At 42.8% G+C, this 72,089-nt stretch overlaps 1 long non-coding RNA gene across 1 annotated transcript; it reads right to left on the bottom strand.

The window, feature by feature from the left end:
* Nucleotides 1–51,971: 51,971 nt before the first annotated feature.
* Nucleotides 51,972–52,972, bottom strand: LOC144819486 (uncharacterized). Its single transcript, XR_013607397.1, has 5 exons — nt 52,929–52,972; nt 52,754–52,836; nt 52,582–52,665; nt 52,427–52,486; nt 51,972–52,337 (listed from the first exon to the last, which is right to left on the bottom strand). It is a non-coding gene; the product is annotated as an uncharacterized LOC144819486 (long non-coding RNA).
* Between the last annotated feature and the right edge of the window lie 19,117 nt (nt 52,973–72,089).

The raw sequence follows: 72,089 nt of genomic DNA, 5'->3' as shown, positions 1-72,089 counted from the left end.
TTTTCCATGTCTTTCCACTGACCTGGCCTGTGGTTCAGGTCCTGCAGAATGTGGTTGAGGATGTCCTTATCTTGGGCCGAAAGAAATGTTTTGCAAGCCTTGCAAAGGTCTTGTCTAGGTCCAGTGTCCAGCCAGGGGTATTTCATGAACCAGCTCCAGTGGGAAGGCTCTGTAGAATTGGGGCACCCCCAGAGCTCTTGCTGTCCTATTCACAGGAACCTTAGGCTCACTGCAAAGAAAGTTGTCCTCCAGTAAATATGATAGCTTCCAGAGGCATAACCTGTTGCTTTGGCATCAGCCTGGTGCCTCATGTCCTCAAGGGTTGGGCACTCCATCTGTGCTCTACAGAGCCCCACCCTGATAATCACTCTTTCTACATGCCAATCAGCAGATGTAGGCAGGTCACCAAGTGGAGCAGTTTCATCCTCAGTGGGCTCTGGGGCGGTCTCCATGGTTTCCTCATCCACCTCACTTGGAGTCTACTCAGGGGCAGGTTTCCCACACCATCAATCTTTCCCCTTTTTAGCAAAGGACTGGGCCACTGTTCCAGGCTCCAGCCTTTTTTTGACTGCCTTTCTGGGCAACCATAGACCGTGTCTTTTAAATGGCATTGGTCAGCCATGTGGCCCATAAAGTGGCAAAAATAGCATTTGCTGAGGTTTGCCTGCTGCCAACCTCCCTGAAGTCGGCTGCTATAACCAGGTTGAAACACCTTTGGAGTTTTCTGTAGGAGCCCCCTTCAAGACAGGTGCCATTTGTGCTACATAATTGTCAGTACAATTTGCCCAGCTCCATGATGGCTTTACTGCACCGACAGATGTTTGACTCCAAACATTTTGTTTTAATAAATCCTCCCTGATGCCAGTGTTAGATTTAATAATTAAGTATGACTTTGCCAAACAATACCTTTGTCTGCTCCTTATCGTATGCTACCCGATGACGAGGGGAGGCTTTGTGTGGTACAAGTGAACCTAATAGTCTGTCAATATCGGCGCTGAGACAAAGATAACAATAATGTGTGCAGAAACGAGAAACAACTTGACAAACATAGGCCCTTTTTGGCCAAGAACAAGCTACACCTCATCTCCAAGTTCCAAAGTTTTCATAATGTCGGAATTACACCCTGTATTCCATCCAGGGGTCAGGTGTACCATTTGTATCAAGCCCAATGGTCCAATGCGAATTACACTTCTCACTTCCTTCAGATACCAACAGTGTTAAGAAACGGTTAGCAAAGAGAAAACACTTTTAGACTAAAGAAATAATGTTAAGGTCCTATATCACACCCAGGGCCTATGCATACCATCTGTATCATGCTCAGCGGTCCAAGCCGTGAGGCCTTACCCCTGTATCACCCCCAGGGGACAAGCGTTCCACTGTGTCACGCTCAGTGGCCTAAACAACAAACAACCTTCACCCATCCTAGCATGTTGGCTATCGAAGAAAGGTAACCTCCGTGGGATCACCTCTGAGGCCACCTTGCGGCGAATTTTCACGCATGCCTTCCGTCAGCATGCAATTACGACGCGGTTGTTGTAACAACGCATACTATTACCCTGGAAGTCGGAACAGCGACTTGCGGAGGGGGGATGCTGGATGTTGGCATATTATAATTTACTATTTCAACTCCATTCTGTGTGGACAGTAGGTAAGGTGTTGGATTTTAAATCCAACACCTTTTCACCCTCCACAAGTCATTGTTTTGACTTGCGGGGTAATGGTATGCGTTGTTACAATGAGGTTGTTGTAACAACAGCGTCGTAATTGCATGCGGAGGGAAGGTATGCGTCAAAATGCGGGTTGACCCAAAACAGGCTAACAGTACTAGCACCTTGACACCTTTTGGCATTTGTTTGTGTTCTACAAATTATCAAATCATGTCAGATGCAGGTTATTTACATCAGCTGTAGTTGGGTTTAAAGCACCAATCTGTCCTGGCTGGCTTGCCAAAATGTTGCTAGAATATGAATTTACTTTGAAAAAACAAATACGAAAGGCATTTGGCAAAACAGGATCAATTGGTATAATCGCACACTATGGCCGGGAGCAGCATACAGAAATGTATTATAATCATTTTGAATGTTCTTTCATACATTTCTTGAAGCATCATAAAAACATTCAGTCAGTCAGTCATTACTTTATTTCGCCAATGAGGAAGACAATGGCATAAAATGTATACTACATAAGTGCAAGATTAAAAATACCTGACATAAAATTACATAGAGTATGATTTAAATATGAAATATATTGTCTACAAAATGTAATGAAATACACAGATGATTAAAAATAAATAACATTCTTAAACACCTGCACTAGTTGACTCATCATAACAAAGTCTGTTTCCTCCTATTTAGCGCACACTGAATAAAAGAAGCCAGACAGAAGCAAGTAAAAGGATCTGATAAACATAAAAAAATATAGGGCTGAGTGGTATTGTCTAAAATTAATACTTCACAAGAGTGGGAATATGTATCTTTTCCTTTCCTCACTATATAATATACAAAAGAATAAAAAATGTTAACAACATTGGGAACAGAGAGAGCCACAAGGACAAACTGTAAGTGCCTCCAAGGAGAATACATTAGATAGACATTAGACAAGAGATATCAATTAGCCCTAGACTTTGTAAGGTTAAGCTAACTTCTTGAACTCCTCTCCTGTGCCAGCAAGAGGCCTTTCAGCTTGGTTCTTGAAATAGCTCTACATGCAGGGGGATCGTAAAATATGTTAGCATGACCAATGGAGTAAAATCTATTCTTTATGTATTGCAGCCATTTAACCTTAGCTACACCATAAAGGTTTAAGGAGTCTCTTAATATGTTATGTGTAAGCTTTAGATCTTCCCATCTCCATACCGAGTGCCACTAAAGGGATGGTGCAATACGGATCAAATCCGATATAAAGAGAACATCCAGTTCCAGGTGACAGATATAAGAAGAACAGGCTTTAGGGAGCCCTAACAGCTGCTTCCAAAAGCGGTCCTCAATTTGTTGCAAAACTTGAATACTGGAGGTTCCCCAAATAGCAGCCCTCTATGATGCAATGGATGTAATTTTTGCTTTGTTCTCAACCTTTTTGGAAATCTGGATAGAGCCCCATGCTTATTTCCATAATTAACCTCCTGTTATCCACCATGGCTTGCCAAGTATTTTAAAAGTCAAAAAGAACCCTAGGTAACAAAAGAAATCCCCCACTTCCAATTTTCTTCCTTCAATGTTCCATCTTGGGATTTTCCTTGGTCTCTTTCCTGCAACTAGAACAAATGATTTTGCTTACTTTACTCTATGTTCTAAGTTGTTCATAAACCTAGTGTACGTCTCTATCAGATGTTGAAGTGCATTGCCGGTCCGAGCCTACAAGACCGCATCATATGCATAGAGAAGTACTGGCACTGGGGTAGAGTTAATTAGTGGAATGTCATTTACAGACTTTACCATGGCAACTTCGACACCGTTGGTGTAGAGGGAGAATAGGAAAGGGGCGATTACGCACCCTTGCCTGACCCCACAAGCTATCCCAAAGGGACTAGAAGGTCACCTGTTCTGCCATACCAAACACAGGCCATAGCACTGGTGTCTATTCCATGAATAAAATCAATTTTCAGTTTTTCAATGCCCAAGTTTTCCATAATGGACCATAATATTGCGTGGACTACTGTATCAAAAGCTTTGGCCATAAAGACCATATATAATTGACCTCCCTTCACCGCAGAATATTTATATATTTATATATAATTAGTAGATTCATGTTGAGGCACTGATCCATCGTTCCTTTTCTAAATCTATACTGGGGATGTGATAAGACCCAAGATTCTAGCCTGTTTAGTAGCAGGCCGCTCATTAATTTTGCAGTGCTGTCCAATAATGATATTGGTCTGTAATTTGTTGCCAGTGATTTATTCTCCTTTTTGAAAATTGGGATGATAATTGTTTTTTTTCCAAGAGGAGGGAGGGCGTTTTTGAGGTATAGCATTAAAAGCGTTAATAATAATTGGGGCCTATAGTTCTTGGTTAGTTAAAAAGAAATCAATGTGTACCCTATCAGGTGTAATCCGCTGAATACAGAAATAATTTCAGATGCTGGTTGCATGAAAAAGTGAAGGAGTGCTTTATGCATTAGAATGTTCTGAATTTAGGTGTCTTGAGCTGCAATGAGTCTTTACTTCACAGCCTAGTTATTAGTTTCTGTAGAGATCTTAAATATCTCCATTTTATAAAACTATCAAAGTAGCAACAACATATAAGTTATATATAAATTATGTATTCAATAGAAGTTTTAAGTATTTTTAAAAAGTTAAAAACTTGATAGATTTTACCTTTATTCGCAGGATCCATGATGGTTGTCTGCCAGAATATCGTTGACAATATTGTTGTGATACAAAATACTACCAGAAACATATTGAGGGCTCAACTATCAACTTTATTTACTTTGTATGTAAAGTAAAAACTATTGATAACAAAAATATAGAAGACTACAATATATATGAAAATAAGTACATACCATTGTAAATGTTAAACATTAAATTAAGTTTACATACATTACATTAAAAAAATATACATATATACAAATTTTTTTAAAACATTGTTTTTATAGATTTTTTTCCTCCAAGCAGCATTAAAACCAGTCAAGCAGTTAACAATACAGTGGACCATCATGGCCATGTCATTATTTGTGATCATGTTAGATATACAAGTTATCTTGCAAACATCTCAAAGAACAAAAAAAAAGAAAGATCAAAAACTATTACAGAGGAGCATATTTTCCGTACTGATTAAGCAAAGAGAAAACAATTAAATTGCAGCATTCACACCAATTACAATCAGAGCGTTATTCCTGGTACAGAGTTTTGAACATTGTTCTCATTGAAAGTATTTAGAGTTGAACGTCTCTCATGGCCTACACAGTAATTTCCCATCAGCCGTGTGCATGTGTATTCATTCCCCTAGGGGTCCATGGAATGGGACTGTAGATACGTTTTGAGTGGCTGCCAACTTGCGTGGGAAGCGCTGTGGGAGGTAAAAGTGTGGCATAAGGGTTGCACATTGTATCTCAATATGTGAGATTACTAATCCATGTCTTTACTAATGGTGATTCGGATCTGCCCCAATATAATGATACCTGCTGTTTAGCAATCAACAAAGCCAGTGCTGCAAACCTTCTAAAGGTCCTCTTTAACGGTTTGACTTATCCCAAAGGGACATCAAAGGAGTGGGTGGTATGGGTTGTTTTACCATAATGAACGGTTGTCGGAAAACATCTTCCCAAAAAGAGGCCGATTCCGATGGTCCGTCTGACATTGGTCAGGAGCCGTAACCGACCAGCCTGCTGTCGTCGGTTACGGCCCTGCTAGTACGATGCAGCCGAACAGGATTCGGTCGAAATCATATACTTCACATTGCAAGCATGCATTCCGAGCGGAATGCATGCTTGCATTGTGAAAAGCAGGGGTGCAGTTCATCCGTGCACCCTGTGGCCGGCACACCAAGGTGCCTGCCACAGGTACAGTGATCCACAGAGGGGCACCATAGGTGCCCCCAGGCCGGCATTCGGCAGCCTCGCACCCATAGGGGCCCTAATGGGGGCCCCCAAAGACAGTTTCGGACTGCCTTTTTGTGCCGGAAAAAAACATCACGGAAAGGCAGTGAAAACTGCCATTGTACAGTACTCCCTCGGTCGCAAAGAGGTGGCCGGGGGACTACTGAGGGATTTCCGGACGGCGACGGGCTCTCCTAGCCTATCGTCCGCAATCCAGAAATCCGAGTCAGATTTCTTTCCGACTGAGCCCATCAGAATGGCTCGGTCGGAAAGGAATCTGGACAACACATTCCAATTCAGTCGGTAGGGCTCTGACCAACGTTCGGAGCCCTTCCGACCGAAATCGGAATCGCCCTCAAAATGTTCACGGCCGCGCACTACCAGGCTAGGTGCAAAACGTCAGTTCCAGATGCCCCACAGTGTAAACACGTGCTGGATCCTGTAGGGTTCATCTTTGCCAGTAACTGAGGAGTCACGTAGTATCTAACGAGGTACTTAAAATGTAACAATTTATGTCTATAGTTACCGGAGACATAGCGCATCTGGGAGCAGCAGTATTTCCAAATGACATCAGCGATAGTAACATTTAAATCTTGTTCCCAGGACGCATGGCCATTAGAGCCTACCAATGGGGGGAGAGAAAGTGACAGATGGTACAAGCGTGGCACTAAATGCATAAGGGGAAGTAATGAGGAGTGAGAGGGGAGAAAAGTCGGCTGGTTCAGATGAAGAGTCAGGGAGGGCCTTCAGTAGAGAACTCTGGGTTCTGTGAAGCAAAACGCTATCCATGTGAGTCCCAGGGCCCCGCGCAGTCAAAGCAGTAGTCAAACTGGGTTTAGAGTCATGACACAAGTCACCCAATTTGAAGAGTCGATGTATAGCTAATGTTGGCTTAGTGAGAGCTTCTGTTGCAGGAGGCACCCAGGGTCTTCAGCTAGTGGTAGATGTGGAGAATACAAAGACCTGTATTTTAGATATTTAAGCAATTTTGACCACGCCAAGCATGTCTTGGAGACAGTTTGAATTTCTGCAGGGCATCGTGGAAGGCCCAGGGGCAGTAATGTAGAGAGCGATTGGGGATGCACTTGTGAGACGTCCGGTTTGGGATATTGAAGCCGGGCATCAGGGTGAAACAAGTTTTATGTAAAATGGACTTGGGCCACAAGATAATATAAAAAGAGGTCAGGGACTCCAAATCCCCCTGTTCAAATGGCATAGTCAAGGTGGCCCAGTTCACTCGCGGTTGCCTATCTGCCCATACTAATCGTATCAAAAGTGACCAGAGTGTGGTAAAGAAGTTCAAAGTTAATGGTATTGGAATACTTAAAAAAAGGTATAGAAAACGAGGGAGCACCATCATTTTAATGATGATGATCCTATCCGGCATAGAGAGCGGAAGCTTCGTCCATTTGTTGACTTGTGTCTCGAGCCGGTCGACCGCGGGCCATAATTTAAGCGGATGACCTCCGGAGCTCTGTTATGTAAGTACATTCCTGGATACTTAGGCTGGTCAGTACACCACTTCAAGGGGAACTCCATGTCATTTGGGGTTGTGGCAGGAGTCAGCGGGAATATTTCAGATTTGGTCCAGTTATTAACCCGACCCGAGTGCACGCTAAAGCGGACAACTTCACGTAAAAGGGGGGGTAAGTTATCTGCAGGCTTGCGTACAAATAGCATCACATCATCGGCATAAAATGATGCGATGAGTGGTTCCGTGTGTAACTGCAATCCGCGATGTAAATGTCGTTCCTGAATGTGACAGCCCAGTAGGTCCGTTGCTATTATAAAATGCGGGAAACCCTGTCTAGTGCCACTTGTCAGAGCAAATATAGGCCTAATAATGCCATTTACTTTCAGACATGCTGTGGGGTCGAAATATAACAACCAGACAAGATTTAAATAACCAATAGGGATTCCTAATTTTAGCATGACAGCATACAAGAAGGACCACTCCAGGGAATCAAAAGCCTTCTCGGCGTCCAGCATAACTGCTACCGCCAGTGGAGTGGGCTCCATTTGGTTTATTACCAAGAAGCCTGTGCGAAGATTAAAGGTGGTCAAACATCCCGGAATGAATCCCACCTGAAAGGGGCAGAGGGTGGAATTGACTAGTAACACCAACCTGATGACAAAAATGTTGGCCAGGACCTTGTAGTCATGATTAAGCAATGACAGTGGCCTATAGGATTGGCATTTTTGGGGAGACTTACCTGGTTTGAGTAGAAGTGTGACAATAGCTTCCCTCATTGTTGGTGAAAGTGACCCACTCTGCAGGGCCTCATCGTATACCTCCAAGAGATGTGGAGCAGGTTTGTGCTGATAGGCTTAATAGAAGTCACCAGAGAGCCCGTCAGAACCCGGGGCCCGACTGCTAGCTAAATCTTTAATGGCTTGTTTGATTTCATCCGTGTCGATTGGGGAAGCAAGAAACTCTTACTGGCCCTTGTCCAGCCAGACCATGGCCACCTCCTGCAGATAGGCAGACAGAGCTTGGCCTGTAGGTGGGTTGCGCGTTTGATATAGCTTGGTATAGTACTCAGGAAAAGTTTAAATAATGTCCTGTCTGTGCGTTAGCGAGTGACCCATGTCTGTAATTACGTGTATGTTGACTGATACTGAGGTCGAATGAGATGTGCGAGCGTTCTGCCGGGGCATTCCCCCTCGCCATATACTCTGGCTCTTGCATATTTGCCCATAAACTTGATCTCTTGATGACAGAATTTGGTATGCAATCCGCCCGTGCAGCAGGATCAGAGCACATATTGAGGGGTCAATGCAATGGAATGGAGTGCTGTGCATATAATCCCATCCACATGTTAATGGCTGCAATCGGTGCCCTCAGCGTGGAGAAAAGTCATGCCAGAGTGGGCAATTTCAATGTCAAAGGGATATAGAGCCGATCGGTCAGTTGTCAGAGGCGGGCAGGCATGTGCTTACACAGCAAGCTGGTGTAAAAAAACAACACAAGAGTTTGGGGGATTTACTGCAACAGAGCTGATCTGTGCCCACCGGTGCTCTGAGCAAATTAGCAGATTCCAAAGTAAGTCTGTTACGCGGGAGCAGCAGTAAATGATCACATCGCAGCAGAAGGCCTTACCACATATGTGTGTCAGTGAGTCCCGTCGTCTTCATGCTGCCACAGTAGACATGCGGCCGCGAAGTAGCCTGAAGAGAAGCCCCAGAGTCGACTATACAGCAGCCGGCGTTCCGCTGAAGGCCTCAGGGCAGAGCGAAGGTGTTGTCAGGGCAAGTGTTGCAGGGCGTGTAGGCGCTCCGAGTCCCGCACTCAGGCTCACCCATTCCCCTGTTGACTCGGGGCCTCTGAGGGATGCGTCAGGCCTGAATATGGAATGTGTGGATCTCGGCTCCCCGGGCACCCCCATCCCTCGTTGTTTGAGTGATCGTCATCCCCCGCATGCTTTAGGGTATTTCTCCTCCCACATTCATGCAGTCGGGTGCCTTTGGCGTTACGATGGCTCCAGAGCTCTCTCCAGAGGCCATCTTAGTCGCCTGCTCGGCCACGTCCCTACATATAATATAAAATATAGAAATAATTGCTATGACTTCAAAACAAAAAATAAGAATATTCATGGTAAAATAAATACAAGAAAAATAAATATACTCTTAAAAGTATTTTAAAAATAAAAGTACATAGTAAAATAAAGGAATGCTAACATTTTATAATAAATACACACACTAGATATTTAAACATCAAACATTACAATAGAATTACTATATTTGAAAAAAAAAAATCCTCTCATAAAAATATAACAAATATAATGTAAACAAAAAATTATATAGTAAAACATATGTTAAAAATATTTTAAAATATCACATAAAAAAATGAAACTTGGAGTCAATTTCCCTTCTCCCACTCCAACCCAAACAACATTAGGGAAAGTCTTGTGCTTTGGAAGGGTTGGATTTCCTATTCCCACTTCAACACAAGCCATGATGTTGCACGTGTTGAACTTTTAGAGTGTTTAATCCTCCCATTCTAATGTAAGCAAAAGTAGGAAAAGTGATGGACTTTAGCGGGGATTCATTTACTATTCCCGCTATAACACAACAGTAAGTACAGTGTTGGTCTTTGTAAGAGGCTAATTTCCTTTCACCACATTAAAGTAAGCCACAGTAAGGAAAGTACTAGACTTTGGAGGGGTCTGATTTATTTTTTCCACGCCAACAAAACCAATAGCAAGGAATGTTTTTGGATATTGAAGGGGTCATAATTATTATTCCTACTGTAACCTGAGCAGCAGAAAGCAAAGTGTTAGACTTTGGAGGGATCAAATTCACTATTCCCTCTCCATCCTGAGCAGCTGTAGGGAAAGTGTTAGACTTTGAAGGGTTGAGATTTACTTTTCCAACTCTAAGTAGAGAAAGCACTTGGTGAGGTCTGATATGCTATACACACTCCAACCTGAAAATCCCGAGGAAAGCAATGGAAGATTGAGTTGCCAGATTTAACAGTAGGGAAATAGCTGGTCTTTTGGCAGCTGAGATTTACAATTCGCAATTCTAAATAAAATAAATATTTGATATAGATAAGGTAAATAAACATACATATATTTCAAGAGACGTACATGAACATATAATTCCATATATTTTAACATTACAATATTTATAAAAATTATTAAACATTATTAATATATTAAGCATTAAAATTATATAATATTATTATAAATGTATTTTTAATCAAAACATTATAAATAGATGTAAAACATGTTTCGTTGCATTAGCATAAAATTCACAAACGACAAAAAGAAAATACATTAATATTAGAAACAACAATAAACAAATATTGAAAACAACTTTACAATTAATTATCGAACATTTTAAAACAAAATACAATACACAATTTATTATAAACTATGGCATCATTTGCAAAATCAATTATGTATTTACCAATGGAGCTAAATAATAGTTTTTTTTTCTGATAAATATTTATTGTTAAATGGCAAAAATAAATAATTTACATAACTAATCATCAAACAAATTAAAAATTATAAGTAAACTATCTAAAAGCAATAAAAAAATATATTTTTGGGAAAATTCTCCCCTTATTCCCCTACATCCCAACAAGTTAGTTAGTTAGCAGTTTGTAAAGTGCATAACAACCCACCAATATATAAATACATTCAAATAAAATCAAAACATATTTAAATATTACCAAATCAATAATAGTATTATTCTAGAGAATATAAACACATACCTAAAAGTAAAATAATGACTAATAAAACAGAACAAAATAATTAAAAATTATAGTATATAACATTAGGTAAAAAATGTAAAGAGCTATTTAAAAAACAAAATATGTACCTGCAATATTCTGTCTCACAATATTCTTGACTTCACAATATATTTGGGTCAATCGATACTTTGGAAACATTATTATAGTGCAGCACCATCCATAATATATCATCTAGGTTTTAGTAATTTTATTGTTAATGAGCATGAGATGTATGAATTTTCAACAAGCAATTTCACACATTGGCAGCAGAAAAAAAAGTGATTTATATTATGCATCCCCCTCTTGTTAAAACGGGCAATCACATTGGTTCGGGCTTAAACCTACCCTTCTTCCTGTCTGCTCACCGCATCGCCAACTCGGCAATTCAGCGCGCGCAAGGTAAATAGGTTTATTTATTTATTTACTTTGTTTACTCCATTCGGCCATATGTCGGAGTCCACTACCCCCCCACCCCCCCACTTTCCCCTGCCCCGCCCCACTGCCCCGCAGCACTCTCTCGATGAGCCACCACTGGCTACATCAAAACTAGCCTGAGCGGTCCTGCTGTTCAAATGAAACTTCAATTGACAAAGAATAGAGTTTTCCAAGATTCCATATCTTTCGGGAAAATATTTAATTGTAGCAATGCCTAAACCAAATGCTTGAATATATTTAGTAATGAATTCGGTTTTAGTTAGCTCACTTCTCACTAAGGCTCAGGTCTATTATCAGATGTGTGATGTTTGCAGTATCGCATGAGGTGTTCTAAAATATCTACTCATTATTCTAGATTTTCAGCAGGGAACTAAGGGGCATATTATCAAGGAGAGGCGATACATCATCGCCGCTTTTATCGGCAGGAAACTGCCGATAAAGCGGCGATAATGGCCTTGATAATATGCTCTATGAATTCCTATCGAAGCCCATGTTAGATGTGAACACAAAGTGAAGGGCATTAAAAGCCAGGACGCCAACCTGAAATAAATCCTAGCATTTAGGATAGCCAATTAAGCTCTTGGAGTATAAGTGATATATTGTCGGATTTATGCTTTTTACGTTGATTTGGGAAGATAAGGTTTTTTTTTTACTTTTCTTTAGCGAATGTAAGGAGAAAAGGGTACCATTTTGTTTATACGTAGAATTAGTGTGCTAAAATGTATATTTGTTCATAATTGAAATAATAGCATAATAACCTTTATTTCCATTTTCGGTCGAAAACCTTGACAATACAAATCTATGGGACAGTTAATCATGTTTGCGCATGTTTCATTTAGAATTTAAGGCAAGGAATACAAGTAACGCCATTGTTCTTTTCACGATTTAGCAAAGTAACATTTAGCAGTGTATGTTTATGCATTTGTTGATATACAATATTATTTCAGTGTCTTATTAAGCTTTCCTCCTTGCGTCAAATATATACTGTACGATGTCACTGTTTGTTTATTTTGTTAAGCTTTGGTAATTATCCCAGAATATCATGTAAATTTGATTTAATATTTAAAATGCATGTTGAACTAGGCCAATGAAATTATATATTATTCAGTACTAAATACCAATTCGCATTTATATCAGAGTTGACCTTGACCAAAGGGAAAATTATAATATCGAAGAAGAAGTCAGAAAAATAGTGATGGTTGTAGTTACTATGGCAGCGTTTAAAACAACATAATAATTTCCAGTTGATAATATCCTTCTGATAGTAACAAAGGAACCCTTTAAAATAAGCAATACAAATACAACATAGCAGTGCTCTAATGTTTATTGATGCTATAAACCAGCACACATTTTTCATTTTATTTTTATCCACAGGGGCTATTTATGAATGTTTTAGGTCGCTCTTGCACCTCACAACCTGGTACAAGAGTGAAGCAAACCTTGCATGTGATTTATGAAGCCACAAGGCCACTTTACATGGTACTGAGTGGCTCCATGTGGAAGAAGGCAACACATCGCAATTCATCGGAGGTGCCTCACTCCCCGGGAAGGCATTCCATGGGTGAGCTTGAGTGTTCCCACACAACCCCCATGGTTTTTGACGCCTTCCCAGATTTACAAGAGCTGGTGTTGCACCAAAAAGGATTTGCCTTCCCAAGGGAGGGGTATTGAGGAGAAACATCTTTATTTCTCCTCATTAATCCCTCTTTCTATGTGTCATGCCTTCTGCAGCACATAGATAGAGGAATATGCCTCTCAGGATTGTTTTTGTGCAGAAAGGTGTCCCTTCCTGCTCAAAACAATCCTGCAGCAATGCAGGCAGCCTTGCACTGTGGTGTAAGGGCGCCTGCATTGGCGTTAGGCTGCCAGAACGGCATCAGCACAGGAGAAATGGCAAGAGTGCTGGGGGTTGCCTTAAACAGGGCGCATTCCTGACCTTTCGCTGTCATGCAGCGCAGCAAGGTGACTTGGTGCACTGCGTGACATTCTCATAAATAGGCCCTGTAATCTCTAACTGAATAGTGACCAAGTATAACCACCCAATAAGCCCAAGCGCTTCCAAGTGGGTGACACTTTTGTTAATGCAGTGAAATTTGTCAGGTACTAGAATTAAGGAAACTGAAAGGTCTATTGTTTCTTCCTACCAAGAGAATAATGGAATACCCCATTTTTATAAAGGAACATATACATGGGTCACATACAATGACAAATGGGACTTACAAAATCAAAGGGGACAGAAATGGGGGACAGCATGGGATCATTTCTTAGAGGACTAGAAACAATACGAAAAAGTGGACCCTTTGCAATTACATTGCTTAGCTTACTTGTGATACATTCATTTCAAGAAACAGGTGCATTGATTGCCAGTTGCTCTTTCAACCCAGGCACCATGAAATCCCTTCAAGTCTTGTCCATGATAATAATAACATAGACTCTACAGCATTATTTTTTTATCTAAGTGTGAAAGACCTTATGTAGTGCAGCTTGGGAATCAAGTCCAAGTGCTGATATTCTGAGATATGGTCACATCAATTGAAACCAAGTACCCAAATAAACCTTACAGGGGCTGCAAACTAGTTAATCCTGATAACATCCTGTAAAGTGTAATAGAAATCAAAGAAGAGATATTTTTAAATTAAGCTGGTTCGATCTTATTATAGAACGGTCACCGAATACATTCAGGCCAATTTTTATGAAAAAGTGGCTCATTGCAGCAAGTCACCTGGGAAACGGAAGGAATGCACAGTTTTTAAGGCAATACAGTGCATTCTTGTATTTTTCCGTCAATGGCGCACAATTGGCTACGTAGCTCCAATGCAATCGCCCTTGCACCATTGTGCAAAGGAGCCTGCATTGCATTCAGGATTGTTTTGTGCAGGAAGGGGCACCTTCCTGCCCAAAAACAATCCTTAGAGGCATTTTCCTTTTTCTATGTGTGCTGTAGAATGCAGTACATATAAAAAGGGGAACAAATCAGGAAAAATAAAGATATTTCTCCATATTACGCTCCTCCTGGGGAAGGAAGTCTTTTTGGCATATTCCCGGGTTTACCTGTTCTTGTAAATTTGAGAATGCATCAGAATCCATGGATGTTGCATTGGAACATCCACGACATAACATGTGTATTTGTAAAGTGCACATTCACTGCAAAGAGTATCTTGGCGCTGATTAACAGATGTTTATTATTACCCAACTCAATGGTACTCATTTAATCGACCTCAGAAGGATAGCATTTTAACCTGTGGCCATGATGTCAAATACAGGCCCTTACAGTGGACGCATTAGCCCACTAAGCCACCAAACCCATGGAAATGCTCCGCTGGAGGAGAGTAATGCAAGATAGCGATTTGCATTATAGAACGGTCACCGAATTTATTCAGGCTAATTTTTATGAATTTTTTTATGAAAAAGTGGCTCATTGCAGCTAGTCACCTGGGAAACAGAAGGAATGCACTGTATTTAAGGCAATACGGTGCATTCCTGTCTTTTCCCTTCAATGGCGCACAATTGGCTGCCTAGCTCCAATGCAATCACCCTTGCACCATTGTGCAAAGGAACCTGCATTGCATTCAGGATTGTTTTGTGCAGGAAGGGGCACCTTCCTGCACAAAAACTATCCTTAGAGGCTTTTTTCTCTTTCTATGTGTGCTGCAGAATGCAGCACATATCAAAAGGGAACAAATCAGGAAAAATAAAGATATTGCAACATAGCAATTTGCGCTGCATTTCATTATTTGAGATTTATGGAGTCAAACAGGGCCACACATGGTGGCCTTGCATGGCTTCATTAATTTCTCTTTTTCCTTTGCGTTGCGCTTGCACCATGTTGAATGATGCAAAAGCGACGCAAACGGGATCTTAAACATACCCCTCAGTTCCTAATTTACTTCTTTCAGATATGCCACACATCTACAAATTCATTAGTAGATATTAGTTTAAAATGTATCACTTGCCAGAATACGTTTGCAGTTCATCAACTTGGAAATTGATGCAGCAGATGCAACTAAGCTAATTTTACATTTTCAAAATTCAAGAAGGCTGGCGAATTATCTATGTTAAAAATTCACTTTTGGCTGGCAATAATCAGCTCGTAAGGCGTGGATATTATCCAGTGTCATTATGTTGCCAATCAAAAAACACGGCAACATTGTTACTTGAGCAAAAAGTTCCATATCAAGTGTTTCCCCGAAAACAATATAGTTAAAAATATCAGACATCTGAATTTGAGCAAGCATGATTGTAACAATCAGGATTCAATAATAAAGAGGAACAGCAAGCTACTAAGCCACTCATATAGTACCATTCAAAGAGCCATGGAAAAAACTGTAGTGACATAATCGTTCAGGCATCTATCTGATACTGAGGCACTGAGCTTCTGCTACATAGAGTGTCTTGGGTGTACAAATGAAACTAGTCAATCCACCCTGCTAGCCACCCTTTACCTCATTGTTTTTATTATGAATAATTTCATGATCGGTGTAACCTCTAAAGTATTTCTTTTTTATTAAAAACTCTTTGAAAAATGGCAATACTTCTAAAGCTTATCACTTATTGAGGTCAGGTTCTATCAAATGCACAGTTACTGATTACATCACTATCTGACCTTTGGTTGACCGAGATGGTATGCTTTTATATGTTAATGCGACAGTTTTTTTTAGGTTCAGGTGTCACCCCCCCCAATCCATATCATTAAGGACTTGTAATTTGAGTGATAGCTCCACAATAATTGTATCCATCATTATGCAATAACCACCTTGTTCCTTTGCTCTTATGGAAGTGTGTGACCCGGTTCAGAGGGATATATAGAATAGTAAAATGTCAACACTTTTAGGACAATGAGGGCATGTTAATAAGGCCTTTATATTTGGAATGGTGTGGGGATGGAGGGAAGAAATGCAAAGAATTAGCCCCCATACCAAAACATTAGCTTTAGGATTATGATTAAGGTGACACCAAGCTAGTGTAGTCTAGGGAGACTAAATACACTATTATAGTGACTGATATAGGTAAGTCTTAACCAGAGAAACTATTTCAGGAAAGCACTTGAAACTGATCTCAGAATAAATGTGGTGACAAGTAGGCCTGGGCGGTAAATTCCGTTCTGCTCGTGGAATTCGCGGAATTTGGGTAATTTCGCGTTCCACGGAGAACGCGGAATTGCTGAAAATTCCGCGATCTGCGGCTTTGCAGAATTTTTCGCTTGTTAGCGCTTTCAAAATGTGTGTTCACTAGATATTTCTCCCCGAACACACAAACAGCATTTGAAAACAGGAAATAAGCGCTGTGAACGGGCAGAACAAGCAATTCCATGTGTTCGCAGAACTTTTGCCTGCTCGCAGAGATTTTTTACTGTTTCGCTGAACTTTGCGTAGCCCGCCTACGCAAATTCCGCCCACCCCTAGTGACAAGTCAACATACACCACTGCAATTTGCTCTTGAATGTACATTCCCTCATAGGATTACGCTGAAATATGAAGCATGCTACATAATGTGGGAGGGGGTGCAACCACAGGTTAGTAGCAGACACATAGGGACCCTACAGTAAAATACGTAACATTTTAATTATGCTGGTGAAATTTATGAAGTTCCTAAACTTCATGTTGTGCAACATTTGCAGCATTTCTCAAAACTTTATATTGCGCGATTTGACTCTACTGTGTTCAAGTGAACGCAGATCTCATACAAAAAAGTCTGGTAGGAAACAAGCTGGAGACTGGTTCAAACCATTCTCCAGCTAGTTTCCAGAAGGCTTTTTGAGGTGAGGTGTACATTAACTTATAAAAAGTCGTGTAAGATGCTAGCACAGAGGATTTTGCTATAAAAAGGTAAATTTGTGAAAATGCAATGGCATTTGGAGAGATTTTAGCAGAACAGACTATGTAGGTTTATGCACCACTATTCACATTTCAAGTTCTACTTATTTGATTTTTGTCTTGATTCTTTTATTAGGTTTCTTTTTTCTAACCTGTGCGTTGTTTTCACTGTTTTGCTGTTTGAAGTGTTGCACTTTGCACATTGCCTCTAAGTTAAACCTGACTGCTTTGTGCTAAGATACCAGAGGGTGAGCAGAGGTTAATGTAGGGTTTACCTGCTTCATACCCTGACTAGGATTGTGGTTGATGCTTGACTAGGGCTCATACATTAGTCAACATACAACCCAATTTCTAACAGGCCTTGTACCAGGTTAGTGATTTGTATTTTTTGGGCGCAGGGATGGATGTGCACAGTTTTAATAATATGTATTTAGGGCCAAGCTATAAGTATTGCATAGTGGTAGTTAATAGGGATGTTCAAAATTTACATACCTTATTTTTAAGTAGTTATGCGAAATAACATGAAATTACACATAATTACTCACGATGAAAATCTGTAATTTTGTGCCACATTTTAGTATATTTTTGGAGCAAGAATGCCTTTGAACAAGAGCACTGCAACCAACAGCCAGGGCATAACTGTGAAAAATTGTGTAATAGTTTAATTTGGTGAATTTTGAGTAATAAGCTATTGGAGGATGAGTTACTGGTAGGGTATGTGTGCACCAACCACTAGCAATAAGGCCACCCATGCAGTATTAAGTTCCAAACAAGGTCTCAGTACATTGGCCCCTGGCTTTACCCTTGGTAGTTGGCTGCGATCAAGCAGGCTTAGCATAGGTGACAGGTATGTAAAGCATTTAAATACACCAATACATTAAATAGGTAAGATACAAGACACTATACAAATCCCACAACAATTTATACAAACAGGAATTCTTTTTATCTTTTAAATGACATCAAAATGTCAAAAAATCCAAATTAGGGAACAGGAGGTATGTATTTTTAAACATTAATCACTTTATAGTGGCTAAAGACATACAGTGACATATTGGGACATCTGTTCACTCACAGTTGACCAGGACAAAGTCAAAGTTTGAGGCCAACCACAATAAAACCCTGGTCAGATACACTAAGCAGGAGGCCCAGTTCCAAATTTTACCTTCCGAGTTAGAAACCTTTCTGGATGATTTTCTCTCTACGTTGTGTGCCCCCCTCCAGTAGGCCGATTGCAATGTAACATAATTTTACTTGCTTTTCTACAAGGCCTCAGTCACAGTCAAATCCTGGATGTCTGGACATACGGTACATTCCACAGGACGTACCTGAAATCCAGGCGGGTCTTGGTTGAAGGTAGTGCCTAGACTTTTGACATCTTGCTAGTACACTTATGGAGATTTTTCCAAAATTTCCTCCAAACTGCTCCAAACTTCAGGAACTTCTTCTTGAAGTTCCTCTTGAGGGTTAAAACAGTCCAAAACATATATCCAAGGTCTTGAAGCTCTAGTAAGGTACGTGAAAGCTCAGACTATAGTTCTTGCAGTGCACCTGGTCAAATCACTAAAAGTCCACTGAATGTACTCCCGACTGGGGACTTCTTGAGGGAGATGGTGCAGGGAAGCTTTGTTAACATGTTGCTTTCAGGGAGTTCACTCCTTAAACCTTTTTGAAGCAAGGCAAAGTCCTCAGGGCTATAGTTCCAAGTATGCAACACGTGCAGTCCTTCAGGGGGCAGACATGGGTTCCAGCACGTCAGCCCTTCTTCTTGTAGTTTCAGGTAGCAAAGTCCAGTTGCTATGCAGCACTCACATATTTATTCAGTGATCTGGTGAAACAAGCAGGGGGCATGCCTGTCCAGTGAAGCGTCGGGTATCACCCAGAAGCATGACTGCTTCCTACAAAGTGTTACATATTTTTTCCCCACAAAGCACTCCACTTTAAAATTCAAGATGAAAATGTTCTCTTCCTTGGAGTAAGAGCTGGCTAAACCACCCTCATAGTCTGTCTTTTTTCCATTAATACTCTACCTCCACCTCCTGCACATTCTATTACCGGGCCTGCCATCTGGCTTGGGCTACATAAAAAGGTGGTAGACCTGGCTGGCAACCTTCACTGTCATGTTCTCTTTGAAATCAAGTTTGATTTATCCAGCCCCCGACCAGGCCTACTCTGTGCAGCTGCAGAGCTCTCTTCATCATATAACCTCTGCTCTATGCAGCCCTTTATCACCACATCAAAGCAGCCTGGCTAAGGGCCAAATGTATGAAGCTATTTTGTATTCGCAAACAGGACGATCGGCAGAATCAGCCTGTTTGTGAACAGAAAAAAGGCTTTCCCTATGCGGGTGTATAGTTCCTAAAAATATGTAGGATCTGCATGTTTGTTGGACGACTTAGACTAAGGGCTTGGTGCCAAGACTGCTTCCGGGCACCGCAGGATATGTTGGCCTATAGACCAGCTAGGTTACAGTGCCACTATAACCCCCTTACCTTATAAAGGAGCAAATAGGTTCTGGCAACCATCGAACATGACAACCCTTGACCCTTCAGGTATCGTGGAAACAGTACAGTACTTTTCACTCAATCAATCTAGCTCACAGAATAAACGTTGTGGACATTTTCAATAAGCATTTATTGAACTAGCACCATTCTAGTATAAAACATGTTTGCTGTGACAATAAAATAGACAGAAGCAAATGTAAGAAATGACAGGCACCAAAAGAGTGAACATTAGATACCTTTCTACCATTGTGCTAAGTCAATGAATATATGTAGGCATATATAAAAACAGTCATCTTTGCGTACTCCTACAATGCATACCCCACTTAAGTTTACCTAAGTGTACCAAGTATGTATGTGGGTGTGAAGCCAAGAATCCCCTAGCAAAGAGCCAACCTAATTACCTGATGGGAGAGAATGAAGGACCTCGTCGGTCACTAGTTAGACACCCTCAAGGGATTTCTGACCTCTGCGTGTTGCAGCCTCAGCATGCCAGGACCTGTGTGTCAGTGTCTGCGTAAAAGCATCTCCTCTCACTAACTAGTGAAGGTGCAGTTCTTTTATACTAAGCATGAGCGTAAAATCCGTTCCGCTCGCGGATTTTGCGGATTTTCGGCAAATTCGCAATCCGCGAACTCTCGCGAACTTGCCGAAAATTCGTAAAATCCGTGCGAAGCGGATTTTTTGCTTGGTGGCACTTGCCAACTTGAATACTATACAATTTCGCGGGAGTAAACACTTGCGAACACGTAGATGCGGCGGGCAGCGACAATCTCGCAATTGCGAGATCGCAAAATTTGCAATTTCGCACAAGAAATCCACCAGCAGGCAGCATAAACCTTGAAAATTATGATTTTTATCAGAATGACTCCTCAGGTTGACATTTGCCTGCACTTTTTCTTTACAAGGAGTCCATTTGGGGGGGGGGTGGGAGGAAGGAAGTTCCCCACAGTCTCCAACTTCCTGTTTCTGTCCAGCAGGCTCCTCCAAGTGCTTTCTTCATGTGCTGGTCACTTTGATTTGGATCTTGACCTGGAAGGATTACTATTTGTGGATGCTGCTGGATATTTGGATTTTTGCAAAACTGAAAGCACTCAGCAGGTGCAAAAGTTCAATCTTATTATTAGGTACCATTCCCTGTAGTGCTTCCTGAGGGGCCCCTTCAGAGTTCATTTGCCTACTTGCAACTATTCTATGACCCTGCTCTGGCCCTCACAGCAGGCTCAGAAAATAGCTACAAGTATACAACAAAGGTCCTGTTAAAAAAATTACACTGCAACAGAAAGCAATTACAGACAAAACTGAAAGCACTCAGCAGGTGCAAAAGTTTAATCTTATCATCAGTAACCATTCCCTGTAGTGCTTCCTGAGGGGCCCCTTCAGAGTTCAGTGGCCTACTTGCAACTATTCTATGACCCTGCTCTGACCCTCACAGCAGGCTCAGAGAATAGCTACAAGTAGGCCACAAAGGTCCTGTGAAAAAAAATTGCACTGCAACAGAAAGCAAATTACAGATAAGGAAGCAGGTGCCAGCCAGACTGGAAGTTTAAATTCAGTGACACATTAATCAACCCCAAATTAATTCATGTCAGTTGAAGCAGGGCAGGTGTGCTTGCTTTTTTTCACCCCGATAATCTACAGTGATAAACCAACCAGAGGGTGGCAGTGATGTACCAGAGGGTGGCATGGGTGTACCAGAGGGTGGCAGTGGTGAAACAGAGGGTGCTGTGAACCTGTGATGATGAGCCAGATGTAGAAACAACATAGTCGTGGCCGTTGCGAGCCGACAAGTAAGTTCGCAATTGCGCACTGGTACACAACCCTCGCGAACTGGCAGAAACCCTTGCGAACACAAAAAAAAAAAGAAATTCGCGAGAGTTCGCGGATTTTGCGGATTGCGAATCCGTATATACGCAAGTTCGCGGATTGCCAATTCGCAAAATCCGCCCATGCTTATTTTATACCAAAAAGGTGGCCTCGGGGGTTCTACCACAATTGATATGTTGTGAGTATAATTATGTAGATGAGCCTAAATCAATAGATGTAACTATGCAAAGTAGCCCTATCGCCCGAGGATGAAGATAGCGATGACTTTTGTACAGAGTATGTCAATCCTGTTATGTAAGTCATGTGCAGGGGATTTAATATATGATGCTAAGAATCCTCATGCATAATAAATTAGGCTATTTTCGAGGAAACTAATCAATATTTAATCAGCACTTTAATGGGTAAAAGGTCATTGCTAGAACAGTTATTCAGAGCAAGGTAGGACAAATGAAGGTAAAATGTTGCTCTGCTACTTAGGCTCAGGTTAAGAAACATAACAATGTATCAGACCCTAGTTTGAGAATTGGTAATCTGTTACCATATCGCAAAATGGTTTTTGCGATTTGGTATTTGGAAGGAGTGTCTTTAGGGCGTCCGTACCAAATACCGAATTGCAGCGTTATGTATGAATGATTCAAGTGGTGGTAACCCATTCACAAATGGGAATGGTACAATATCGTTTTTTAACCACTAGCCACTAGCAATAAGGCCACCCATGCAGTATTAAGTTCCAAACAAGGTCTCAGTACATTGGCCCCTGGCTTTACCCTTGGTAGTTGGCTGCGAGCAAGCAGGCTTAGCATAGGTGACAGGTATGTAAAGCATTTAAATACACCAATACATTAAATAGGTAAGATACAAGACACTATACAAATCCTACAACAATTTATACAAACAGGAATTCTTTTTATCTTTTAAATGACATCAAAATGTAAAAAAATCCAAATTAGGGAACAGGAGGTATGTATTTTTAAACATTAACCACTTCATAGTGGCTAAAGACATACAGTGCCATATTGGGACATCTGTTCACTCACAGTTGACCAGGACAAAGTCAAAGTTTGAGGCCAACCACAATAAAACCCTGGTCAGATACACTAAGCGGGAGGTCCAGTCCCAAATTTTACCTTCAGAGTTAGAAACCTTTCTGGATGATTTTCTCTCTACGTTGTGTGCCCCCCTCCAGTAGGCCGATTGCAATGTAACATAATTTTACGTGCTTTTCTACAAGGCCTCAGTCACAGTCAAATCCTGGATGTCTGGACATCCGGTACATTCCACAGGACGAACCTGAAATCCAGGCGGGTCTTGGTTGAAGGTAGTGCCTAGACTTTTGACATCTTGCTAGTCCACTTATGGAGCTTTTTCCAAAATTTCCTCCAAACTGCTCCAAACTTCAGGAACTTCTTCTTGAAGTTCCTCTTGAGGGTTAAAACAGTCCAAAACATATATCCAAGGTCTTGAAGATCTAGTAAGGTACGTGAAAGCTCAGACTATAGTTCTTGCAGTGCACCTGGTCAAATCACTAAAAGTCCACTGAATGTACTCCCGACTGGGGACTTCTTGAGGGGGATGGTGCAGGGAAGCTTTGTTAACCTGTTGCTTTCAGGGAGTTCACTCCTTAAACCTTTTTGAAGCTAGGCAAAGTCCTCAGGGCTATAGTTCCAAGTATGCAACAAGAGCAGTCCTTCAGGGGGAAACCCTGTGTGGTGCAGACATGGGTTCCAGCACGTCAGCCCTTCTTCTTGTAGTTTCAGGTAGCAAAGTCCAGTTGCTATGCAGCACTCACATATTTATTTAGTGATCTGGTGAAACAAGCAGGGGGCATGCCTGTCCAGTGAAGCGTCGGGTATCACCCAGAAGCATGACAGCTTGCTACAAAGTGTTACATATTGTTTCCCCACAAAGCACTCCACTTTAAAATTCAAGATGAAAATGTTCTCTTCCTTGGAGTAAGAGCTGGCTAAACCACCCTCATAGTCTGTCTTTTTTCCATTAATACTCTACCTCCACCTCCTGCACATTCTATTACCGGGCCTGCCATCTGGCTGGAGCTACATAAAGAGGTGGTAGACCTGGCTGGCAACCTTTACTGTCATGTTCTCTTTGAAATCAAGTTTGATTTATCCAGCCCCCGACCAGGCCTACTCTGTGCAGCTGCAGAGCTCTCTTCATCATATAACCTCTGCTCAATGCTGCCACTTATCACCACATCAAAGCAGCCTGGCTAAGGGCCAAATGTATGAAGCTATTTTGCATTCGCAAACAGGACGATCGGCAGAATCAGCCTGTTTGTGAACAGAAAAAAGGCTTTCCCTATGCTGTTGTATAGTTCCTAAATATATGTAGGATCTGCATGTTTGTTGGACGACTTAGACTAAGGGCTTGGTGCCAAGACTGCTTCCGGGCACCGCAGGATATGTTGGCCTATAGACCAGCTAGGTTACAGTGCCACTATAACCCCCTTACCTTATAAAGGAGCAAATAGGTTCTGGCAACCATCGAACATGACAACCCTTGACCCTTCAGGTATCGTGGAAACAGTACAGTACTTTTCACTCAATCAATCTAGCTCACAGAATAAACGTTGTGGACATTTTCAATAAGCATTTATTGAACTAGCACCATTCTAGTATAAAACATGTTTGCTGTGACAATAAAATAGACAGAAGCAAATGTAAGAAATGACAGGCACCAAAAGAGTGAACATTAGATACCTTTCTTCCATTGTGCTAAGTCAATGAATATATGTAGGCATATATAAAAACAGTCATCTTTGCGTACTCCTACAATGCATACCCCACTTAAGTTTACCTAAGTGTACCAAGTATGTATGTGGGTGTGAAGCCAAGAATCCCCTAGCAAAGAGCCAACCGAATTACCTGATGGGAGAGAATGAAGGACCTCATCGGTCACTAGTTAGACACCCTCAAGGGATTTCTGACCTCTGCGTGTTGAAGCCTCAGCATGCCGGGACCTGTGTGTCAGTGTCTGCGTAGAAGCATCTCCTCTCTCTAACTAGTGAAGGTGCAGTTCTTTTATACCAAAAAGGTGGCCTCGGGTGTTCTACCACAATTGATATGTTGTGAGTCTAATTATGTAGATGAGCCTAAATCAATAGATGTAACTATGCAAAGTAGCCCTATCGCCCGAGGATGAAGATAGCGATGACTTTTGTACAGAGTATGTCAATCCGGTTATGTAAGTCATGTGCAGGGGATTTAAGATATGATGCTAAGAATCCTCATGCATAATAAATTAGGCTATTTTCGAGGAAACTAATCGATATTTAATCAGCACTTTAATGGGTAAAAGGTCATTGCTAGAACAGTTATTCAGAGCAAGGTAGGACAAATGAAGGTAAAATGTTGCTTTGCTACTTAGGCTCAGGTTAAGAAACATAACAATGTATCAGACCCTAGTTTGAGAATTGGTAATCTGTACCATATCGCAAAATGGTTTTTGCGATTTGGTATTTGGAAGGAGTGTCTTTAGGGCGTCCCTACCAAATACCGAATTGCAGCGTTATGTATGAATGATTCAAGTGGTGGTAACCCATTCACAAATGGGAATGGTACAATATCGTTTTTTAAGAGCAGGCAGTGGTCCCACACATAGCTGCCTGCTCTTTTAAAAATATTTAGAGAGGAATTTTCATTTTTGTTCTTTTAAATTCAACCTGTTTTACCTTTAAGGAATACAAGCAGCATTAAAAAAAAAAAATTGCTGTATTTAAAAGGAATCACGCCCATGGTGGTCTGCTGACCCCAGCAGGCCTCCATCACCATGATTTTAGCGATTCCTAAGGGGTAATATTAGTTAGGGGTGGGCGGAATTTGCGTAATCGCGTTAGGCAAATCTCTGCGAAACGGTAAAAAATCTCCACAAACACGCAGAAATTCCAGATCGCGATGCTTTTTTTCCTGTTCGCATTTGCTGTTTGCATGCTCGGGGGAAAATATCTCGCGAACTCGCATTCCGAGAACGCGAACAAGCAAAAAAATTCACGAAGTCACAGAACGCAGAAATTTGGACATTTTTGCGTTCTCTGCGGAACGCGAAATTACCCAAATTACCCAAATTCTCCGAGCTGAGCGGAATTTACCGCCCAGACCTAATATTAATGAGGTAGGTCAATTTGCTACCCTTTAGGAATTGCTAATGAAACTCTATGAGCTTCATATACTAGGAATAGCAGTTACCTATTTGCAATTCACAGAAAATCGCACTTAGGTAATTGCTGTTCTAAATGTTGATACATGTGGCCCTAAGCATGTTAAGGCTGACCAATCAGGAAAGGCTTCTCGAAGGTTGGATTTTGGTTCACAGAAATTAACCTTCTATAACTTTTTTTCCGTACTAATTATGATAAAATCAACAGTGGCAGGTTGGTGGATTATTCATTGCCAATCTTTTAAATTGTTGAATTACAGTTTTTAGCCCCTTCCAGCATATTTCAACGTTAGCCTATTGAGCAGTTATCTACAATTATGGAAAACGAAATTGGCAGTTTTTCCCTCATCAAAGCTTAAAAAACATATTTTATAATGTCCCTGTCTAGAGTTAGGTGGCACCCCACCCTTGGGGCACCTAGGGGAGACCTTAGGGTTGACTTATATGTACAAATAAGGTAGATTACCACTTTGGTAGTACCTGTACCACCAAAGTCAAAGTTGCATGTAATTTGCTTTTAAAGGCAGCCTGCAAAGCAGGACTGCCTTCAAAAATGACAGTAGGCACACAGCAGTGTACACTCCAGTGCAGGAAATATACTGGACATCTATACCCCCTGCCCAAATTATATACTAGGGACTCATAGGTAGTTTGAATACCCTAGGCCATATTATGAGCTAGGGATTTCAGGGTCTGCCATTGCTATTCGTAATAATACCTAACTACCATATACCTTGTTCATCAGAGATCTGGCATTGGGACTGGTTAGCAGAGCCCAGGGCACAGTCAGGGTGAGTTATAACCAGTATTAGTCAAAAAATTAGGTTGCACAGGGCCAAAAAGAATGACATTCTTACACAAGCATAACACACAATTTCCAAATTTACATGAATTACAAGTGTGAGTAGATTTTATTGGATGTTTAGAGATTAGGGGTAACATTGAACTTTTAGGGCTCAAGGATGAGGAGAGTAGTTTAAAGGAGGTTGTAGGACTCAGATGGGTATTGTTTTAGGATTCAGAGGGTTCTCTTGGGGGATAATCACTGAAATTGGAAACGCTATCTCTTTCTCATATACCTATATATCCCATATATAGTCATGTATCTTTCCTTTTGTTAAACCTGATAGTAGTGTATTTCTGAAAAACTATTTAGAATAATTCACTTTAAATATAATCCCACTGAGCCATTTTCCTGTACTTGCTTTTATAAGGATTCGGTCTAAACATGGCAATTAATCATGAAGATGCTTTTAAAGCCACAAGCATCAGACATTCAGAATAAGCTCATTAATATTTCTTAATGCATTTTGTGAGAATACAGATCTTTTATGAAAAGTAACTAAAACCTTTTATATCTGGGATGATATATCCGCATTGTTCCACGCGGGATGAAGCTAAGTACCGAATGCTGTTTCATAAATCAGTATTGATTTGTTTGTTCTGTCCTATGAATCATGTAAGCCAGGGGCGTAACACAGGCCCCTGCAGCCCCCGCGGTGCAGGGGGGCCCTCACTCTCTAGGGGGCCCCGTCAGCACCGCACTTCTGCTGGGGAGATCTAGAATGAGTCTGGAGGGGGCCCCTTCACTTACCCTGCAGGAAGGCCCACTCAAGGTTTGTTACGCCACTGATGTAAGCACACCTCTTCTGGTCATGGTCACCGAATTATACAAGGGTATCAGATTCAACAAGCTTTGCGTAAAATACATCGTTCTACAAAGCGGAGGAAGATCATGAAAATATTGGTCAACGTATTAGGAACTTTTCCTTATTTTCTGGTGATAAGAACACTTGGTGTGTTAAACTTCAGCGTATAGTGGGGTGAACTATGTCTGTTTTGTTGTTATAAAGTTTAACAATCTGACCTGGAGAATAATATCAAGTTATTCCTAAAATCAGACAGAAGGGTTAAACAAATTTCAAGTTCAATAGGAATGAAATTTGGAAAGTGTTGGATTTTAGCCATTTTCATTTTTGGCGCTTGGGCCAAGAACATGTTAAAGCTATACAACGGGCAGCATGCTGTCAGTACGACTACTTCACTCACATCTATTTAAATTTCAAAATATTAGTATAGAAAAATCTTAATGAACTATATTACCAGATGCCCGGCAATGCCACTATTGGATAGTATTTAAGTAGGTACTGCTCTATTACTACCGCTTTCAAAACAACATATTACTTTTGTTGCCTTGAATTCATGTCACACTCACCTCATAGCTTGAGTACTCTCAGGCTATTGTCCACCTCATCATGTTTTAGAATGTTGTTTGATATCATATGACATCACCAATGACCTTATTTAGTAGTTTCCTTACTTTGCATATTGGTTTATATATTGGTTTGAATATGATATACCACACGGCAGCCCTCCAAGCCTTATCCTTAAGCTTTATCTCTCCGATAATGCAGCTGCTCATCATATCTTCATTCCAACTCTTCATGATCTGCCTAATGCCAACATTCTGAAAAGAGGCTAATAAAAAGTCCTGCGTGTTACATGTTTGTTGTTTATTCATGATTTCAAACTAATCTGATTTTGAAATTAAGAAGAATTCTTCCAAATTATCAGTTCCACTTAGTTCGGGCAAGTTCAGAGTGCCATGGAGACCTATTATTACCTGTATATTCAAAGTTCTAATCACTACTTATGAGGTACTTCCACCTTCTTGAGACAAAAACAACAGGAAACTATTAAAATGAAAGCCCACCCGTAAAACTAGGTGCAATAAATACGCTTATATTCCCAGCAATCTCCTGTTTCTTCATGTCTCAGATTCAGATGAGGACTTCAGGAGTAGCTGGAGGGCCCTGGCTAGGATCAAAATGCCAGGAGGAGTTAGGAGGCCTACATAGTATTTAAAACTTTATACATTGCTTCATTTATAATGCTCCTGTATCTCCTTCCCTGCCTGATTTTGGAAGACGTTAGTGCACTCTTCTACATTTATTCTAATTTATTGTAAAGTAAGGTCCCTGCTGCTGTTGTTCCTTTCTTTAATCATGTTGCTAGATTTTCAGTGTTTCTGCTATGCAAGGCTTTGCAGGAGAGTGAAAACCAATGCGGTTTTGTGTGTTTAAAGAAGTTCTTACCTCACTTTGGTGCATTCACTGGCTAGCATTCTGTTTGGCCTTGTGCTCCTTTGAGTATTAGAGGAAGGAAAGTTTGTATCCCTTAGTATCACGCATTGATGATGGTTGTGGGAGTATCTACACATGTGCAAAGTTTGGATTCGAGCGAAGGTGCAATAAGGTAAGCATTGTCCTTGACAACGTTTGGGAATGGTAATCAGATTGTGTGCAGTTTGCTGTTACAGAAAGTTCTTTAAGGAAGCACGATTAAAAGAAGGGACATTCACCCCTATTCTGCTGAGGCACAGCCTTAAGGTTCAGGCCCCCATATCTTCTGTCAGATGAACATTTTGGCACTCAAGGATACAAAAGATGTCAGATATCATCATGGAGATTTTGGCAGAGACATATAAAATGCAAAGCCTTGAGAATTATCATGCTTACTAGGCCTTCCATGATTTACCATTAAGGAGTTTCTGAAGTTGAGAGTGTTGAAGTGGAGAATATCTCAGATGAGGAAAGGGGTAGATATACAGAGTATGCTTTGATGTTCATGATGCTGACACATAGTGGACCTGTGGAGCCTTCTACTTCTATACTAACAGTGTTAGGATAATTTTAATATCCTCCTCAGTTTAGACTTGCTTCACAGCCACTTGTCATGGGCATGGAGTTTAAGGAATGGAGAGACCCAGATACGATTATTCTTCCCAAATGTATGCAACATTTATATCCTTTCATTGAGCTGGAACCTAAATTCCCAGATTCTATTTCTGAGGATTTAAAGATGGAAAGTCTGGTTGGGAGAACTTCATTGAGGCCTCTATTTTGAAGTACTTTACGGTCAGAAAATAGACTTTTTTTTGCGAACTCTTTTTATTGAGGTTTTCTTTACAGCTGAACAGTTGCTACAGCCATATAAAAAAAAGAATTACATTAGATAGGTATATTTCTCTGGAACGTAGACTACATTCTGCATATTGCTACTTGGCAGGCATTTGAGGGTACATATCAAAGCATTTAGGTAGATCTGGCGTAGAGACACAGCATGTGTTAGTGTTGATAGGATGTGTCAAGTCTGTGTGCGGTATGACTCTGGACCACAGTTCCAGGTAATGAGGTCTGTGAAACTCTAACAGATAAGACAGGAAAAGAGGGAACAATCAGCGAGGGAGGGAAACAACTAAATAGCAACACGAGCAAGAGCTGGGAGGGTTACCTCAGGAGAATCATGTATAGGTGGAATGCCTCCTGGAGCGGTGCCACCTACAGCTTCATTAGGAACAACTGGGCCAGCCTCTGGTGAGAGAATATACTAACTGTGCCATGTGGTGAGCCTGGAATCTAGGCTAGCGGGTTAGGGGTTTAGCACGATGATATTCAGTCTTTGGATTTCATGGAGGGGATATCCCCACACACAAGTTCTCTAAACTGAGTGACCATGGTGTCCAAGGCTGCTGCCATGGGTTTTTCACAGTGATGTCGGGCTTCCTCAAAATGCAGGACAATACTCTTGGCTTCCCCCAACAGATGAGTGCCTTGTGCCATTGTGAGGCTACTGGCGGTTGGTGTCTCACTAGTGTAACATAAAGTTTGTTTGGATAGCAATATGGCTTTTGAGAATCGTGCTCGCACTTTGTGTGCCTTCCCTCATGTGTAAGTTCCCATTGCAGTCGCTTCCCATGTGATTACAGTAGTGAGATCAGTAAAGGTGGCTGGAGCATTATGCCTCTGGAAATATGCGGTTTAGCATAGACAGTGTGAGACAGGCCCTATGAAGTATCATGTATTGTATGTTTTGAAATTGTGCATTAACCAAGACACTTTATGGGGACTCCAAAGCTGTGTTCCATTCAGAATTATGTTTTCAATGTTATCTTCCATGTTTGCCAGAGGGGTCTTAAAGAGACACACTCATGTTCCCTGGTGGCTTAATACAGTCACCTGATCAAATGGCACATGGCGCCTATGGTGTACAGGGGGTGTATGATGGCATGGGTCGGGGATTTCATCGTCTACTCTGTGCCAGACGAATCAGCATGCAGCCAGATGCTGTCTGAAAAAAAGGAACTTCCCCAGAGACATATCATAGTCTTGATGAAGCTGGTCAAAAGTAAGCAGATGGTGGTCCAGGAATAGATTGTCCACTGTCTCTATGGATTTATCATGCCAGGTTGAAAGGCCATAAAGGACATAGGAAAACTTGTTTACCCCCAAAGCGGAATCACTGGAGCATATAGATGTACTTGGCATGTCAGTTGAAAGATATAGGTGAGGCATTTACAGGCTAACCATACATGCAGAGATCAGAAGTGTAGCAGTTTAATAGTGGGCAATACGAGCTGACAGAGGATGTTGGGGGCCAGGGGTCCATTACCGGTACTGAAATCCTCAGCACAAGTCAAGGGTGTCTCGAATATTCTTAAGATACGCAGTGTAAGTACAAATCAAATACAAGTGGATTAATCCTTTCCTTTAAACTCAGGGTCTTTAAACAGCTGACTCGTATTTCATCGCTTACATGGGAAACCGTCCAGCGACTTTATCATGGCTGCACAAAACAAACAAGACAAGAGAATGTTTCACCTTACAGAATATCAGGTGTACATATACTTAATGATTCAAAAATCAAAAACAAGGGTGACAAGTGAAATCCCTTTTGGTAGAACTGCACAAGCATGCACAAGGACTGATGAGTGGGCATTTGTGTCATACGTGAACCAAGCTAAAAGTATGTGTGATAATTCTCAAAATACCATGTGTTTCCAAGCAGACTGTGATCGTGATTGTCTTTATTAATATCCTTGAGCATCCGAAATTCACTTCCAAATCATGATAAAATTGACTATTGGTGATCCCTATATAACCCAAGTCGTGAGTCACATAGGGCGCAATAAATACCTACGTTTTCTGAGATGTAATCTCTATAAAAATAGGTGGGGACAGACATTAAGTTAACATGTTTGTTCAGCTATCGATGTAGTCTCTATTATCCAGACATATGTGTAATATTTTTCAACCTACTGTATTTGTGGTGATAATTTCGACCCAGAAAGGGGTTCTCCCCCAGATTCATCATTGTCCTGTTTTGCGAGTCCTTAATAGCGAATATTAAGGAATCGCTATTAAAGACTCGCAAAACGGGATTCATGTAGAAATCGCAATATTATTTGCGATTTCTACAGCTTCCTTATTTGCGATTAGCAAATTGCTAATCGCAAATAAGGAATGACTCCCCATTCATTCCTATGGGCCTACCATCCTCCATGCGAATCCCTTCCCTTCGCTGAGGAACTTTCCGACCTCCTCTCCCAATTTTCACTCTCCAACTCAAACAACCTCCTCCTTGGTGACTTCAACCTCCACTGGAATGACAGAAAAGACCCTGCAGTCTTCCTGCTCTCGAATCTCCTAGAGATCAATGACCTCAAACAAATCTGTCATTCTTCAACCCACTCCAAAGGGCCCACTCTCGATGCCATCATCACTAATGACGATTTGGCCTCCCTTACCAACATCATCCTTAACGACTGGTCCGACCATCACCTCATCCTCTTCTTGATCAACACCATGACCCCCACCCACGCCAAAAGCTCCAAACTCAAGAAACTGACGAGAAACTTTCACCTTACCCCCCCCCCGGTGAACATCAAAACTTAACTCTTGCTAGCCCCGCCTCCCAAAATGCTAACGCCCTCACCCAACATTGTAATAATTCAGTTACCGAGGTTCTAGACCAATTGCCCCCCCCACAAACTTAAAACCCAAAGAACCATTACCTCCAAATCCTGGTTCAACTCTGATCTCAACAACGTAAGGCGCTTTCTTAGACAATCTGAAAGAACATGGAGGCAACACCCGTCCCCCTCTTATCTAGCCCTCCTCCGTTCTGCAAGGTACAATTACAAGAAATACATCCTCAATGAAAAATCTGCCTTCTTCTGAACACAGCTTGATAGGGCCAAAAATAGACCTAGAGAACTTTTCAGCATCGTCAAAAACCAAACATTCTCTGCCCCCCACAATCTAACTGCCACTAAGGAGAAATGTGAAACTATTGCTAAGTTCTTCTCTGAGAAAATCACCAAATTGACCAATCCTTCATCTTAAACCCTCTCCCTCCTCACCCTCCTCCTTCTCCCAACGTTACCCGAGTTTCCCTCCCCATGCAAATCATCCCCCTGTTCCTGCCCATCTCCCGTCCACTCCCCTCCCACCGTAACCCAACCCTTCTCTCCCCCAGCAACTTAAAAACGACACCTCCTGGCAGAACTTTATCCCTGTGACTGAACATGAAGTCTATAACCATCCTCCCACACCAAAGACCCTATGCCCCCTAGCCTCATCCAAGAACTCAAATATATCATTGCCCCTTCTTGGACCACCACTCTTAACTCCTCCCTGGCCTCGGGGTTTGTTCCTGCCTCCCTCCAACTGGGGAAAATCACACCCATCCCCAAAAATCCCAAGCCAGAACCACCTCCGCCCATCTCCAACCTCTCTCTTCACTCCAAAGCCCTTGAAAAATGCGCCCTGTTACAATTAGATAATCACATCAACACTTTTGACCTCTTTGACTCAATGCAATCTGGATTCAGAAAAGGTTGCAGTATAGAAACTGCCATGCTCAACATAGTTGACGACATACATCACTCTCTTGACAAATTTGAGTCATGCCTTCTCATTCTCCTGGGCCTGTCCGCTGCCTTTGATACTGTCAGCTATACTGCCTTACTAAACAACCTCGAAATCTGCTTTGGGCTCAATGGCCTTGTCCTCAACTGGTTCTCCTCTTTTCTCCAACACAGAATCCAACAAATTAAAATTGAGAACTGCCTATCCAACCCTACTCTGCTCTTTCTCAATGTCCCCCAAGGCTCCATTCTCTCTCCTGCTCTCTTTAACCTCTTCATGGAACCCCTCACCCTAATCCTCAAACGTGCAGGAATCAATTACCACTCAATGCAGACGACACTCAACTTTACTATAAGATCAAATCACACTCTGATATTCTCCACCTTAATGACACTCTGACTAAGATCCAATCCTGGTTCCACCACAACCATCTCAAAACTTAACCCTAAAAAAAAATGAAATTATTTTCTTCTCACCTAAAAACAACCCACTCCCCGTACAAGACTGGACCTCCGATCTTAATGCTCTCAACTGCTCTCTCAGCACTTCTAACTCAGTTAAATCTCTTGGCATCACCATTGATAATAACCTTGCCCTCAATCCACACATAAAATCATCAGTAAAAGGAGCTCTCTTCACTCTCCGTCATCTCAAGAAAATTAAACCCTTCATCCCGGCTGAAGACTTTAAAAGCATTGTCCAATCACTGGTCTTGTCGAGAATTGACTATGGCAACGCTATCCTTGCTGGGACTCCAAAAAGTCACCTTACTCCACTCAAATCAGTGCTCAACCTAGCTGCTAGACTCACCTCAGGCTACAAATGCTTCAACCACATCTCCCCCGCCTTGAGTACCCTCAAATGGCTCCCCATCGAAGGCAGATCCTCCTATAAGATTGCTTGTATTACACACAAAGCCCTTCACCAAAATACTCCACGCTATCTCTCTGGCAAACTGCACAAAGCAGGCTGCACCCGACTGATGAGGAATACCAATGCCCTCATTCGTATCACCCCGTCAAGGAAGAAATGCACACAAGTTTGTTCCTTCTCCAGAAACGCTCCCACCATCTGGATTTCTCTGCTTAAAGAACTATGCTGCAACCCCTCCTACTCCAATTTAAAAAAAAGGACTCAATATATACCTCCTCCACAAATACTGGGATCCATAATTTTCCTACTTCTGATTCTGTTCTCAAGCTCGGCACCCCCGTCAGAGTCCCCTCTATTTCTCCTCCAAATCTTTCCACCCTCTCCTTCCATGCCCCCACCCACTCGCTACTCTTTCCCCACCCAGCCACCCTCCCTGTTCTCTGTATCCACATACAACCTCTAACCACACACACAACCTCCCACTGAATCTCTAACCCCCTATTTCCCTATTCTCCCTGTCTCCCTCTCACCCCTCTCTCTCACCCTCTCCCACCTACCCTAAACTTAGTTTGAACTTCGCAAGTTAACTAATCTGGATCTCCCTTGTAAATACCATTCTTACTATTTTTTGTATGCTTTCTTGGCTATAAGGACTTTTTGTGCAGTGCTTATTATTATTATTATGTGTTCTTGTATACTGTATCTCCTCACATCCCTGAAAATGCACTGATACCTCTGGGTCTAGCCAGCGCTATAGAAAACCTTTAAAATAAAAATAAATACAGTAAACATTAAGAGAGGACACAAGTGACAGACTCCAAGCCGTATCTTCCTATGTGGGGTCCATTTTGAAACGTCTAAGTCAGTGCAAAAATACGCTAGGGATGGGCAGAATGTGTGTATTCGCGCTACGCAAATCTCCGTGAAATGGTAACAAATCTCTGCAAGCACGCATAGTTCCGCGAACAAGCAGAATTGCTTGTTCCGCCCGTTCGCAATGCTTTTTTCCTGTTCGCGTGCTAGGTGGGAAATATCTTGCGAACACGTATTTTGAAAGAGCAAACAAGCAAAAAAATCGACAAAGCCGTGGATCGTGGTATTTTTGGCAATTCCGCATTCTCCACGGAACGAGAAATTACCCAAATTCCACAAAGTACGCGAGTGGAACGGAATTTACCGCCCAGGCCTAAAATACGCTGAGCAAATCATTAGTCGTCTCCCAGAACTTAATTCTTCAAACCCATATCGTGATATGAATAAGATCATCCATAATGTGGCCCACTTAGGCCTCCTTTAACAATTCCAAAGGTGCAGTTCCTCATCTTGTATTCCCATAAAAATGTGTGGGCGCTATCTTGTAACGGGTAATAGACACATTCATACTGTGTATCTATTAAGCCAAAACGTAGTATAGTGATGCGCCAAAAGTGGTGTGTATTCAGGCGTGATTTACATGAAACTATTGTTCATCCATCTCCTTGAGGTCAAATGACACTACAGTGGGGAATTGAAATAATAAAAAGAAACAATTTCTAAACATAGCAGCAAGTTGCTTTAAGGAGATAAGCATGAAAGTATCACTATAGAAACAGTTACTAGACATAGCGGCAAATTGCATTGTGGAGGTAAAGCATGAAAGTATCACAACGGTTATTTAATATATATTGTTCATACATATGTTACCTTCTATCCAACACATTAAGAAATAAATCTTGATAGTCAGTATGTATAAAGTGTGGCAGTTGTATGCATTCATCTTCCCAGAAAATAATGTAGTTCCTGGTCTACATTAAGACCTGTCTCAGTACTCCGTAATCTCAATATCGAGAGTGCCTCACACCTCCGTAGGGCTAATTCTCTGTTGCCACCCCTGGGATGTCACTGAGACTGATCAATACCATAAAAGTCAAACTGTTTGTGACTGGTCTGGGCAGGGCGCTGAGCTATATGCCCCGCAATTGGATATCTTACGACACTTTGCATCACTGCCCTTATGTGTTCACCCACTCTCTCACGTAGCATCCTAATCAAACTTCCGACATATTTCTTCTTACATTTACATTCAATAATGTAGACAACAAATTTGGTCAAGCAATTGTTGTGAGTCATTATACTGTTGTTTTTTGTCACCAGGGCCCCTGAATTGTGTTTTCTTGTTACATGCGGACTTGCAGGCACTGCAGTGAACACATCCATAAAAGCCTTTTGTTCGATGTGTCAGCCAGCTTTGTACCCTATCTACCCTGGGAAAGCTAGGGCTCAGCAGATTCCTCAGATACATCCCGTGTCTGTAAGTTATGTTTGGCCTGTCTGTGAAATGATTGCTGAGAGATTTGTCTGCCCTAAGGAGGTGCCAATGTATATGCATGCTACGCATTAAAACATCCGACCAGGTGTTGTATCCTGTTATCATTTGTATTTTCTCTGTTTTCTCGGTAGGCTTACTCCGTTCTCTAAGTGTATCCCGTCTTGTGATTCTGCGAATTCTCTGTTCTGCTTTCATAAGTGTATTTCTATCATAGCCTCTGTTCTTAAGGTGGGCCAGCACAATCTTCTTGCATTCCTCAAACTCAGGTTCAAAGCTGCAGTTACGTCTCACTCTAACCAATTCACCATATGGAATGGACCTAATCTGGTGAGCGGGGTGGGCACTGGACCCATGCAGTAATACGTTGTATGATGTTTAATTGCGAAACAGTCTGCTCGGAATCTTGTTGTTTCTAATATACAGTTCAACATCCAATAATGGGGTTCTACTCATACTGTACTGAAAAGTGAATCTAATGGTGAATTCATCGTCGTTCAGGTAGGCAAAAAACGTAGTCAGTTTGTTTAGGGAGCCCGTCCATATCGTTAGTCAGTGTTTAATGTACCTGCCCCAATACAGAATAGAATCATTTCATTCTGATCCCATTCAGCCCCAGATTCTCATCTCTTTTAAGCAACCCATGAAAAGGTTAGCGTATGAAGGAGAGAATCTGGAGCCCATGGCCACTCCTTGTTTCTGTCTATACCATTTTTCTTTGAATAAAAACATATTGTTGTCCAATATAAACTGGATCATTTCAATCAGCAACTCAGTGTGACTCCATGCGCTAACTGACCTGCTGTTTAGAGTTTTTCTGATCGCACTCAGACCAGTGCAGTCACGTCAAGGGTCACCAAGGTCATATTTTCTTCCCAGTTTAGATCTGCCAAAATCCCTGGGGCATGTTTGGTGTCGCGAATATATGACGCTATCTTCTTCACCATAGGTTGCAAGAAAATGTCTACATATTCGGAAATCCTTACTGTCAGACCATCATTGCCCTAAATTATGGGTCTCCCAGGATGGAGGGGAAGGTCTTTGTGTATCTTTGAGAGTATTTAGATTCAGGGGTACCTAGGTCGATCAACTCTCAGGTAGGCCAGCTTATTGTCATCAAGTAACCCCTGTCCATACCATCGTTTTAATTGTCTGTTAATATGGTATGTTAGTTTCCAAATAGGGTTGTTGGAAGAAGCTCATAACATTCCTCATCACTAAGTTAGACAGGAGTTCATTGTTGTAGTCAGTACTGCGCATAAGGACAATGTTCCCCCCTTTGTCTGCTTCCCTGTTTGTAATGTCCTTGTCACTCATTAAGTTCCTAAGGGCCTCACGTTTTTGAGTGTCAAGTGTTCCCTCTTAGTCTTTTTAATTTTTTTATTGAGCAGAGCATTAGGTTCAAGAAATACATAATATACTAAAAGTCCTTTTCATTTAAACCAGTGTTCTACAAAAAATCAAGATGGTAGCCTCGCATTGCATGATACAAAATAACAAAGAACTAAAGCTAGAGCAGTTAATTGTGAACTCATTCACAAGGCAAAAAGCAAATGTATCCTAAAACACAGCAGCAATAAGGAAAATTCCTAATACATCTAAAGTGCAAATGCCAATAAAGTGCAAGTGCCATCTTAGCGCCTAAAGCCGCCACAGATACAACTTTTTTTCTCTTTTTCTTCTCCCTTTTTCCCCCTTTTCCCTTTTTTAAAAAAAAAGGGAATCTGTGGCTAAAGCGATTCCTCACATCATTGAACGAATTACAGAATACATTCTATAAAGTGCTAAAGTGCTAGTGCTGCTATAGTGCAATAGGAAAAAGTGCAAATGCATTTTAATAAAAAAGCTGCTACATTAATTTACCAACCCTAGTGCTATGATCCCTCTCTAAATTTTTCAAATTCATTAAAAAACTTCCAATAGTTATCAAACTTTATTGCAGCTCCTACCCTCCGGGCGTAGGTTTCCTCAAATTTTCCGTTTCTTTTCATTTTATTGAACCATTTCAGATGATGAGGTGGTTCCCTAGATTTCCAATTCTGCAAAATTAGAGAGCGAGCCCCATACACGAAATAAATACGTAGGCTTATTCGGGTTCAGATAATATCTTTTCATCTCTGCTGATACCAAACAAGGCAGCTTTGGCCTCGAGTGAGATACTCATACCTAGGGGTGGGCGGAATTTGCGTAATAACGTTACGCAAATCTCTGCGAAACGGTAAAAAATTCCACGAACACGCGGAATTGCTTGTTCGCGATGCTACTTTCCTGTTCGCAATTGCTGTTAGCGTACTCGGGGGGAAATATCTTGCGAACACGCATTTTGTGAACGCGAACAATCGAAAAATGTTGCAAAGTCGCGGAACGCACAATTTTGGGCAATTTCACGTGGGAACGCGAAATTTCCCAAATTCCAAAAAATTCCGCAAGTGGAAGGGAATTTACCGCCTAGGCCTACTCATACCGATTGCTTGCCTAATATCCGAAAAGACTACCTCCCAAAAAAGCCTAAGTCCTGAACATGCAAAAAAAGTGTCACCCGCACTCCCCATCTATTTGGCAGCGAAAGCACCTATATTCTGCACCTGGAAATCTTTTTTTTAAAGCGGCCGTGGTTAAATTAGATAGCCATCGCAATAGGAAGGTCATCCTTTTGAAATTTGCGGCTCGCAGGGATTTACTTCTTAGGTGGCACATAGACTCCCACAGGATGGAGCAAAAGCTAGTGGGCAGGACGGCTTTCCTATCGAATTTTATAAAGTATTTTTAAAAGAACCTGCTACCCCACTGAAAAACGTATTTAACTTTTTTAAAAAGGGTGGGGAAATCCCAGATGTTATTAAAAAAGCAATAATTGTTTCTTTTGTTAAAAAAGATAACCCGGAAGATGTGAATTCATATAGGCCCATTAGTCTGTTGTACCCTGACTATAAAATCTTGATGAATGGATGGGCAGAACATTTTTTATTTGCCTACCAAGAAATAATTCATGGAGATCAAACCGGCTTTATAGCCGGTAGATCAATGGTGGCTATCACCCAGTTTTTAATACAGGCATCCCTGCTAGTATTTTAATGGTCGATGCAGAGAAAGCCTTCTATCTTGTGAATTGGAAAACTTTGTTTTTTACCTTGAGTTGGTTCGGGTTTCTTGTACAAGTAGTTAATATGTTACGTAAGATCTACCAGGGGGCTACTGCCCAGGTAATAATTAACTCAAACTGTGCAGGAACCATAAATATAAACTGCGGAACCTGGCAAGGCTGCCCGCTCTCGCCATTACTTTTTACTTTTTTTATAGGACCTCTGGTTTTTAAAGAGACAAAATAATGCTGCTATCCAACCCATGATACCTGGTATGGCTAAATTAAAACTCTTTGCCAATTACATTATTTTATACCTGATCCTCGATAGGGAGAACCTCGAAACAGCTCTGAGGGAATTTTCGGAGTTTGAGCTAATAGGCAGGTACAAAATAAACGCCAATAAAAACAATGTTCTCGCCCTTAATGCTGATTTGATTTTTTTTCCATCCTGTTTAAAGATACAAGCAACAAAAACTGATCCTATAAGATACCTCGGGATATATGTGTCTAATCAGTATCATCAGTTATTCGAGCTGAGCTATCTAAAAATGAAGAACAAGATCAAGAAGCAGTTGGAACAATGGATATCACTCCCCCTATCAATAGTGGGTAGAGTTTCATTGATCAAAATGTCCATACTCCCGCTACTTATTATTTTATTCTCTAATGTCCTGATTGAAATAAATCAGTCATATTTTAATGAATTTGATACTCTACTCAGGGAATTTATTTGGGGTAGAAAAGCTCCGAGGGTTACATTGAACGTGGTTCAATTATCCATAATACAAGGGGGTTTAGCACTGCCTCACTTGAGAATCTATTATGAGGCCGCATTTTTAAATTTAGTGTCTGGCTTGATAGGATCCAATTCTACTTGTGACAGTTTTTTTATAGACAAACTGACACAAGAAATCAGATCGCTAACCCAAGTGTTTTTAAAACGTCCACACTTCCTAAGAAGACACGTTACAAGACTTTAAAAGATTATTTTTTTAGACTCCAGTCCTTCTTTAAAAAGATGGGCTCATCTGGTCTCCAGTATTTAAAATTAAGAGAATGCGTGAGTCTCGGCCTCCAGCTGCAATTAAGGCATATAAGTACTTGGAAGGGCTGTGGATTCTCAGAGTTAAGGCATTTTATAGTTCAAAATAGGCCGATTTCCTGGCAAAAAGTAAAGGCAAGGGCTGAAGGCTATCAGAAGCCGACCTTTTTGTAATATTTACGCGTTGTTCATCTACTAACAAATACCAGCGGTATTTTGGACACCCCTAATCAATAAGCATGGGCTGAAAATTCGTTCCCCTCGCGAAATTTGTGGATTTTTGGCAATTTCACGTTCCGCGAATCACGCGAAATTGCCAAACTATACAATCTCCTGCACGCTGCATTGACTTGCCTTGATTCTGAGTTTGTCAAGTTGTTTTCCTCCTGCGAACAAGATGGTCGCACCCAAAAATGACCGCATGGGTAAGTTTGCGGTAGCCGTGCTGAAAAAAAAACCCGCGAACATGCCAAAATAAAATAATTTGCAAGTTCGCACAAATTCACGGATTTCGCGGACCGCAAATTCGCGGACCGCGCAAATTCATGGAACGCGAATTCGCACATTTCGCCCATACTTACTAATCAATCTGTGGTAGCCCTTTATGGGGCCAATGTTAAAGGGGTGGGAAACTGGTATAGGCTGTTACATAAACAGGGACAAGGTTTCCGTGATAGAGACTCGTCTGGACAAAATAACTCGAGAGACCGGATATAGGCTGGATGGGAAAGTTTTCCCTCCTAGTCTTGTTATGTCTTTTTTGTCCATATGCCTGTCTAGATCTGATAACACTGGTGTGTGGAAAATGTCTATGTTATTGCGGGTAAACAGTGTTGGGGTTCATTTAGATTTTGCCTTTAAGTTGCTGGTGATGCTAAAATCACAAGCTATGTTAAGATTGCGCATAACCATATCAGTAGTTATTACCTCGTCCTCACAATCAGTTATAGATAACAGTAATCTGGTATCCAGTACATCTTGGATTGAGTGATCGCTATATATAAACACTCCATGACTTTGTTGCAAATTTTTATTGCCATAATCCATCATTTGGAAATGTTTCTTGATTTTCATTTTTCTAACAAATTTGTACAAATCTATTTTCACTTCACAGACATCACCAATACTGTTCGGGCAAAAACTCATACCCTTTGTCAACACAGAAAGAGTATCATCAGAAAGGCATTTGTCTGAAAGATTGACAAAATTAACATTATTTCTTCCGGTTCCAGAACCTGGGTCTCACCTCTGGACGCTCTTCTTCCTGCACTCCTTCTCTTTCCCCTCCTTGTCTTACAGCTGGTATGGGGCGTCTGTTCTCTCTGTTTCCCTTTTTTTATTCTCTGAAACTCCTCTAAAAAATTGTGAATGCTAGTCTTACCATCTCCTCTGTCAAACTCACTGCCACTGGCCTGAGCAGTGTCCAGTTGGAACTTATCGATTTTGGTCCTGGCTGGTTATGCTTGGGAACTAAGGGGTCCATTAGGATATCGGGCGGCTTGCCTCCGCCAGGGTGACGGTGGCCACCGCCACCTTGGCGGAGGCAATCTGCCCGACAACCACTCTCATTTTCCCCTCCACCAGATTAGGATGGCGGAGGGGACAGCGGCGGACGGAAAGACCGTCCGCCGCTTTACCACCGCGGTCGCCTTGCGACCGCGGCGGTAATAGAATAATATGGTGGCGGTGTCCAATGGACACCGCCAGCCATATTACGATGGCAAAATGTGTTGGCCTTTCCGCGGCGGCAATGCCGCCACGGAAAGGCAGGCGGAGATTGCTGCGGGGGCCCCCTGCAGGGCCGCCACTGTCGGGGGGGCACATGAGGGGTACCTATGGTACCTCCCCACATTTACATATGCAAAGCAGCAGGCACCACGTGGTGCCTGCCGCTTTGCATGTGTGAATACGTCAACTTATGTTTTACATTGTGGCGGGCAATGCAGAGAGCACTGCCCGCCACAATGTAAAACATAGAGGATGTGCCCACCACTGTGGCGGGCACATCCTAATACCCCCAACGGGATCCCCGCTCTTATGGCGGGCGGTGCTGATCTCCGTTAGGGTGGCGGGCGGACCAAGTCCGCCCGCCATCCTAATGGACCCCTTAGTGATCATATTTTTGGGCGAACGTGAAAATCCTGCAACTGTAATAGTCACGTTCATAGCTTTTCAACTTCCTAGTTTTCCGCAGTTTAATGTCTACCACATGACTTTGTACCATGTCATTTAAAATAGAATAGTTCTTCTCTGTTGCCTCCGGAACGTTTAATTGCTTGATCTCTAGTTCTAATAGATCAATTTCTGTCTGAAGTTATGATACTTTCCTTTCACAATTCTCAATGACAATCCCCATAAGCCTACTGTAATTATCTGGCAATTCCCTTTCCCAGGCAACCAGTAGGTCAGACTGCAGGTCATCATACGTAGGAAGATGCAGCTTTGAGTCTGTCATCTGTCACTTGTGACCTCTCTTGATGTTCATGCATCCTTTGGGACAGCCGGCATATATGCGGCGTTCCCGAACATTATGCTTGTGTCCCACAATCGTAGAACAACGTTAAGAGATTCTGCACATAGAGTCACGGTAAGAGTTAGATGGGTTGTTGACATCTGGTAGGCAGTCTTAATGTGGTTATGGTATAGGCTGGCCGGTCTTGAGTGTGGTCAGGGTTTGATATGCGATTGCTCAGATTTGGTTACTTTCCCTAAAGAGGCGGTTAATTTTACTATGGGGGTCACAAAATGATAAGTTGGATACTAGACCTACAATGTTATGTTTCTGGCGTGGTGATTGAGTATAGCATGTGTGGAGTGAAATGCACTTTGGAATGATTGTAATGTGTAGAACGGATACTAATGATAAGACTGATTTATTGGCAGACTGACTGAGATATCCCCGGTCTTAATTTTGTTTTGTTATAGCTGGAGATTTTGGGGACATATTGGAATCATTCTGGTATATACACACAGCTGTTTATAGATGCCATAAGATACAGATCCCCTTTGTGGGTCGGAATTTTCACCACAAATAAAGTAGGTTGAAAAATATCACACGTATAACTGGATAGTAGAGACTACATCAATAGCTGGACAAACATGTTAACTTAATGTCTATCCCCACTTATTTTTATAGAGATTACATCTCAGAAGACTTAGGTATTTATCTCACCCTATTTGACTCGTGTTACATAGGGATCACCAATAGTCAATGTTATCATGATTTGGAAGTGAATTTCGGATGCTCATGGATATTAATAAAGACAATCACGATCACAGTCTGCTTGGAAACACACGTTATTTTGAAAATTATCACATATAGTTTTAGCTGTGTTCACGTATGACACGAATGCCCACTCATCAATCCATCCTCCTTTCGGTAGTTTGGATAATGTGATCTGTTTTTTATCATCTGACCTTTTACTTCTATTGCTTATTCCATTCACCTTGTGCATCCTTGTGCATTTCTACAAAAAGGTATTTCACCTGTCACCCTTGTTTTTGATTTTTGAATCATTAAGTATATGTACACCTGATATTGTGTAAGGAGGTACATTCTCTTGTCTTGCTTGTTTTGTGCAGCCTTGATAAAGTCGCAGGATAATTTCCCATGTAAGCGACGAAAGACGAGTTGAGTTGGCTGTTTTAAGACCCTGAGATTAGAGACACCTTTGACGTGTGCTGAGGATTTCTGTTTTATATGTATTTAGTTGGCTTAGGCTGCTAGTTTTGGGGAGTTCAGTGGTTCTCCTTACCTTGCAGTACCATTACAAAAGATTAGAAGGTTATATAAATACATGTGCTACTCTCCTATGTAGCGCCATTGATCCTAAAAGTATACCACAGAGCATTAACCTTCCATTAAATGTACTGGTCTCTAATAGATTCTTACCAGCAAGCTAGTGGGATACCCAATGAAGTTGGGGTGTGAGGTAATACAAATCCAAGGAGGCACCCAGTCCACCAAGACCCACCGGCAGCTGTAATTTATTTAGAGCTATTCTTGGCCATTTTTCATCACACATTAGCTTCCTGATCATCAACTACAGCTCCCAGAAGAAGTGTTGAGTGGATAGCCAGGCACACTGACAAAGTAGTATTGTAATCAAGGAAGGACAGTCATCTTCAAGAGGATGAAGTTACCTGTGAGGGCAAGGGGAGGGCATTTCCAGTTTTATTTGCCCTCAAACCACAAACAGCAACCCTGGTTCCTGCCCAGACCAGTATAAAACAGCTGAACCAAATCTCCTGGGTGGCTGTGTTTTGGCACAGGTGAAAGACGCATACGTTGTCCAGTTTACCGACAGGCCCACTGACACCTCAAAATCCTGGATAGCTGCATATATCTCCACCATGCCCGTGCCTGCATTCTGAAGATAAAGCAGAAGGTCATCAGCATATAATGACACCTCGTACATGGTTCCATCTAATGGAATGCCTCAATGCACACCAGTGGAGGCGATGAGCAGAGGGCTCCTTGGCAATGGCAAAGAGTATGAGGAAAAGAGAAGAGCCCTGATGGGTGTATATGGGTGCCCCAACTCACCGGGATTGAAGCAGATATTAAGCGGCCAGTTCACACACAAGAGTACAGGCAGTATCCAACAGTTACGTTTATGCTAGGAGACACCCACTGATTCTGAGCTAAGTCAACACCTTGAAGATGTAGTCTCAGGACAGCATATCAAATGCCTTTTCTAAGTCAAGTATCTGCATGTTGCATGAGAAACCTCAACGATGCCTTTTCCATCACATGGAATAGTCTTCGCAGATTATTTGACGTGCTGTGACCTAGGAGAAACCTAGTTTGATTGGGGTATATGATGTTGGGTAGAATCTGAAGATAATGTATCTACCCTAGTATTTTATAATCAGCTCCCAGGATGGAGATGGGTGAATACAAGGACAGGTGAGAGGGATCCCTGTTGGGCTTGAGTAGGAAAATGAGGAGAGACTACCAGAGGAATCTGGGAGAACCCCAGCAGTGAGTGCTTCATTGTACATTTCGGCGAATTTCGCGGCTAGGTGAGTGGAGAAATGGTCATAGTAGTCCGAAGGGAGACCATCCAATCTTAGTGTTTTATTACTGGCCAGGTCATGGATTGCCTTTTTCAATTTGATCACTGTGATCAAGTCATTGAGTTCCTCGCACTCGATAGTGGTGATGTTGGGTGTGGGGAAGTGTGTCAGGAACTCCCCTTCTACTTCGATGGGCAGAGCAGGGAGTGCCCAATACAAGGCAGAGTAGTAGTCAAAGAATGCCTGCAATATGGCCTGCCGTGAGCGTAAGGAGGACCCTACTGCTGAGGCTATTTCAGTGACGGGGTGGTTTGGACTCCTGGTGTGCAATCGGACAGCCAGGTTGGTCCCCAATTGAAAGTATCCACGCCATATAGGCTGTTAAGTTGTAGCTTCAAAGATGCTGCATTAAAGTTGCATAGCCTTCCCTGGCTGTTTCTAGAACTGAGTGTTTGGTAGCCTCATGTGGGGCTTGGTATTTGAGGTTTGCTAGAGTTAACTCCATTTCCCTAAAGTCCCTGTTCAGCTCCCAGTGGACTTCCACTATGTTTTGCATTCAAATACCCCTGCTGACTACCTTAAAGGATTCACATTCAATAGCACTTGTAGTGGCTGTTTTTGCATGTTTTTTGGCAAAAGACATGACATATCTGTATATGTTGGGAGTTGCAGAAGACTGGGTTGTCCAGGATTTCTCAGGATAAGCACCAAGTAGGAACTGGAGATATGGGTGAACTCCAGTCCCTGTCAATTACGTGTGTTGCATGGTCAGAAATGACACAGCCAAGGTGGTCTGAGCATTTCAACCACAGCACTGTGGATGTAGATCATAGAAGGTGATCTAGGTAGATGTATAAATTGTTAGGGGTCAAGTAGCATGCAGTGTATAGTATCCCATCACTGGCTGCCCAGCTACTGAAGCTCACCCCTGGTGAGATAAGTTTCCTGCAGAAATCTAATGTGTGCATTCTGCCACTTAATGTAGAAGTAGACAGAGTAGTGGTGGTGCGCTCTGTACATGACCCTAATGTTTAGAGTTAAGAAACTAGTTTCATGATGGTGTTTCATAGAGTACGGGTATGCAGAGATGTCTTCTGACTATATGTCACCACTCGTTCCCCCGTCACACCCTCACACTTGTGCACATGTATGTGAGTCCTGTATTGCTAATTGCTTGTGCTGCAGGAGAAACAACTGTGGGAGAATAGAAACTAATTTGAACAGTGTCAAATAACTACAGCAACGGCCTGGAGCCCAAACAGTAAACAAAAGAACATTGCTTAGGTTTGGGGGTTGTAGTAACCTTGGTGAAAAAGAAGGGGGTGGCAGACGGAGGGCAGAAAATCCATGCTTATGGCAGTCTTGGTTATTGTGAACAGCCAGCGAGTGGGACCCTGCTGGTTCAATGCCCCAGATGCTGCAGGGGATGCAATATGGAAAATTGCTGCAAGGCTGCCAGTAGCCAGGCAGCAGCGTGCCCAGAGCAATGTTCATTATGATCATGCCACTTTGTCGTTAATTGTCTTGCCAGGGCAGGAAGAGCATCAGAGTATGTCAGCAGCTGTCTGTGGAGTGACCAGCTGGGAAAAAACAACTCAAATTGGTTGGAGGCCAGAGGTGTATCTTCATTGCTGCTGGCAGAGCTCATGTCGAAGTCTGGTGGTGGAGAGGATCGACAGAACAACCATTGCTGTGGGTATAGCAGACTGCTGCCCCTTGCACAGCTTGAGCCGGGAGGGAACCTTAGAGCTCTCAAGGGGCACGGTGGAATGGTGACTGCTGTGCCCCATCATCGTGTACTACAGGGCACACCGACCTTGTCCGTGGAGGGGCAGGTGCCACCGTCCATGTGGTTTTCAATCCAGTCCCAAACTGAGGAAGGCTCAGTGAAAAAATATGTGTGCTGATCGTGGATGATTTATAGCTTTGCATGGTATAGCATTGTGTATTGAAGGGGGAGGTCCTGGAGCTTCTGCTTCACACGAGGAAGGATCAACGCTGCCACTGTACGATCACTGAGACTTTGCAGTTTTCAATCTAGAGAGGGGCTGCTTGTCGGACCCCTGCTGGATGGCATCTCTGTTATTATAGTGAAGGAGCCATGCAATAGCGGTTTGCAGTGGCGAGCCTGTGGGCGGGCTATGAGTAGGCACCCGGTGCGTGCATTTAGAGGATAAGTACTGACCTGGGGCAAAGGATTATACCCAGTTTTCTAGGAAGGCAACCATCATGTGGGAATTCTCAGATCCTTCTGTGAGTCCTATCACCTATATGTGTAGGAAAGTGGAGTATTATGTGGTGTGGGGTTAGTCTTCAACACGTAATACTATCACTATGCCCTAAAGATGGTCCTTCAATTCACATTAATTAATCCTTCAATCAAACCTGGCAGTGTGGCAATAAGCAATCAGGCTTTAATAGAGGAACATGTGTTAAGCAATTCAGAGTACTAACATGGACAATAAGTAACTGACACTACAAGATAGAAACACCATTTTATGAAAAGAGAGTGTATTTTTATCCTAATTTATACACCAAAACAAATGAAATAGCACATTTATAATCAGAGTTAAATATTTTTGAAGCAATATAAAATTAGTACGAAATAATACAACAACACTTTATCAATGCAGTCAATGGGATAAACTACTAGCGGCTATCTGTCACTTGCTGGTTGAGTTGCGTGGTACACTTAAAGGGTAAATGTGATGCAGGTCCCGGGACCAAGCCATGGCAGTCAGATCAATTTCACTTGACCAGTGGAGACCGGGTGCAGAGTTGTCCTGGCTTTCCCCGATGCTGAATGGGAACTGCGTAAGAGCTGCTTTTATCACTGAAATTGTGCTTTGGGTGAAAAAGATGTAAAAAGAAAACAGTGGTTGCTGATGTCAATTGAAGGTCTAATGGATTCTCCACTTAATGCATCATCGAGTACAAGGGTTGGTGTCCGGACTGGTGACCAACAAGTCTTGGCAGTGGCAACTAGAGCAGAAAGTAACTTCAATGTACAGTAGTTGTTGGGAATGAATGGAGCCACCTGTAACTTTGTAGAAGGACTAAAGTATTCACAATGCAATTGAGCTGATGGCCAGTAAATCTTTGGATCCTGAGCATTGTTTTACCTTCAGTTTGCAGGGTATGAGTGTGTCTAGACTAGGGGAGTCTGAGGGTGCTTAAGGTTTCCACAGGGGTCCCTCTGTCTGTCTGGGGGAACAAAGAGATAGCTTACAACGAGTCTCAATATGGCAATTCCAAGAACACTGTAACAGATACAAGGTATCCCTCTTTTGCTTTATGCAAGTCTTGTTGCCACCGGTAGGGGTCTCTTCTTCATTCAGTTTTTGAAGCAAGTTGTTTAGAATTGGGGTTCTGGTGTCAGGGGCTCCTGAAAATCCTAGATTTAGGGGAGGTAGGTGTGTGGGAGCTATTAGCCAGCTAGTCTTTGCTGCTAGTCCACCCCTAGGGTGACCACATCTGGGGGCTTAGATAAACATTTCTACACAGAACCCTCTATTCTGTACCTTCCAAAGATTGCAGAAATCTAATTTTAGTTTACAGACCAAGTTGCTCACCTTGGATGTGCGGCTAGACTTCTGGGGGTATACACATCCTTGACTAACTCATTTCCCACCTGTCCAGGTGCAAATATGCCTGTGCATGGGGAGGGCTGTTTGCACCTCTATTATTCAGCTCTGATGCATATCAGGGCAGTGTAGCCTTTGAAGCTCACTGTCTTGATGAGCCACTTTACTAGATTGCTTGGGAGGAGGGAGTTGTGACCCCCTTCCTCCTCCAGCCTTTGTTTCTGACTCCTGGGAGTGATCACACTGCCCAGCAGAAAGACCGAATCCTGTATTGGCAGCAGCAACTGCGGAAACCCAGGATTGCCAGCCAGAGCACATAGAAGCTGGGGCAACCAGGTGGGCAGCCTGTATCATTGCCACCTGGGTGCATGCCTCATTACTCAAGACACAAGATTTGTGTAAGGGTTTATAAGGCATGTTGATTGATAACAAACATGACATTATTAAGTGGTACCATTATGGAGCTGCCAACCTCGAACACCTGTGTGCCAGACTATGGTATCCTATGGATCGCTAACACTTAGGGTAGTTTACAATGGGAAATACCACTTGCAGGCACCACCTCTCTCTACAGTGTACTGTAATTAAGTACACTATAAACAAAGTGTAAGAGATACACAAAAAGGCATGTAGACATAAAAGCAGATAATACTAACTCTGTGTCTGTAGTAATGTGGGCGAACAGTTAGGCTTATCAGAGGTAGTGTTAAGAATGTGTTGTACTCACGGAGGCAATAAATGAGCTACACACTCATGAATAAATCTGTGACCAAATTATAAAAATATAATTTGTATTTATTTATTTATTTGAAAGGTTTTATATAGCGATGGCTAGACCCGGAGGTATCAGAGCGCTTTACATGAGTATCAGACCATAGTTGCACGTTACATTGTTACAAAGGTTAGACAGTTTTAGAGCATAGCTACATAGTTACATGTTAGGTCGAGACAAACAATAAGGACATACATGTGAGGGAAAAAGCATGTAGGAGCAGGGGAAGTAGACATAGAATGAAGGAAGGAAAGAGGAGGGGGGTGACAGACACAGCATGAAAGAGGAGGGGGAGGGTGATAGGGGCACAAACCGGTAGACGAGTAATAGCTGCCTCCAAAGTCCAGTAAGATGTGATCTCAGGGGTAGTGGTATCATTCCTCCATCTCCGTTGCGAGGGGCTCCCTTTACACAGTGGACTCTCTCAGAGGGGTCTATGATACTTCAAGGCCTACCTACTGGGTCTTTCCCCAACAAGGGGAGAAGGAGTGCTTAGTCAAAGGGCACAATGGACAAAGGGCTAGGTGACGTAGCAGGCAAGGGGAGAGATTCAGGGGAGAGGGAATAGGAGTAAAGGAGGTAGACAAAGAATAAAAAGAGGGAATGCAGTGGGGGAGGTGAGAGACAGAGCATGAAAGAGGATGGTGAAGGGGACACAAACCGGTAGACGAGTAAAAGCCGCGTCCAAGGTAAGCTGTGATCCCAGTGGAAGTGGAATGATTCCCACATCTCCGCTGCGTGAGGCTCCCTTTAGCAGTTGACTCTCTCAGAGGGGTCTTTGTGACTCCAAGGTCTACCTACTGGATCCTTCCCCAACAAGGGGAGAGGGAGTGCTTTGGAAAGGGCGCCATACCTTACCTCAACTGTGCGTGGCTCTCTTGATGCTGTGGACTCTCTCAGAGGGGTCACTGAGACTCCAGAGTATGAAAATTGGATTTTCCCCAACAAGGGGAGAAGGAGTGCTTAGTCAAAGGGCAACAAGGGACAGGGGGCTATGAGGCGGGTCGGAATTGGTAGGTCAACCAAGGTAAATTAGCGATCCAGAAAAAGACAGGATCCACGAAAGGCAAGGGTCAGGGAGAACAAAGGGAGTGAGTCAGCAAGTTGGAGAATCCCACAAGGTAGAGATACAGATAGCAGAAAAGGAAATGTATATGTTGTAGAGTCGCTCAGGGGAGAGATGCAAATGGGAAAGCTCAGAATCACAGAATAGTGATATTAAGTGCAAATAACTACTACATATACTAGTGGTTAGAGTTGTTACTTTGCAAACAGTAAATCCACTCAGGATTCAATTTTCACAATGATTAGGCTAAAACGATTGTATATAACTTATCTACAGAGTGAACGGAGAAATAAGACATCCAAGGGGGTAGCGACAGAGAGGGGGGAGATGAGATAGGTGATAGAAAAGACGGGGTCCTGGGGGGGAACACAGAGATAAGGCAGTCCAGCTGAGGAGCAATGTGTCAGGGGCGGCAGGATGAAGTCCAAGGGACTGAGGGAGAGGACAAGACACAACAAAATGGTGGCTCTGTGTCGTGGATATTGAAGGACAACCATGATAGGAAAATCGAACAAGCATTGAATTTCTTCCCATGTAGAGCAATCACATAAGCACAGGGTCTAGTCATGCTTACGATTCAGTACTCGGCTCCTCCAACTGAAATAGCCGATCTTCTTTGTCCTTGCTTGGTCGCCAGACTAAGGTCAGGCACTGAACAAAAATAGGACAACAGAAAGTTGCAAGTGTCCCCCGTTTCAGAATGCTCCATACAGTTGCTCAGACTGCAGCCACAATAAATGAATGCGCCCTTTTCATGTATAAATTGTAACAACAAAGGGGGGTTGTGTCCTGCACTGTGGTCGGGTAGGACAACATCTAAGTTTATGAAAAAAGAGGGACCCGGTCACTGTTTTGATCTGCCACTTTTTTATTTTGAGCAGAATCGCACCCAAAGGTAATTAATCCTTGGTTCCTTTTTATGTACTTTTTTTAAGCAAAGGTATGATATAAATTTCAACAATTTTTTTGAACAAGTCTGAGGTTTTTTCGTGGCCGTGCACGGGACATATATTTACATTTACTATGAACACTTTTTACAATACAAAAGACATTAAAGACATTGGATCATTACACATTTACACAATACATTTATCAAAAAAAATTATTTTTGTTGTCTAACTTCACGGTTGTACCCTGCCAAATAATTCTACCAGGTTTATATATCAGACATTTTTTGGTTAAAACCTGATCACGCAAAGGCTCAAAACATAATACGTAATTTTATATCCATTACATTCATGGAATTATTGTGGTGCCTTTTGCGGAAAGAGCATTCGTTTTTACGACGAATGTGCCAAAGCCGACGCGTTTCCAAGCCCGTGTTTCATTTGTCGGACTTTTCTTCAGGGCTTATTAGTTGGGTACCTGTATTTAAATAAGCGAAGGACATACTTTAATGTGGGACCTTCACATGTAATGTCACCTACAAGTGGGTTCTTGACATTTATTTTTACCTTTTTGTGATGTATGAACTGGTCTGTTCTGTTTATTTCAGACTCTTGACTGGCGTTATTCTGCAAATGAAACACAATAAATGGTTATTTTTCTCTTTGGGGACATTATGTCGATGGCTGTTATGTAAAACTAAATTAAACACAGTGTAACTTACACTTCAATGAGCATTCATGTCTGCCAGTGCATGTCTTCTGGGCCGAAATTATTGAAGGCTTTCTATCGAGAGGCTCACCAGGTTCTGTAACATTAACACAGAACGGTTTTAGTTAGATGCTCTGAATATTGTTTATTATCGCCTAACCTTTCCAAAATTGACTTCTACTTACTTCAGGCTCTCGGTATGTTTACACGACGCCGTTGTTGAGGAAGGGCGACGCCTCTTTCGTTCGAGTCTTATTTGCCGAATACACTGTGATTTTAAAACAGGAAAATAATGGGCGTATTACAGGACTTGTTTTCCTGGCCTGGATCTCGATATTATTTGTTAGCTTTTGCAATTACCTGCAATGTTCACTTGTGGCTGCTTGCATCTTGCCGAGTTTTCGCTTCAGTGAGTGTTTGGGCAAAGTCACATGACCACATTTGAACTGAGACATGCACTCAAGTGGTTATGGGACATGTAGTCCGAAGGTTCATTAAAGAGTACAGGTTAATTACTGCTAGTAATCGGATTTATTTTTGGAAATTTAGGTCAGTGGTCATTATTACATTGAACTCGTGTATTCAATTTCAGCATTCTCCATATTCGTTCAAGCCAGCACTCACGCAGTCGTATTTCGCAATAAGGTACGCTTCTCTTCTCAACAGTAGTGTCTCTATATTACCACCACGTGGAGGAGCCTTTATTCCGGACAGTACCGACCATTTTAAGTCTTTTTCTGTGTGCCCAAGGTCCATAAAGTGCTGTACCATGGGTGCGGTCAGCACCTTTTGCTTGATTCTTGAGCGGTGTTGTGCCAATCTTTGGGTGATTTGCTGGTTAGTTTTCCCAATGTATAGTTTGTCGCAAGGGCAAACTATTACGTAAACGATATTTTTGCTTTTACAATTAGTGAATTCGTTGTGGGTCCATTTAATGGTGTTATGTTCGAACATGGTTCCCTCAATAGTGCTGGCACAAGATATACAGGTACCGCACTTGTGGTGGCCTTTCACAGGATTTCATAGGGAACGTAAATCACTTTTAACTTTTGTGGTACCTAGGTCCGCTCTAATTATTTGTTGACCTATGCTCTTGTTCTTTTTAAGCGCAAACATGGGTTTGGCAAAAGGGATTTCAAGATTAGACAACAAATGCCAATTTTTTAAAACCACAGATTTGAATTTGTTGGTCAGCGGCCCATAGGTTGAAACACATACCAGTTGTTCAAGTGGTTTCTTTTCTTTTTTAGTTAGTAGGGTTTCTCGAGGTGTGAACCACGCGCGCTTGGTGGCGTGTTTTAACATTTTTTTAGGATACCCTCGTTCTTTTAACTGTTCGCACAACTTCTCTGCATGTATCAAGTAGTCTTCTTTTCTGAAGCAATTGCGTCTAATCCGCAAGAGCTGACTGTATGGAAGATTCTCTTTGAGGCTCTGTGGGTGGAAACTCCGGTAGTGGGGAATAGTGTTTTTGTCTGTCTGTTTCCCATGTAAGGTGGTTATCAATTCATGATTTTGATGAAAGACCTCGACATCTAGAAATGTTAGTCGTGAATTGCTAGAGGTCATGCTGAATTTTATGTCTGGATGCCTACTGTTCAACCAGTGGTGGAATTCCGTCAATTGTATTTCCGTGCCTTTCCACTGGCACCAGACGTCATCGATATAGCGATACCATCTGGTGATGTGTTCGCCATACGGATTATTTTGATAAATGAACCGCTCCTCATACAGGGCCATGAAGAGGACCGCCATCTCGGGAGCATAAGGGCATCCCATGGCGGTCCCCTTCACCTGCATGTAGAAGGTGTCCATGAATCTAAAAAAGTTTTGTTTTAATGCTAAGCTGGCCAACTCAATTATAAATTTGGTTGGGACTCTTTGAGGTTTAGGTCTGGTGTCCAAGAAAAACTCGATGGCTTCTAATCCCTCGTCTTGGGGGATTTGGGTGTATAGCGAATTTACATCAAATGCCACCATCAGCTCGTTATTGTCGTCAAATGGTAATTGTTCGATCTTATTGATGAAATCAGCCGTATCTTTAATATACGACTTGACCTCACTCATAAATGGCTTTAAGAATATATCCACATACTTGGCAATTGGCTCAAGGATGGACTCGCACCCGGAGACAATCGGTCTCCCAGGTGGGTTCTGTAGGTTTTTGTGAACCTTTGGTAGGAAATAAATTACAGGAACACGGGGATTTTTCTTGTTTAAGTAATCAAATTCCTTTGGGCCTAAAATGCCCTCGTCGAGTCCTTCCTTTAATTTAATTTGTATCTCATTTTGTATCTTATTAGAAGGATCTTCAGTTAACTTCCTATACCATTCAGTATTGCCAATCTGACTGTTGGCTTCTTCTACATATTTCTCTTTCTGCCATACCACCAGGGCACCCCCTTTGTCGGCCGGCTTCACCACTATAGATGTATCTTCACTTAGTTGTTTGATTGCTTTCTGTTGGTCTTTCGTAATATTTTTTTTGGAGAAGTTTTTCTGTTTGCTCAACTGCATGAGTGAGGAAAGAACGGCTTGCTCAAACGCTAAAATTTGTTTAGGGACCATTTGTGTAGTAGGAGTGAAAGTCGACTTGTTAGATAAATTTGATGGCTCAGGTGTCTTTGTATTTTCTTTATTATGGAAAAATGCTTTTAGTCTAATTTTTCTAAATAGATCATGGGCTTCTATTTTTAAATTGACTATATCTGTATTTTTGCTGGGAACAAATTTGATCCCAAGTTCAAGGACTGATTGTTCATGAATGGAAAGTTCTTTAGAGGAAAGATTAATGATGGATGAGTCATTTACGACTTGTAGTAATTTTTGCTGCAGGTTCTCATATCCCATGTTTGTGGTTGAGGTTTGAACCTTACACAGCCTCTGCCCTCGCCTTTTTCTAAAAAAGTATTCGGGCGTTTTGAGGTACCTACCCTGGGATCTGAATCACCAGATGCCTCAGAAGATGAACTCTCTGAGAAGGTTAGAAAGCGATTTTTTGATCTTCCTGGGTATTGGGAAAGAGCGCGGCGAGATTCCTGCTGGGTATAATAATCTTCTCTCAGATATGGATATACCGTCTCAATGTTAAATGCCTTAAGATCTTTCTCAAACTTATTGATTCTATAATTTATTGTATTATCCTTGAACGTTTGAAGGTCTTTCTCAATTTTTTCCAATAGCTCTTTTGCCTCCAATGTGCTGTGATTATCACTAATCGCCTTCGTTAAAGCGTCGATTTCCTCCTGTTCTTTTGCACAGATTCTTTGCGCAGTTTCTACTGTATGGACCATTAGGTCACGGCTACATTTGGTGGCTATGTAGCTGAACCCTTTCTTATACACTGGGTCCTCTGTAAAGACCACTGGGATGTTTTTAACTTGAAGTCCCCAAGGTATTGTTCCAGATTTTAAATGCTGGAACAAAAATTCATGCCTTAGCCGCCCGGAGGCCAAAAAACCTCCCTCCAGCTCGGGCCTTACGTACCCTGGGCACAATCACTTAGGCTTTGCCCAGTGATCTCAGGTTACGAGCAGGTTGGTATACCGTCCTAAGAGGGAGCAAAAATGTAGTTTTATGGACCACCACAAAACTCAGATCACGCCTGTAACGTGATAAATACCTAATCGGAGGGTGTAGGTATTCGAACTCCCATGGAACCGATGTGAGACAAGGCAATCTATGTCCTCGATGGGCCGTTACCGACCTCCGATAAAGGACATTCGTGATCTGCCATTTTGCGCCGTCAGTTCCCAGGCATATCAAAGTTATTGTTAGCAATAATTGAGACTTACAGTCTCCGCCATCTAATTATGCGCTGTTGTGCAATGACAATCCCCAAGCAGGACTTGTAAAAATATTTCTTGCCGACTCATGCTCCTGAAAAGGCCAGGACCAGGGAGAATCTGGGGCTGCTGCATAGACTGGAGCATTGGGGGATTCTGGGGTCCCAATGTGGACTTTGATGTAGCCGTGGTCTAATGGTGCCTGGGGGCACACCTCTGTGCTTCCAACAAGTGCAGCAGCGGACCAGAGCATCCCACAGTGCAGATCACATTTGGGTCCAGTAGTGTAGTGGCTCCAATTCTACGGTCACCAGGCTCAGGCTCGGTATCCTTCAAGCACCATCTTGGTTCATGGATTCTGGGGAGCTCCCCTCACAGCGATGATGAATCCCGTAAGAGCCGCAAACATTCAGATTGCAGGATTTATGCTTCTGATGGGTTTGGAGATCTTATAGATGTTACCAGTCTCTCCTTACTTTTTCCTGCGGCCGTAGGATGCTGTCATCTGAAATGGTCATTTTTAACCAGAAACAACAGTATAGCTAACTGATTTATATATAATTTTTAAGCAGAAGAACACAGTAAGTAGTTTCGGAGATACGATTTTGCAAAGTTTGATAAATATATCACTCACATTAGGCAGAACACGAAAAAGCAGAGAAGTACATCAAAATTCAGGCAATGCTTTCACAAAGTTTACCTTTTCATTTTGGGTCGATGTCAGGACCAGGTGCAAAGTTCCAGCAGGAGAAGTTCAGGAGCGTACCGGATCGTCCAGGAGGAGAGGTGCTGTGGTCTTTTGGGAGCTTGGGCGCAAAGATGAAGGGAACCCCTTGAAAAAAAGCACTGCACAATGGAACTTACAGGTGAGACTGGTGGGTTTCCTAAGAGGGAGGAGATTGCATGGGCCTGTGGACCACAGGAGCAGGGCTGGTTGGTTGGTGCTGGGGGTAGTGGGCGCAGGCGAGGAGCAAACAGGTCAACTGGGACACTCAGGAAGTGGGCCTCTGATCTCTCAATGTCCCTCAATTGCTTGCTTCTGGTGCTTTGGGAGTCTAGAGTGGACTCTTCTTCTCGGATTTTGCTGTTGGGGTCTGGTATTTCAGGTATTGGTATGCCACGTCTACAGTAGGTCCTGGTGTCTCTAAACTGGGTGGTGATAAAGATCTGACCCTCCGGAGGTGTTGTACCTTTGGTCGATTTGGTGCTGTGTCGAGGTCACCAAGTAACAGCATATCAACAAACCAGACTTCCCGAATCGGTGCCTGCGGTGTGTAGTGGAGTAATACCTTCACTCCAAGGGAGCTTCACAGTGATTTTGTGAAAGCTGCAGATGCTTTGTGGTTCTTGTAGTCCTTTCAGATTTCAGGATGACACAGCAGCAGGGATTGTCAAGTTCTGGGATCAGCAGGCAGGGTTTTGCAAATGTTTCTTCTAAAGCAGGGCTTCAGTTCTCGAGCAGTGGGTGTTCTTTGTTCTGGTCTTCCCTTGTCCATCAAATCTGATGTTAAGGTCTTGGGTTACCATCTAAATACTAAATTTAGGGGTGTTACAAGTGGAGACAGGTAGTAACCAAGAAACTAGTTAACTTTTGGGTGGCTATACAAGCTAGTGACCACTTCCTGTGGAAGAAGGCTCTACCCTAGCCCAGATTATAGGTGTTCTCACCATCTCAAGATGATGGAATTTCAGGAGAGGAGTGCAAATCACCCGACCCGCTCTAGGGGTGGGATAGGTTAAGTGGGTACCCACCTCCTAATCTACCTAATATTCCTGCCTTTCTTTCTACCAAAAGTGGAGCAGGAAAAGAGTCCTGGACAGCCCGAGCATCTGGAGGCTCCTGGGTTGGATTTCAAAGGCGGCATTGCCTTTGAAGCTTTCTGCCCTGGAAGGCCATGGTGTCCTGGAGGATGTAGGAAGCACTTGCGCCCAGAGCAGGCTTTGTCTCTGTCCTCTAAGGGTTATGGCTCTCACCACTTGAGGTCATAAACATGCCTGGTAGTGTCGAGCTGGTGAAAACAAGTCAGAAATCACAGTAGTTCTTGGTAGGTTTTCAGGGGACCCTCTAAAAGGGTCTTCGGTGTGCATTTATTACTAAATCCAACACTGGCATCAGTGAGGATTTATTATGACAAGATGTTTGGTATTAAACACCTTAGACATCCATGAAGCCATTGTGGAGCTTGGCAACTCGTGTTGACAAGTATCCAGCCCATGTGCTCTTTATGGCTTCCCTGTGCACTTAAAGCATCTCAAAATGGACTGGATATTGTAGGGGTGTCAGGATTCCCGTGTCTCCGGGGAGGGAATAGACATTACAACGGACTGGTGGAGTGTACCCCCTGAATCAGACCCTCTCCTCTCATTGCAGCCCGATCAACAATTAAACTGGTCCCCAATACAAAGCCACATGCATGAAGAGGATATTCCAATCCCTTGGCACGGTTCCTTTAACTGGAATCCCTTCTATGAAGACGCCGGCCCCAAACTCGACGTAACTACCTCAGAGCCAATGATGATGATGATGATGATAAATATATAAAGTGCAACTAATACCCTAGGTGTCTAGGCGCAGAACGGCGCAGCCCAGACTTGCAGGAGGAGGATAGCTCAAAACCCAGAAGACGCGAGGAGGAGGCGGCAGTCCATGCCTCGAGGGGAAGAACGACTGAGGAGCCAGAAGAAGAGAGGGTACTTCTGATACCAAAGACCAGAGAAGCAGAAGACCTAGGAGAGCCAGGAGGCCAACTGTATCGTGCTGCACCCAGCCATGCTCCAGGAGGTGTGTAGCTCCACCAGGTACGTGAGAAGTTTGCAGGGTTGGTCAGGAGGAGGGAGAAAGCCAGCGACTAGGGGGCGAAATCATCCTGTTGCCTGCCTGCTTCAAACCCCACTCCCTGCACTACCTCACAACCTTAGTTAACTTTTTTTTTTATTTCACAAAGTTTTTATTGAGAGAGAAGGAGTAAGATAGAGCATTACAATCCAGAGCATAAATCAAGCATGGTACAGATATTTGATGAAAGCAAAAAGCAAAAATAAATAAATAGATAAATAAATCAATGAATAAATCAACAAGTAAATAGGAAACCAAGGACATTGGGCACTGCATCAATACACAATGAAAATGTCACGCCAACAAGAGGTGTAAATCGACAGTACTATTTATGAGTAACAGAGTCTTGGGTATGGGACAATCACGGAGGCTTGAAAAGGTCAAAGTGAGCATCGAGTGAGGACCATAATTACCTTAGTTAACTTTTATGCACCGGGTGATTCTCCACTCCCTTCCCCGAAGCGATTTATGCATTTAGACGCTCACCACACTATTCCGTCTTTCCTTTTTTTTCACTCTGAGGAAACAGAGTCTAGGAAGGGGAAGCCAAAGAAAGTCCCTGAAGACCCACTTCAAGACCGATACTACATAGAGGATAAGAGGCTAATCCCGCACTTGAACACTGGCTTTCAATAAGAGACGTGTGTTCAAGGAAATACAATATACACAAACCAGTTCTGGTGTGGGACCCGATCCTTACCGCAGCTCACAACTGGTGGAGAATGCGCGCAACCTGTCCGTAAGAACTGAAGTAATAGATGCCCTTATCCAACATCTAGTAAAGGCCAGGAGAAGTTGAAATGGGCCATAGAATGCCAAGTGACATCAGCTCAGACCGACAAAGACATCTTCAAGAATACTATGGCAGCCCAAATGGAAGGACTGCAGAAATTAGCAGAGAAACAGATCACTTCTAAAAACCAAGAGGTCAAAAGCAACCCCAGGGACCTACTGGGGAACCCTGCAGAAGTACAGTGCAGGGGAAGATCCAGATGCTTTCCTCCACAATTTTGAGAAGGCAGCCAGAGCCTGTGGTTGGCCCATTAAGAAATGGCCCTTCTTCTTAGTGCCCTTACTAACAGGCAGAGCACAGGCTTCCTACCAGGTGGCAAATGCAACCGGAAATACCTCATACATATCAAAGCCATCATTCTGGATCATCTGGGGATGGACCCCAACGCCTATAGGGTGTGCTTCCAAAAGGAAAAAGGGGCCACCGCGGAAAACCCAAAGACTCTATTTCTTTGCCTCAAAGCTGCAGCAGACAAGTGGCTAAAACAGTAAAAAGTAGTAAGGAGGAGATAATGGACCGCATTTACCTGGAAAAATAACTGGAGGCCCTTCATTATAACATACAAAGGAGGTTATGTCAACCTACCCACCTCACCACTGATCAAGCAGTTGAGATGGCCACTACATTCTCTCGTACATAGTCCCGTGCTTCTACGTGGGAACCAGCAAAAACAAAGCGTCACTTGCAAGGAAGGTACAACAATAACAAACCTCCACCAGATCCTCCAAAACCACGACCCCAGAGGGCAGACATCCTTCTACATCAGGGCTCACAGTGCTTTGACTATGGTGAGTGGGGGCGCATCGCCCGAATGTGCCCCCACAAATAACCTGCCGATGAGCCTATGGATGTTGGTTACATACCGAAGTCAATCCTGTACACAGCGAAAATGGGGAGCGCCTTTTACATAAGTGTGGAGGTGAATGGGTGATGGGTTAGGGCCTTGTTGGATGCAGGGTGCAGACAATCAGTCATACAGAGTACTAACCCCTCTAACAAGCTTATCCCCGGCACCTTGGTACACATCAGATGTGTACATGGGGACATAAAACCCTACCCTCTGGCAACAGTAATCCTTACCCCAGCTGGTGGGTCCCATCTGTCATCCAGGTACGGGTACTGGATGTACTCCCCGAAGAACTATTAATAGGGACTGACAATCTTGATTGCCTAGAGCTGTTCCTGACCGCTTTATACACTAAGAGGGGTGGTGAAGAAAGGGAGGACACCGGGAGAAAACCTTTGCCGGCCCTTATCACCCCAGAACCCTGGCTACTGGACAGGAACTTCACCTTTGTTCATGTTAATGACCTAACCCTCTAAAATGCCTGGCAGGATGCACAAACTAACAACCTTACCCCACCCAAGTCCAACCCCATTTCACAATCAAAAACAGGCTGTTGTACAGAAAGAGTACAAGGGAGGAGGCTCCACATTTACTAGTGCCACTAGCCTTCAGTGGCCAGATACTATTCATCGCACACTCCCATCTTACAGTTGGTCATACCGGTGCAGAAAAAACACTCGGAGTGTGCTGAGACACTTCTACTGGCCGGGAGTATATGGCGACATAAAAAAAGACTGTCGGGAATGTGAGTCTACCAGTCCCTACCAGTAATAGGCACACCATTTGAGAGGGTGGGCATGGATCTCATTTGGCCCCTACCTAAAACCCTGGAAGGTCATCAATATGCCCTAGTAATTGTGGACTAGTCTACCCAGTACCTCAAGGCTTTCCCAATAAGGGCTCCCACTACGCATAACATCTCCGACAAACTTCTCTAGAGTAGGATTCTCCTTTGAGATCTTACCAGATCAGGGAACCCCCTTCGTATCATGGATCATGAAAAAAGTTTGCAAGACCTTAAATCTCCCTCACATTAAGACGCTGGTCTACCACCCACAAACGGACTGGCTATTGGAAATAGATAATGGCACCCTGAAGCTGATTTAAAAAAAAATGCTCAACAGTGAGGGGAGGGAATGGAATCCGTTTCTCCCCCTAGCCTTGTATGTCATACGCAGCCAGGTCCAGGGAAGCTATGGATGTTCCTCGTTTGAGATGTTATCCGGGACACAGCCGAGGTCCCTGCTGGAAATGACGAAGGACGCATGGGAGAGGGATGAAGCGGATGAGGCCAGGGGTTTTCTGGAATGGATGTATGACATTACAACGCAAGTTTTACAATGCATGCCTTTACAACGCATAGCGCTTTGGGGTGCTGGATAGTGAATAGTTTAATTTACTATTCCAACTCCAGTCCCCGTGGATAGTAGGGAAGGTGTTGGATAGTAAATTAAATCTATTCCCTATCCTAGAGCGCCCCCCAGCGCAATGCGTTCTAATGGTTTGCGTTGTAAAAGTTGCGATGTAAAACCATTGCGTGGTAAAAGTTGCGTTGTAAGTGATGTTTCCCTTCTGGAATATACACAAAGCCTCAAGTCCCGAATAGGGAACCTATGAGACCTTGCTTATTCACACCTAGACAGAAAGCAAGAAAGGCAGAAACATTTCTATGACAAAGGGAAGAAACGGAGACAGTTAGCTGTCAACGACCTGGGTCTTGGTGTTGTTGCCCTCCTCCTCCAGTAAACTCAAGGCAGAGTGGATGGGCCCCTACAAAATAGTGGGTACCATAGGGAAAACCAGCTACAAGGTCCAGATAAGACCATCCCAAATACAAATACACCACATTAATCTCGTAACAAGTGGTTAGGGCCCTTACCCACATCGCCTCACCTAGCTCTAACAGAAAATACTGTACCTCCTTGAACCCTAGACCAGCAAGTCATAAACAACGCTCTCTCACACTCACAAAGACATTCTCTAAATGCTGTCTTGGCCTCATTCGGTACTATGTTCTCGGGCATTCCGGGAAAACATCCATATTAGAACACTCCATCGAGACCACACCAGGTAAGTTCATAAAGCAGCGACCTTACCGGATCCCGGCAGCAAGGAGACAAGCCATCCGGGAAGAGGTTAAACGCATGTTAAAAATGAGAGTCAACCACCCTTCCCGGAGTGAGTGATTGTCCCCTATTGTATTTGTCCCCAAACCTGATGGGTCGATCAGGTTCTGCATGGACTTTGCGGTGGGCAATAGCGAGTTTTAAAGTACCCGTTTTTTATTTTATTTATATTTCGTTACATTTCCCCTTGTTTTTAAACTTGGCCAAACCCAGCTTACCTGCATTATAATATTGTTACGCACCGCGTTTGGCGGGTCCGTCTCATCCCTCTCCATAGGCAGCTACTTAGGGCGACCATCTTGGGGAAAATACGGGACGCCCGGCGGCGCCATCTTTGTTGGCGCGCTAGTGTCCATAGGCAGCTATTTAGGGCGGGCAAATCAGGGTCCAAGCCTTGACCAGGTAGGGCGCTTTACATCGCAGCGCTTAGGGAGATCGCGTTCCAGCTCTCATTTGCGGTGGGCAATAGCGAGTTTTAAAGTACCCGTTTTTTATTTTATTTATATTTCGTTACATTTTTCCTTGTTTTTAAACTTGGCTAAACCCAGCTTACCTGCATTATAATATTGTTACGCACCGCGTTTTGGCGGGTCCCTCTCATCCCTCTCTTCACCGGCGGCCATCTTGGGGGAAATACGGGACGCCCGGCGGCGCCATCTTTGTTGGCGCGCTAGTGTCCATAGGCAGCTACTTAGGGCGGCCATGCTAACACGCAGTGTTCGCGCGCAGCGTGAGCACGCCAGAGTCACGCCAGAGTCCAGCCCGTCTGCACCCGTCCGCGCACGGACGGGCGCGGGGGCTGGGACTCGTGGTCGGCGGTATGTCTATACTTCGGGAGAGCTATACCAGCTTCATAGGGAAGGACAGTCCCTAGATTTAGCCACAATGGCTAAACTGGACGAGATGTCCATTGTAAGATTACCTACTGGTTTGACTGGATCCCATCCTTCTTCCCTGAAACTGACCTGTTTAATACAAGGTCACTGCACAAACATAATTTAGAAATATTCTCCCTGCTTCAGGATGAAGATATTGACGTCCTAACACTCACTGAGATTTGGCTCGGGGACAATTCACTGCCAGACATCATAGCAGCTCTTCCGAATGAGTATGATGCAGTATGGCACAATCGTGCAGCTAATGCTCGAGGAGGGGGAGTAGCAATTCTGTTTAAAAAACCCTAACAGTAGTCAAAATAGTGGCAGAAACAGTGGATTTAGCCGACGTTCTTGGAGTTAAATCATGTTTGACAATTTATGTCTTGTGAATTTTACAGTTTATCGTCCACCCAATTCTACTCCAGCTTTTAATGACCTATTTATGGCCACTATATCTGACATCTGTTCAAGATATAAAAAAGTAGTGGTAACCGGAGATTTTAATTTACATTGGGACAAGGCTCATAAGGAGCCGGCAGCCTGATTTTTGGAGACAACTATGTCCTCACTGGGCTTTAGGCAACTGGTAGAAGCCCCTACACACATAAAGGGACACATCCTTGATCTTATTTGGACCTTAGATCCTAAGGTGGCTCTTTTGGACCTTCTACCTTGTATTTGGTCAGACCACCACCTGGTCTATTGTGACATCCCTATTGAGGCTAAGCTGATACAACCACCCCCTAAAATGAAGATAGTCCGTCAATGGAGGAAAGTTGATTTACAAACTTTAACGGATACCCTTCCGGAATTTGTTCAACCATTGGCCCTTAATGGCAATTTAGATCATGATTATACGGTCATAGGTTGTAGTTTGAGCAAAGCGATTGATCAGATCGCACCGGAGAGGCTACAAAAAGCTTAAGAAGCAGGAAGGGGGGCACCATGGTTTACACCGTCTTTGAGGGAACATAAAAAGAAGCTACGCCATGCAGAAAGAAACTGGAGGAGAATAAAAGATGAAGGGGGTCGAGAGCAGTATAAAAATTTGCTTAACTCATACAAAAAACTCATCCTGGTTACTAAAGCAAAATATTACGAAACTCGTATAAACCAGGCTGAGAATGTTCAGAAAGAAACATTCAAAATATTAACAGAACTGAGTAAAAAACCTGAAAACACTGAAACAACAATCAGTTGTAACATGTTTCAAGACTACTTTCTGGAGAAGGTAGAAACCATTCTCTGTGATATTAGGAATGGTACTGTGACTGGATCCATCATGTCACAGGATGTCCAGACCCCTTCTGAAGTCCTTATTTCAAAATTCCCATTGATAGATTCGGTGATTCTCGAGCAACTTATGAGCAAAACTAAATCAGGCTCGCCGGCAGATCCATGCCCCCCAGGGTCTTCCGTTTGGCACGCCCTATTCTAGAAGATTACATCATCTTTCTTCTGAACAACTCATTGGAAACAGAGATGTTACCAGCCAGTTTCAAGGAAGCACGAATGAAGCCTCTGATAAAGAAGCCAGGAGCCGACCCCACTATTTTGAAAAATGATAGGCCCATTTCCCAACTCCCGTTCTTGTCCAAAATCTTAGAACAACATGTGCTGAAGTCCCTGGCCGCGTCTCTGGAGTCACACCATCTTCTCCAGGAACGTCAGGCAGGGTTTCGGGCACACCACAGCACCGAGTTGGTGATGCTCTCGGTGCTGGATGAGCTTAGAGGGATGGCTGACAGTAAGAAACCGAGCGCCCTGATCCTTTTAGATCTATCAGCGGCGTTTGATACTGTCAGCCATGCCCTGCTCTTGGATCGATTGGCCAATTTCGGGATTCGGGATACGGCTTTTCAGTGGCTTCAATCCTTCCTGTCGGGAAGGACACAGCGGATTCAGTTGGGGGACGGCATATCGGAGGTGGGTAACTTGACGTGCGGAGTCCCTCAGGGTTCCGCACTATCTTCATTATTGTTTAATCTTTACCTACAACCATTGATTGATTCTCTGGCCAAAATGGGTTGTCGTGTGTTTAATTACGCTGACGACACCCAGTTGCTACTTAGCATAGACAATACGGTTACCGCGCAGAAACACGCACAGGATATTCTCAGATATGCAGTCAGTTGGATGACTGCAAATCTGTTGAAGATTAATCCTGAGAAAACTGAGGTTCTAGTGATCTCTACTATAAGTTCCCCCTGGAGTGACTTGTATTGGCCCAGGAACTAGTTCCCACCCCATACCATGTGACAAGGTGAAAAGTCTTGGTATCAAGATTGACTGCGAACTGTCTATGGCCAGCCAGATCTCCTCCGTTGTGGGGACTTGTATTGGTATAATTAGGCAGTTGCGTAAGCTAGTTCCTCTTCTCTCCCCGTCCATGCTTCGCACGGTAGTCTCTGCTACAATCATCTCGAGGCTGGACTACGGGAACGCTCTCTATTTAGGTCTGCCGAAAATCTTGACCAATAGATTGCAGGTTGTCCTGAATGATGCGGCACGACTCATCTTCAGGCTCCCGAGAAGATCCCACGCCTCTCCTCTGTTAAAGAGCCTTCATTGGCTGCCCATTAGGCAGAGGGCAGAGTTCAAAAGCTTATGCACGGCCCATAAGGCAATCTATGGGCAAGCACCTGCCTATATTAAAGAACGGTTGGAGGTGTATAAACCTGAACGAATGCTGAGGTCTTCTGATGCTCAGCTGTTAGTTTGCCCACGGTTTAAACTAGCAACTAAGGGTGGGAGATCTTTTTCTGTTCTAACTCCTCAAATCTGGAACAAACTACCCGAGTCCCTTCGCAAAGAAGGCAATCTTTTGTGTTTTAGAAAATCGTTAAAAACACTTTTATTCAGGGAGGCTTTGGGTTCAACTTAGCCCGCATTATGTAATTGGTCTTTCTGATCTGCCAATAGCTGTTTTGTCCTTCGGTCATGAGCGCCTTGAGACCTGCCGGTGAGTTGGCGCTATATAAACCGAAGCTAACAATAACAATAACAATAACTTTAGGGCACTCAACTCCATCTCCAAGTTCGATGCGTATCCCATACCTAGGATAGATGAACTGATAGAAATGTTAGAAATGCGCACAACATTAGGCTTCAAAAAGGGTTCTGGCAGGTCCCATTAAAGGAGGCAGACGAAGAAAAGACTGCTTTTGTCACCCGATGGCTTGTTCGAATTCACGGTCCTCCTGTTTGGTCTTCACGGAACACCAGCCACTTTCCAACGCTTGATGAACAGTGTGCTTCGTGACCAGCAGACCTTTTTGTATGCCTATCTGGACGACATAGTGGTGTTGAGTCCCACCTGGAAAGACCATCTAAAACACTGTCAAGAAATCCTCCAGGACCTAAAACAAGCAGGGCTCCATATAAATTAAGAAAAATGACGGGTGGTGTTCCAGAAGGTTCAGTACCTAGTTTACGTGTTGGGACATGGGGTGATAGCACCACAGATAGAGAAGGTAAAAGCCATAGTAGAGACCCCCTTACCCTCAACAAAGAGAGCAGTAAGAGCCTTTTGCGGGTTACTAGGTTATTTTAGGCGTTTCATGTCCCAATACTCAGAAATTGACAGTCCCCTCACAGACCTCCTTCGTAAGGACGTAAAACCAAAAGAACTGCTACACCAGACAGATGCCATGGTAAACGCCTTTCATTGCCTGAAAAGGGCTATCACCACCACCCTTGGTCTATCCTCTCCTGACTTTCCCAAACCATTCAGCCTCCACATCGACACTTCTGACTGTGGGCTAGGAGCGGTGCTCTCACAACTCACCCATGATGGTACTAAGCATCCTATTCTCGTCATCAGTAGGAAACTGTTTCCCCATGAAGAAAGGTACCCAACAAATGTCAATGAATGTCTTTCCCGGAAATGGGCTGTTGACAAGCTCCAATATTACCTAGAGGGAAGCCACTTTACCTTATACACTGATCATGCACCCCTTCAGTGGATGAGCAGGAACATGGGCCATAATCCCTGCATGCTACGATGGTTCTTGTCTCTGCAACCCTTTTCATTTGAAGTGAAACATCGGAGGGGGTTAGAGAATGGGCATGCCGATTTTGTGGCTTGGGTATTGCCTCTCCCCATTCGTGATGATCATAGGGGAACGGTGTGTCAAGATTCCTGTGTTAAAATTAGTAAGAAAAGGGAGATACCCCTATGTTGAACATAAGGGACAGGGGTACAACTATCAACCAAATAAACACAATGTCCCTATATTACAATATTTAACCGGGCAAAATGCCTCACAGGGGGCAAAGTAGTGTAAAGTGAGTATAAACAGAACATGCTATGAGTCCTTCAATCTAGAATAGACTGTGCCTATTAACCAAGAGCTACACTTTCAACTATGTTGTAATCAAACAAGCCAATACATCCATAAAAGTATACTTCTTTTGACGTGAGTTTTAACACAGGTGATCCCCCGTAAGCCAATAAGTATATAAACCAGGAGCCTAGATTCAAACAGAGACACGCCGATTCTGAATAGAGAGACGCATGTAGAACCGGACATTATCGAGAAAGTTCTACCCCCAAAAAAAATACAGGAAGACAAACACACACGACCTGCAATGTAATAATAAGGACGTGCAAAACGGACAGGAACCCAATACACCTAATAAGATCTGAACTGCGATAACTATGTTTAAGGTGATACTCTGGCGGAACATTCACCAGAATTGGAATGCCTAATTAAAACAACCATATTGTGATTGAACCAGGTTTAAAACATTTTATTCAGAATACCGGCACCATCTAAAACCACGCAATCGAAGCTGCTTTCCCTCTAACTGAAGGTGATCCCACATATTACTTTTAAATTTTAGGTAGAGTATATTATTTTGTCTTGACAAAGATGGATATATAATTTTGACCATCGAAATGCGTTGATGCCGCACAATCCGCAATCCGTCAGCAAAAAAGCATGGTTGTGAATATCTATCATTGAATCACGGACTCTGTGCTACAAATATTGCAATGTGGCGGATGTGTAAGACTTGAAGACATAGTGTATTTGTCTTTTTCTTGCATTACTCTCCCTTGTTTTTATGATGTTCTATGGATTGAATTTTTATTTGTTTGTTTACAGAATATATTAGATACATTGTACTGGTTAGGTGTCTAACACAGAACCTTGCACTATAAAACTATATACAAGAAATCTTTTTAATGATAAATAAATGAATATATTGATTTTTACTTTCGTTTTGTGTTATTCCTTGATTTATATGGTCCAATCGTGTATTAATGGGGAATTGAGAGTGGCTAAGTTATGAGTTGTATGTTTGGGAAAAGGATTGTCCGTTGATTTAAGAGTAAGACATTTATCTCAAAGGGAGCTCAGTTGTACCTACTTCTATTTTAACCACGTTATATAAAAAATATTTTTATTTAAAAATAAAAGTTAAGAAACACAAAAATACATGACCTAATAAACCCTATTTCCCAAATAGTTTTTCTCCCAATCCGGGTTACAATCTTATTTGTGTTATGTTATGTTATGTTATGTGGTTTTTATTAGGCGCACAGATGCTCCAGCTAAGGAGCGTCCTGGCGCCCGACAAGGCAGCTACACAACACAACTAAATAAAAACAGCACAAGCAAAATAACTAAGGGAATAAAAATGTTTTCACGGCGCGACGAAAAGAAAGCAGATCGCTCATAGCGCGAATTGCCGGGGGTAAGGAGTTCCACAAGGCAGCGGCCCGCACTCGAAATGAGCGTCCACCGGCCCTGCCTCGCTTAAAGCGCGGTACCACGGCCAATTCGAGGTCATCTATACAGTTAAAAAAAGTCGACGCAGAGTTTCAGTGTTCAATCAATACTTCCACCTTCTTCAGGACTGAACTGTTGATAAAATCTTAATAATAGATGGATTATGTTTATTCAATTACATAATCAGTATTGTTTTTAAAATCTTGCCACAATGGCTATTTCCTTGATAGGATTTCTCTTATTGGGAAAACTCTTTATTAATCTGCCGTCAGAGCCACCGGATTCTATAGGTGGGAGTATGATAAAACCTCCCTTCTCCTATAGCATTTCTAATCATATAGGAGAGCTGTCTTTATGATTCAGTTATGCCCCACTCGCTTGGTGATTTGCAAAATATAAAACTGAGGCTATTAGCAGCATTCCTACAAGTCAAAATCAATGCTGCTGGTATGGGAAAGTATAACAAAATCTGTAGAATGGAAAGCAGCCTCCCTGCTCCGACGGAACTCCCCAGGAAAGGAATAGTCGTTACGATGGACTGGTGGAGCGTACCCTATGAATCAAACCCTCTCCTTTCATTGCAGCTGGATGAACAATTACACTGGTCCCCAGTACAAAGTCGCATGCAGGAAGCGGATACTCCAATCCCTTGGCACGGTTCCTTTACCTGGAATCCCTTCCATGAAGACGCCGCCCCCAGACTCAACATCACTACCTCAGAGCCAATGGTAGAATGGCGCAGCCCAGACTTGCAGGAGGAGAGCCCAAAACCCGGACGACGCGAGGAGGAGGCAGCCGTCCATGCCTCTAGGGAAAGAATGATTGAGAAGCCAGAGCAAGAGAGATTACTTCTGATACCGAAGATCGGAGAGTCTGAAAACCGGGAGAGCGAGGAGGCCAACGGTAGAGTCCTGGGTCCAGCCACGCTCCAGAAGTTGCATGGCTCCAACAGGTACATGAGAGGTTCAAAGGGTGGGTCGGGAGGAGGGAGAAAGCCGGCGACTAGGAGGCAAAGCCGTCACGTCTCCTGCCTGCTTCAAACTCCGCTCCCTGCACTACCTTACAACCTTAGTTTACTTGTACGCACCGGGTGATCCTCCACTCCCTTCCCCGAAGCAATTTGCACATTTATACACTCGCCACACTATTCAGTCTTCCCTTTTTTTTACTCTGAGTAAACAAGAGTCCAGGAAGGGGAAGCCGAAGAAAGTCCCTGAAGACCTGTCTGCACATCAAGACCGATACTACATAGAGGATAAGAGGCAAATTCCGCACTTGAACACTGGCTTTAAATAAGAGACGTGTATTCAAGGGAATAAAATATACACAAACCAGTTCTGGTGTGGGACTCGATCCTTACCACCTCTCACAAGGAGAATATCTGATCATGCTGCTATGTCTATTAACACATAAAGGTACTGGGAAATGTCCCAGTGCCCGGAGGGTTTTAGAAGGAATTCTAACCCGAGTATATCCTCCTTTCTTAATATATTAATGACAAAAAATACTCCAATTGACCAACTAGTGGTCAGAGTTGCTAGTAAACTAGATGTGCACAAGAGAGGGGACAAGGGAGGAGAGAAAAATGAGGGGGGCCTCTCTAGGGGAACGGTGTGCTAAACACAACCATGTGTATGGGAAAGAGCACTTTTTGTTTTAATTACCCTCACACACCCTGGTGGTGTCATGCTTCATCATCGGGTCACCCCGACCCCTAGAAGTTGGGGTGGGCTCAACCACAGTGTTGGGAGCTCTTTAGATAGATAAAGGCCGTGGGGGTTAAATATTACAATACCTCAGTCAGAGCCCCGGTTTCCCTTTATTCTTGGGACTGCCTGGGTCATTAAAAAATCTAAAAGACAGGGCTCGTCGGAGTATAATTGTCCTAAGACCCTAGTCTTAGGACTAGGGTTTCAGTCCTGTGTGGCCATAAAGGTCCTGCACTTTCTTCAGGGCAAAAGGAATACACCCTATGTGAGGAATAATATAGGATGGGAAGTCCCTATCCTCTCCGTGATATGAGGGCCGAGTAGCTACTCCTCGTGGTGTGTGAAATGTAAGTGTGTCTGTTCTCTGCCATCCTCCATCTGAAAAATTAAACTGGGGATAGACGTCAAGTAAAAAGGTTCAATAAAGCAATCGGTGCTTAATACCCATTAGGTGTATGGTGGTTACATTGTGAGTATGCATGCCATCATATAAGTGCATGCTTTAGTTGGAGGAATCATCCCCTCATTGAGCCACTCATCTCAGTTGTTCTGTGACATACTATTTATATATGACAGAAATTGTGAAGTGGCAATTTTACTCGCATATTAACACTATCTGGGTGTTAGTCTGGCTTACAACAAATACCTGCACCAATGAAAAGAGTCTCACATTGCAGAACATGGCGCCCAGCCTCACAATATCGTGTTGACTATTAAAAACCATGCACATGTATATACACTCATCCATGCAAACCATTCATCTCCATGCGTTCTCATCGTAACTTACCCACTTCGGGAGGGCTGTGTGACAC

The sequence above is a fragment of the Lissotriton helveticus genome, chromosome 2_1 (genome assembly GCF_964261635.1).
Source record: "Lissotriton helveticus chromosome 2_1, aLisHel1.1, whole genome shotgun sequence".
Classification (NCBI taxonomy): domain Eukaryota; kingdom Metazoa; phylum Chordata; class Amphibia; order Caudata; family Salamandridae; genus Lissotriton; species Lissotriton helveticus.
Note: the sequence above shows the minus strand (reverse complement) of the source record. Positions and strands in the feature narration are given on the sequence as shown.